At 47.1% G+C, this 72,089-nt stretch overlaps 2 protein-coding genes across 2 annotated transcripts; both read right to left on the bottom strand.

Moving 5' to 3' along the window:
* Window positions 1–21,680: 21,680 nt before the first annotated feature.
* On the bottom strand, window positions 21,681–24,996 carry LOC124696518 (putative B3 domain-containing protein Os03g0621600). The gene is made up of 8 exons (XM_047229235.1): window positions 24,846–24,996; window positions 24,462–24,589; window positions 23,726–24,042; window positions 23,530–23,650; window positions 22,760–23,122; window positions 22,582–22,708; window positions 22,237–22,490; window positions 21,681–22,018 (listed from the first exon to the last, which is right to left on the bottom strand). Exons 1-8 carry the CDS (start codon window positions 24,994–24,996, stop codon window positions 21,773–21,775), a joined length of 1,707 nt encoding a protein of 568 aa, XP_047085191.1. The 3' UTR covers window positions 21,681–21,772.
* A 6,600-nt stretch (window positions 24,997–31,596) lies between these two features.
* On the bottom strand, window positions 31,597–34,817 carry LOC124696517 (putative B3 domain-containing protein Os08g0325100). Its single transcript, XM_047229234.1, has 8 exons — window positions 34,778–34,817; window positions 34,372–34,499; window positions 33,668–33,984; window positions 33,465–33,591; window positions 32,752–33,054; window positions 32,502–32,655; window positions 32,155–32,408; window positions 31,597–31,880 (listed from the first exon to the last, which is right to left on the bottom strand). Exons 1-8 carry the CDS (start codon window positions 34,815–34,817, stop codon window positions 31,632–31,634), a joined length of 1,572 nt encoding a protein of 523 aa, XP_047085190.1. The 3' UTR covers window positions 31,597–31,631.
* Between the last annotated feature and the right edge of the window lie 37,272 nt (window positions 34,818–72,089).

The following is a 72,089-nucleotide window of genomic DNA, read 5'->3' as shown; positions in this document are numbered from 1 at the left end:
CCCTCAGCAGGACGGAGGCATATGAAGATGCGCGGAATTCCATCGACGATCTTTTCGGAGCCTGTCGTGAAATCGCCAAGTCCTTGAACCTGAAGAGAGCCGGAACCACACTCATCGATAGAATGACCAAGCTCATGCGGATGGTGCCAGAACTCATCAAGGACTGGCAAGCATCTTCCTCTCGCGGGGTCGCCTCCCTCACCTTGGCAATGTGCAAAGCGCATTTCCCTGCCATGGACTTCGCGAGCATCGCGCGCGGAGTTCCGAAGGGTACCAACATCAAGATCGCCCTCGCGGAAACCCAAGGGTATGATAGGCTGTTAGCCGAACGAGTTAATCACTCGTTCTGGTATAACAAGTATGATCTTCCCGAGGGGTTTTCTGACGCGGAGGAAGACAAAGAAGATGAGGATGTTGAGGAAGGCTCCGGATCCAGCGCCAACCACTCGAGCGAAGACTTCTGCGATGATTCTGGTGACGGCTCCGCGTACATAGCTTCGGAGGACGATGACCATGTCTCCGAGTGAAACCTGTCATCAAACAATGAAATTGCATCATTTTGACCCCGGAGTGGGTTTGTAATAAGACTTAAGTATTTTTAAGTAGCTAGGGACGAAACGACTGCATGTGGGCGGAAAACTTATCCTGCGAACCTTTATATGTTATGAATGCATGTTTCGTTCGTTGAAAAAGCAAGTGCTAGTTTCTAAGTTTTCCGGCTTGCTCACTTGACATTCCACGAGCCGGGAGACCTTTAGCCGGAGACGCTCTCCTCCGGCGACGAAGCCCAATGGCAATCCGTCAATAACCGCGGAAACAAGCCCCCAGCCAAGGTGCCGGAAGTCGCTACCAGGAATCCATGAGTTCGCAACGGAAAATTTATCCACCAGAAAACTTAAGCTTACGTCCTAAAGGACGATTTTGAAAAACCACAACTTTCATACACGCCTAGGCGAAAATATCCAGCTCTGCGGTTTTAGTCGGAAAACATACATGATCTAAAAATGAACAAGTAAAGGAGGTAAAAGACTCAAAGAGTGAACCATATGCTTTATTTCATTGATCATGTATAACGATTACACAGTATGTAATTCAGAAAAATTGCTAAGTGTGGAAAGAACGTAGTTGTGCTATATTCCAGGGACGATCTGTCTCATCATAAATGTCATCCGGATCCTCTCGTTTTCGTTTCCGGTACCAATTTGCAGGTCTATCTTTTTTCTCGCGGAAATCAACGAGGTAGTATGATCCACTGTGTAGCACTTTGCTGATGACAAAAGGTCCTTCCCATGGAGATTGCAACTTATGCTCTTTCACCTGTCGAAGGCGGAGGACCAGGTCGCCCACCCTAAACGAGTGATTCCGAACTCGACGGCTATGGTAGCGTCTGAGTTTTTGCTGGTAAATGGTGGAACGCTGATCAGCCAAATTCTGAGCTTCTTCGATCAGGTCCACAGATAGCTGTCTGGCCTCGTCAGCTGTATCTTTGCTGTAGGCGGAAACTCGCGATGAGTCATGGATGGTGTCAGAGGGAAGCACTGCTTCAGATCCGTATACTAGGAAAAAAGGGGTGAACCATGTTGATCTATTAGGGGTAGTTCGTAAAGTCCACAGAACATCATCTAGCTCTTCTGCCCAAGCTCCGGCTGCGCGACGCAGCGGTTCTTCAAGGCGAGGCTTGACTCCGGCTAGTATGAGACCATTGGCTCGCTCCTCCTGTCCATTGGACTGCGGATGCGCCATAGATACTAGATCAAGCCGGATCCCTACGTCCTGACAATAATCCTTGAGTTGTCCTTGAGAAAAGTTTGTGCCATTGTCTGTGATTATGCTGTGTGGGATGCCGTATCTCACTACGAGGCTGCAGACGAATTTTAGTGTTGTAGCGCCATCGAATTTTCTCACTGGCTTTGCCTCGATCCATTTACTGAACTTGTCAATAGCGACCAAGAGGTACTCAAAACCGCCAGGAGATGATTTTTTCAGCTTCCCCACCATATCAAGCCCCCAGACCACAAATGGCCATGTAATGGGGATGGTCTTGAGCTCCTGAGCTGGAGCACTTGGTTGAGTAGCGTAATATTGAAAACATCGGCAGGTTTTCACTAATTTCTCAGCATCTTCTTTAGCTGTGAGCCAGTAAAATTCTTGCCGTAAGGCTTTTGCAACGAGGGATCTGGGAGCGGCGTGATGCCCGCAATCGCCAGCATGTATCTCTCTGAGGATTTCGATGCCATCCTGATTTGAGACGCATTTCATAAACACCCCGTTTGCGCTTTGTTTGTAGAGCTTTCCATCAACTATTGTGTAGGATCTTGCTCGTCTGACGACCTGTCGTGCGAGGATCTCATCCTCAGGCAACTTATTGCGGTCCAAAAGGTAGTCCAGGAAAGGCTTAGTCGAAGCCGGAGTGATTACCATCACCTCCTTAGCCGGAGAAACTGCCACGTCTGGGTTTTCCGGGTTAGCGCCCTTTACCGAGGGTATCCGTAAGTGCTCAAGGAAAATTCCGGGCGGAATGGGTTTCCTGCCGGATCCGAGCTTGGATAGCATATCAGCCGCTGTGTTATCATCTCTCTGGACGTACTTGACTTCGTATCCGAGGAAGCATTTGGCGATCTCATCAACTTCGCCATAACGGAGTTTCTGGCGTTCCAGGTTCCGGCTACTTGTTGTGCCACCAGGTCGGAATCTCCGCAGCATATGATGTGCTTGATCCCAATTTCCTTAGCGATGCGCAGACCGTGTAGTAGAGCCTCGTATTCCGCCATGTTATTTGTAGCTTCGAAGTGAATCTGCAAAACGTATTGCAGTTCTTCTCCGGTAGGGGACTTCAGGGTAACTCCGGCTCCTGAGCCTTGGTGCTGCTTGGATCCGTCAAAGTGCATGACCCAAGTTTCAGGTTCCGGCTCCAGTTCGGCATCCGGAGCTTCTGTCCAATCCGCGAAAAATTCTGCCAGAATCTGGGACTTGATCGCAGTCCTGGCTTTGTAAGTGATGTCGAAGGCAGATAATTCTATGCCCCACTTTGCTGTGCGTCCTGTTGCGTCAACGTTGTTAAGAATCGTTGACAGTGGATCCTTGCTCACGACTGTCATGGGATGCTCCTGGAAGTAGTGTCTCAGCTTCCTGCTACCTAGGAATACACCATAGGCTAGCTTCTGAAAGTGAGGATATCTTTGTTTGGATTCCGTCAGTACCTCGCTAATATAATAGACTGGCCTCTGGACTCCATATTCGTGACCTTCTTTCTTTCGCTCCACCACGATGATGAGGCTTATGACTTTGTTGGAAGCTGCCATATAAAGGAGCATAGGCTCTAACTCTTTTGGGGCTGCTAGGATAGGTGTGGGGAGGCCAATATGTCTTTCAATCCCCGAAGTGTTGCATCTGCTGCGTCATCCCCGACAAATTTGTCTGTTTTCTTCAGCAGTTTGTATAGAGGTAGTGCCTTTTCACCAAGACGGCTAACAAACCTACTGATTGCTGCAACACAACCAGTTAGTCGTTGCACATCTTTGAGGCAAGTCGGCCTTTTGATGCACATGATTGCCTTGATTTTTTCCGGGTTAACTTCAATGCCTCTATGAGAGACAATGAAGCCAAGGAGTTTTCCGGCTGGCACGCCAAAGACGCACTTCAGCGGATTTAACATCATCTTGTACCGTCGGAGGGTCTCAAAGGTTTATGTGAGGTCGCTGATCAAGTCGGATCCTTTCCGGGTCATGACCGCGATGTCGTCGACGTAGGCGTGTACGTTCCGGCCAATCTGGTCCTTCAAGCACCGTTGCATCGTACGTTGGTAAGTGGCACCTGCATTTTTCAAACCAAAAGGTATGGTGACATAGCAGTAAGTGCCAAACGGAGTGATGAATGAGGTCGCCTTTTGGTCGGACTTCTTCATCCGGATCTGATGATACCTGAAATATGCGTCAAGAAAACACAGAAGTTTCGCCCCTGCCGTCGAATCAATGACTTGGTCAATGCGCGACAAAGGGAACGGATCCTACGGACAATGCTTATTCAAGACAGAGTAATCGATGGACATTCTTAGTATTTCAGAATTCTTTTTGGGTACAAGGACGGGGTTTGCGACCCAATCAGTATGGATAACTTCTACTACAAAACCTGCCTCTAGTAACTTTGCTAATTCCATCCCTATGGCGCGGCGCTTCTTATCTCCAAAGCATCGCATAGCTTGCTTCACCGGTTTAGCCCCCGGGTTTATGTTGAGGTAGTGCTCGGCGAGTTCCCTTGGTACTCCAGACATGTCAGAAGGTTGCCATGCAAAGATGTCCATGTTAGCGCGGAGGAACTCGACGAGCGCGTCTTCCTATTTGGGGTCCATGCTAGCTCCGACCGACACCTGCTTAGAGCTATCTCCTACCTTGAGGTCGATTTTCTTGGTGTCTATCGCGGCCTTGAACGAAGTTTTCTGTTTGGAGATCTGCTTCTTGGTGGTATGCATCTCTTTTGGATCCACCGCGGCTCTGTAGCCTTGCAGCTCCTCTCCAGATATCACAGACTCGGCGAAGGCGGCTTCGCCTAGCTCGCACTCGTGAGCCTTCTTGTAGTCTCCGGATATGGTAATCATGCCATTGGGACCCGGAATCTTGAGCTTGTTGTAGATGTAGCACGCTCTTGCGTGAAACTTGTGGTAGGTGGGCCTGCCGAAGATTACGTGGTAGGAGCTCTTGAAGGGCACGACCTCAAACGTGATCATCTCTTCGCGGAAATTGTTAACATCGCCGAAGGCCACGGGGAGTCTGATGTTGCCAGGGAGTTCGCCTTTTTACCCGGAACCACACCATGAAATTCAGTGGTGCTGTGCTTGAGTTGTTCCTTGGTAAAGTTCATCCTCTCCAGAGTATCCAGGTACATGATATTCAAGCTGGCTCCGCCATCCATAAGGCACTTGGAGAAATCATACCCATCGATGCGGGGACTTACAACCAAGGCATAGCACTCCTTCGGAATGATGGTAGGGTGATCCTGCCTATCAAACGTACACGGAGTTTCCGACCACCTGACATACTGCGGCACAGCTGGAACTTTGGCGTTCAGGATTCGGAGAGCTGACTTTCTAGCGCGGACTGTCGGAGTTCCGAGGAAAGTGTGGTATGCACCGGCACTCTTTTTGATGAAGGGGTTGGACTTGTTAGCTGCGGAACCTTCTTTGGGATCCGGCGAAGCGTCGTGCTCGTCCATCGCCTCAGAACTGTCTTCCTCCTTGTCCTTATTTTTGCCCTTGCCTCCTTTGCCGCGTGGTCGGTGCTTGCGGGCTCGCTTGTATCCTTCTTCCGGATCAGTTTTGAGATCATTGACCCACTTGCAGTTGCGATTGGTGTGAGAGGACTTTCCGGTAGCCGGATCTATATGGGCTAAGCAGGGCATGTATCTGTATTCTTCATAAGTTTGGGGAGCGCAGGTTCCGACAGCGGTGACCTCATCACCACGTTGCTGGCCCCTGTCGGCTCCGCCTCTCGGCCGCGGACTCTTCCGCCTTCTTGACCTCCTCGCTGGAAAGCCATGGCGATCAAGTCGGATCCACCGCTTCTTTGGTCATCAGGGGGATTTTCCGCTTGCTGTCGTTGTTGCTGCCGTTATCACGGTTCTTCTTTTGCTGATGCAGGGGTATGGCTGTGGCTGCGAGATCTCCGCATGCGTCGTCATCGGCGGCGGTGTGATCGCTGGCGATGGTGATCATGTCATCCAAAGTCAGCTTGTTCGCATTGACCAAGCAGGTGAGCTTGTGCCGCGGCAGTCCTCCCCTCTGCAATCCACCTATGAAGGCGTGCATAGCTGTGCGGTTATCGACATTCTCGCACTCGTTCCTGGTTTGCAACCATCGGGTGAGGAAGTTCCTTGATGTTTCACCCTTCTTCTGGATACATGCCTGTAGGTCGCTTGTCGTGGCAGGCCTTTTGTAGGTACCCCTGAAGTGTCGCTCAAAATCGTTCTTCAGGTCGAACCAGCAAAAGATCGAATTTTCCTCAAGGTCGTTGAGCCAGATCCGGGCTGGACCTACAAGGAACAACTGGAGCATGCGGCAGGCTATGTTAGGGGTTCCTCCGGCGAAGGTTACTGCATTGTAGTAATCCTAGATCCAGCTATCCGGCCTTTCGATGCCATCATAATGCTTCAGGTTTCCGGGTAGCTTGAGGTCATCCTTGGCTTTGGTTCCTCCCGGATCATCCTGCCAAAGCACTTTGGGCCGATGTAGTCAGATCTATATTCGTTGAGACGTTCCCGCGCGTCACGCGAGCCATTGCGGGGGGATTTTGTGCGTGAGCGAGATCTCTGACTTCCACCTCCGCCTCCACCTCCACCGCCGCCACTAGGTGTTGGGGAGGGACATCTGCGGGGGGGGGGGTCGATGCGATCTCTTGCTTCCGCCTTCGGATTCTCCTCGCTCCTCGTTGGTACGTCTCCAACGTATCTATAATTTCTTATGTTCCATGCTAGTTTTATGACAATACCTATATGTTTTGCTCATACTTTATATCATTTTTATGCATTTTCCGGGACTAACCTATTAACAAGATGCCGAAGCGCCAGTTCCTGTTTTCTGCTGTTTTTGGTTTCAGAAATTCTACACAGGAAATATTCTCGGAATTGGACCCCACGAAGATAGAAGTAAATATTTTGACGAGGCGGACCCAGATAGCCAGAGAAGGGCCAGAGGGGGGCCAAGGGGCCCCCACACCATAGGGGGGCGCGTCCCACCCCTCTACCGCGCCGACATATGGGGAGGGAGCCCCCTGGCTTCCTCGACGCCGCCCTTCCGCCTATATATTCTCCCAGAAGTAAAAACCCTAGGAGCACCGGTCTTCCTCCACAAAAAGTTACGTAGCCGCCGCCATCGCGAAGACAAGTTTCGGGGGACAGAAGTCTCTGTTCCGGCACGCCGCCGGGATGGGGAAGTGCCCGCAGAATCCATCTCCATCGACTCCATCGCCATCTTCATCGCCGTTGCTGTCTCCCATGATGAGGAGGGAGTAGTTCTCCCCCGAGGCTGAGGGCTCTACCGGTAGCTATGTGGTTCATCTCTCTCTCCCATGGTGTGATCTTTATGTGATCATGAGCTTTGTAATCTAGTTGAATATGTAGATGTTACTCTTGTCTATTATGCACTCTAGAGATTACTTTAATATGAACTCCGGAGTCACTCTCCACGGTGTGTGGTGACAGTGTGCGCATCGTGTGTGATTCCTTTATGACGTTGTGGAGCTTGTTTACTCCGGCTTGAGGTGTGCTTTTGCAGCCCTACACAATGAATGGTGTTTGTTATCCAACAAGAGAGTGTTTGAGAGTAGCATTTATTTATTCAATTATGTGATCATTGTTGAGAGTGTCCACTAGTGAAAGTATGATCCCTAGGCCTTGTTTCTAAACATTGAAACATCATTTCCAACAAGTTCTGCTACATGTTCGCTTGCTGCCATTTTTATTTCAGATTGCAATTACTACTTATAACCATCCATATTACTTGTATTTAACTATCTCTTCGCCGAACTAGTGCACCTATACATCTGACAAGTGTATTAGGTGTGTTGGGGACACAAGAGACTTCTTGTATCTTAATTGCATGGTTGCTTGAGAGGGATATCTTTGACCTCTACCTCCCTGAGTTCGATAAACCTTGGGTGATTCACTTAAGGGAAACTTGCTGCTGTTCTACAAACCTCTGCTCTTGGAGGCCCAACACTGTCTACAGGAATAGAAGCGTGCGTAGACATCACTCGTGTTGTTGACTCCGGCTTCGGTGGCTACCTTCACCATGGTGACGGTCGCCTCCGACGTTCTGGTTTCTGCGAGGCTCCGGTTCGCGCTCCACGTTCCGGCTCCGACGAGGTTCCGGCGTGCGCTCCGTATTCCTGTTCCTCTAAGGGACCACGTTGTCGCGGATGTTGATTCCACCAGGCCCATGAGGCCCAGTGTTTCCGACTGGACTACGACGGCGAGGAGGTGGAGGACGCGGGTACCGTTGGGCGGGGGTGACGGGTTCCGGTACTTGTTCTTGCCAGTGTACATCGCATCCTTTCCCTTCTTTGGGTCTGACGGAGGTGTCTTTGACGGTACATGGATTGGATTTGGGTGTTCTCTGGTTCTCCTTCTGCGCTCCGTGGATCCGGTAAGCGATTCGTCGTCGCGGTGTTTGCTTTTGGAGGCGTCCTTCTGCGTAGTGGACATGCATAACTCTAGGTCAGATTCCAACTTGCGCGAAGTGTCTGCCTTGCTCTACTGCCGCACTGCCGAAGCGACGAGTGTGCGGAGGTGGTTGATGTCGATTTCCTAATTCTTCTTGGCCAAAAGTTCCGCAGCCTTCTGCATGTTTTCCTTTGGAGTTGTGAGCGGCTGCTGATCTGAGGGAGTCGCAAAGGTGATCTTGCGGGGGCCGATGGCGTCCCGTCGGATCTTGTCTGCTTCCTTGTGAGCATCCTTCATCATGGACTCCCAATGTTCTCGGAGCTTTTTGGCCTTCAGCAAGGAGTCAACAGCTCCGCGCTCTCTTTGGAGGAAACCATCCATTACTTCTTGAGCCTCTTGCCTTTCTTCCAGCATCGCTGCTGCGGTGGTGGAAATTTTCTTGGCGGTAGCCAGCATCTCCTTTCTTGCAGCTTCTAGAGCTACTGGATCTGCGGCTTCCTCCGGAGTTATAGGCTTGTTGAGGACTTCTGTGTGAATTAAGGCTTCTATGCCTGCTTGCTCCACGAGTTCTTCCGAGGTCAGGTAATCCTTACTCCCGAAATCGGAAGGTCCTGCCTTCATGGGGTCGGAAGGAGATGCTTCTTCGTCGGCATCCTCTCCTAGCCCAGTTATGGTCACTAGGACCTGTTTGGGCGGAGCTGATTCCGCCTCAGCTTGTCCTTCGTCCTCCAACTCCTTCATGGCGCGGTTATACTCTTTCATGTCCATAGTGGAGGCGTCATCGGAGATTGGGCTCAGGTTGCCCAGGATCGACTCTTCTTTGTCTCCGGCGTCCTCTTGCTGATCCGATGAGCTGCTATCCCCGATAGCCTCCTGCTGTTCCGGGACGTCGTCGGCTCCGGCAGCCTCATCCTGCATGGGTCCGGCTTCTTCCTAAGGAAGAGCGGTTCTAGCGGTATGCGCGAGGAAGTGCACGAAGTGACACCTTTGCTTCTCTAACACCTGGGAGACCCAGGCAGATCTGCATTGGTCTTCCACCGTTGTTTCCTGATTTGGGACGGATTGGGTGGGTTTTGAACTTTCTAGATCTAAGGCGGAATCTTCCATAGGAAGCTCCAGTATCTCAGATCGGATCTTCGCGATTGCGTCCTGCTCAGCGGCGGTCGCGTTAGCGTTACATACCAGGGCGTTTCCATCGGAATCGACGGTTTCGCCGATGAAGATGTGAATGCCGCCGATTGGGACGATGGAGAGAGCTTGATGCGGTCGGTCCTAGCCGGAATCCAGCACTCGTCCCGTAGGACGATCGGAAAGTTCCCGGTGTAAAGGACACGCCCCACAGCGATGGATTCGTCGTAGCTTCCCATGGCGGAACCCTCCGGTTCCGGCCTCCTGACGCCGCTGGCCCCACGGTGGGCGCCAACTGTCGTTGCCTATTCGACGGTACCCCGGAGGAGGGATCCTCACGAGGGGGAGAAGAAGTATGGTCCATAGGGCGGAGAGTCCTCGGGACGGTGGTACGCGATTTACCCAGCTTCGGAACACCTGCTCAAAGACAGGGCTTACTGCTGCTTGTGTGGAATTATACGGGCGCTTTCGCGTTGTTACAATGAGTTGTTGTTGTGCCTCTAGGGCTCTCAGGATCCGTCTTACAAAGGCGCACGAATCTAGGGTTTACATGGAGAGTCCTAGCCGGAATACAAGTTGTCTAACTACGGTACAATGTCTTGCCGTGTACGTCAAGGATCCGCCTTCCATCTATGTTGTACCGGATCCGGATACCTTACGGGCCTCCACGGATCCGGCCTCCTTCGTAGGTCGGTGGGATCCGGCTCCCTGCTCCTGGGCTGGACTTCATCCTTCGGGATCTACAGCAACTGGGTCGCCCGATGGGCCACATGCCACATCACCATCTGTGGGCCACCTGGGCTTGCCGGATCTAGGCACTGTCGATGGTACACCCATGAAGTATACCCACAACAATATGTAGTCGCGTTGCTGCAAATCTTCAACACCTGACACATATGAGTAATTTGTAACGCAAGTCTTTTATGGTGCCAATCACACCTCTTCTCCATTGCAAATCTCTGATCACAGTCACCATCACTTTCTTCACCTCAGTCAACACCATGGAAATCCATATTTAGACATGTTAAATGGTACCGACAAGAAAGGGAAGCTTCGATCCATGCCCTCATGAAGCATCACTAGCTGAAGATAAGGGAGCGCATGACATATTGATTCCAATCTAGATATCCAATGGCGACATGCGCCAATCAGTAGAGATCTCCAAGAGAAAGACCAGAACTCGTTGGCGTTTAGATCGAGGAGGCGGGGATGAAGTAGATTGTCGTATTGGCTCTCAAAGAACTGTGGGGCCATCCACCTTTATTTAGGTCGAGCCAGTAGTCCCCCACGCAACCAGTCGGCTGCAGAGGAGAAGACGATGACCTAGATGGTACTTCCGACGCCGACCCGGGCGATCAGACTACCAGGTCATCATCAAGCTTCTCTAGACAAATGGTTGAACCACTGCCCGTTTGATCTAGATCGGCCTCAAAAGGGCTTGATTCGTCACGTCCCGAGCGTGGACACGTCGCATCCCGACGCATCGACAAAAACCCATGGCTGATTTGCATAGCGTGCGTGGCACGCACGGACAGAGATCGGTCCTAGGATGGGCCCTCTATCGCCACCTCATGCCATGCATCAAGACATCGGATGGCACCGCCGAGGGTCATCTCTCGTCCAATCTGCTACATCATCTTCGCCTCCATGAACCACCACGCACACGCGGTCGCCGCCGTGTATCTCTACATCAGCATCCGTGAGCCTCCTCCGTCTTCCGCCTTCGGTGTAACGGGCACCGCCAACACCGTTGACGATGGCAGCAGCAAGGGGCCGGGTTGAGGATGAAGTTGACTAGTGTTCGGGGGGACTGTTATATTTGAGATGCACAATAAACGAAGAATGAAAAGTAAAACACTGCAGGGGACACGAGATTTTAACGTGGAAAACCCTTGCAACACACAAGGGAAAAACCACGGGCGCCAGCCAGCAAAACTTCACTATTTCGGTGGTGTTTACAAACGCCGTGGGTGTACAATGATGCGATGATAACCCTAGCGGCGGCTTACAGGGAATATAAATAGGCGGTGGCAACGATCCCTACGCTTCGGCCCAAGCCTCCGGCGACGGGCCTCGCTCCGCTCGTCAGAAGTTAGCCTCCCTTTAGTATATGAATTTGGATCACAAAATAACAAACTCCACCTTGAGACAAATTCCTTGTAGCATGAACTTCAACAATCACCTGAATCAACAAAGAAAACACTTGCTGGCGCCAATAGCCACTTGGGCTAAACAGTTATACCAACCAAGCTTGAGCAAAGCTCAAACTTGGACACGAGGGACAAGCTTAGTCATCATATCAGCAGGATTATCATGAGTACTAATCTTGCATACCTTCACTTTACCTTTTGCAACCACATCTCCGATTGCGTGGTACTTAATATCAATGTGCTTTGTCCTATCATGGAACATCTGATCTTTAGTAAGATAAATAGCACTTTGACTCATCCTTGAACAACTTAATGCAAGAATTATCTCCACAAAGCTCAGCATATAACCCTTTCAGCCAAACAGCCTCTTTACCTGCCTCGGCAATAGCCATGTACTCAGCCTCGGTAGTAGATTGTGCAACGAGCATCCTGCAAAGTAGCCTTCCAGCTAACAGCACATCCACCAACGAGTAAACACATAACTCGTGAGGGACCTTCTCCGATCCAAATCGCCGGCATAATCTGAATCCACATATCCGGCGAGCCCCTCACCAATCCTGCCAAACCTCAAGCAAGCTTTTGATGTGCCGCGAAGGTACCGAAAATCCACCGAACGAGCTTTCCAATGTTCTTTACCGGGATTAGCCATGTATCGACTGACCAAACTCATAGCATATGATAGATCGGGACGTGAACAAACCATGGCATACATCAAGGAACCAACAGCACTAGAATAGGGAACTCGAGACATGTACTCAATATCATCTTTAGAGCTAGGACATTGCAAAGCTGACAACTTGAAATGAGAAGCAATAGGAGTAGTAACTCGACTTTGCATCATGCATATTAAAACGATGAAGAACTTTCTCAATGTACTTTTCCCGACTAAGAAACAACAAACTAGACTTTCTGTCCCTTTTGATTTCCATGCCTAGTATTTTCTTAGCGGGACCAAGATCCTTCATCTCAAACTCACTACTTAATTGATTCTTTAAAGTAGTGATCTCTTTCATGCTCTTGGCAGCAATCAACATATCATCAACATATAGCAAGCAAATAAATAGGTGATCCATTTACAAACTTGATATACACACAACTATCATACCGAGATCTCTCAAAACCATGTGTAAGCATAAATGAATCAAACCTTTTATACCACTGTCGTGGCGATCGTTTCAGACCATAAAGGGACCTCTTTAATTTGCAAACAAGATCCTCCTTACCAGGCACAACATAACCTTCAGGTTGGTCCATATATATATCCTCCTCCAACTCACCATGCAGAAAAGCAGTCTTTACATCTAGCTGCTCAACCTCAAGATCATGCATAGCAACAATACCAAAGAAAGCACGAATAGAACTATGCTTCACAACCGGGGAGAATACATCATTATAATCAACACCTGGAATTTGAGTGAAACCTTTTGCTACTAACCTTGCCTTAAACCGTGGAGGCTCATTAGGAGACAAACCTTCCTTTCTTTTGAATATCCACTTGCAGACGGACAGCCTTCTTTTGTTTAGGCAAGTGCACAACATCCCATGTGCCATTCTTCTCAAGCGATTGCATCTCTTCTTGCATCGCACCTACCCACTTCTCTTTATCAACCGAAGCAATGGCTTCGAGTATATGTAGCTGGTTCAATATCATGCTCCACCTGTTCAGCACAACTCAAAGCATAAACAACAATATCACATTCTTGAATTAATCGGGTAGGAGGTGTAATATTTCTCTTAGGGCGGTCGGCAGCAATAGACCGTCCTTGTCGCTGAACAAAAGGTGGTGAAGGTGGAACATCATTATCATCATTGTTGGTTTCAGGAAACACATTTTCATTCTCCTTTGCGTGCTCCACCCGCACGCCAATTCTGTGCTGCTCATCATCGAAACATCAGGAGAATCAATAGCATCAGAAATATCAGTAGACGGACTATCATTAAACATAACCGCCTCATTAAAAATGACATTCCTGCTCAACACAATTTTCTTAGTTTCAGGATTCCATAATCTATATGCCTTAACTCCTGAACCATAACCAAGGAAGATGCACTTAACAGCCCTTGGCTCCAACTTTCCATTATCAACATGAGCGTAAGCGATGCAACCGAAAACTCTCAAATCTGAATAATCAGCGAGCGAACCAGACCATACCTCAATTGGAGTTTTCTTATCAAGTGGAACAGAAGGTGACCTCGTTGATGAGATAACATGCGGTGGAGGCTGCTTCAGCCCAAAAACCTCTATGCATCTTTGCATTAGACAACATGCAGACGAGCCCTCGAAATAATGGTCCTGTTCATGCGTTCGACCACGCCATTCGGTTGAGGGGTGTACGGAATGGTATGATGTCTTACCATCCCATCATTGCTGCAAAACTCATCAAATTCATTTGAACAAAATTCCATACCATTGTCAGTACGGAGTATCTTAACCTTTTTTTCAGTTTGGGTTTCTACCATAACTTTCCACTTCTTAAAAGCATTAAAAACATCAGATTTATGTTTCAGGAAATATGGCCACACTTTTCTTGAGTAATCATCAATAATTGTAAGCATGTAATTAGCACCACCATTAGAAGTTCTACGGGACGGACCCCAAACATCAGCGTGTACATAATCTAAAATGCCTTTGGTGGTATGAACGGAAGCATTAAATTTTACTCTTTTATGCTTACCAAAGATGCGGTGCTCACGGAACTCAAGATTACCTAAATCGCAGCCATCAATTAGCTCTCTCTTTGCCAATTCTGCCATGCCAAGCTCACTCATATGTCCAAGACGCTTGTGCCAAAGGTTAGTCTTACTAGTTTCATCGGAACTAACAGCAGCGAGCAATACCGAGGCAAAGTGCTACCTCTAAGGACATATAATTTCGCAGAATTCATATCACCAATCATAATAATGAGAGAACCTGATGATACCTTCAAAAGTTTGTTCCCACCTTTGTACTTGTACCCGTCACAATCAAGGGTACTCAAAGAGATCAAATTCCTCGCCATGGAGGGTATGTGTTTCACTCCTCGTCAACGTGCGTGTCATCCCATCATGGGTCTTGATCCGAACGGAACCAATGCCAACAATGCTGCACTCGGTTGTCATTCCCCACACGCACAAAATCTCCACTCTGCACGGACTCATAAGAACTGAACCAATCTTTGTTACAGCAAATATGAAACGAACATGCGGTATCAAGAATCCATTCATCATCACGTGAAACACATGCAGCCAAAACAGCTAAGCAATCTCCATCGAACTATCACTACCGGCAACAACGAGCAGCCTCACCCTTACCGGTGACAACGGCAGCCTTACCATTACCATCATTATTTTTCGGTTGGTAAGTTCCGTTCCTTTTCTCCTTGTTCTGCAGCTTCCAACAATCATCAATATTGTGGCTAGATTTCTTACAATACTGCGAGAACTTGTCACGTCCTTTGGACTTTGAGCGACCTCTATCGCCCTTGCTCTTATCTCTCGTTGTTGTGGTAGTAGTTATCTCGCTGCTCGGTCCTGCCACGGACCTCTAACGCCTCCGCCTTGGAGGACGAACTTTCAGCCTGCACCATAAATTTCATTTTCTCCTTTTGTTGGAGAGCATCATAAACTTCCGCGAGAGTTAGTTTGTCGCGGCTCAATAATATGGTGTCACGAAAATTACTGAAAGAATTAGGCAGCGAGCATAAAAGAAGAAGACCTAAATCCTCATCCTCATACTTAACTTCTATAGACTGCAAATCGGAAACAATCTCTTTCCGGGAAGATAGGTGATTCATTACCGAACCTCCCTCTTGCAACTTATGCGAGAACAGCTTCATCTTCACGTGCAATCTGCCCGTGAGATCCTTGGACAAACAGATCTCCTCTAGTTTGACCCATAACTCGGCGGTGGTTTTCTCCTGCAGCACTTCCTGCAGAATATTATTGGACAGATGGAGTTGAATCAACGATAAAGCCTTACGGTCTTTCCGCTTCTCCGCATCGGTCCAGGTATCCTTCGCTTTCTCGCCGAAAGCATCGATCGCTTCATCCGGATCCGAAGATTGGGCGAGAATCGCCCTCATCTTCACTTGCCACAAAGCAAATCTCGTGGTGTAGTCCAGCTGCGGTAGATCGAACTTCAGTGACGACATCTCGTAAACCCTAGATCCAAAGAACACGGGCTCTGATACCACTTGTTATATTTGAGATGAACAATAAACGAAGAATGAAAAGTAAAACACTGCAGGGGACACGAGATTTTAACGTGGAAAACCCTTGCAACACACAAGGGAAAAACCACGGGCGCCAGCCAGCATAACTTCACTATTTCGGTGGTGTTTACAAACGCCGTGGGTGTACAATGATGCGATGATAACCCTAGCGGCGGCTTACGGGGAATATAAATAGGCGGTGGCAACGATCCGTACCGCGGGGGCTGCCGCCCCCGCACCCCCCGCAGGCGTCCCTGTAGGGCACGACATATGGGCTAACTTCTGACTACGCTACGCTTCGGCCCAAGCCTCCGGCGACGGGCCTCGCTCCGCTCGTCAGAAGTTAGCCTCCCTTTAGTATATGAATTTGGATCACAAAATAACAGGGACTCCGGAGTCGCTTGTGGCTTGTGCGGGAGCGACCCAAGAGCCAGGCTCCGCTCATTTCTATAAACTAATAATTTTCTTGATAAGCTTGATCAAATTTACTAGAGATCTAATTTCGCGGAAACCAAATTTCACTATATTACTGCAAGAAGGGTAATAAATTAGTAAAGCTTGATTAGTTTGCATGTTCAGAAGGTTTGTTTGGCACCAACTTAACGATTACAAATGACATTATTCACATATCAAATTATCCTTTTGTTTCTCTCTATATATATTTGGAATTTAGATCTGAAAACTTTAGAGGTTATAGACACATCTTGTGAAAACTTCTAGAATGTTTTTTAATTTTTTAGGCACTCATAAATTTAAATTTCAAGTAGTGGTACCATGGTAGCATTTGAAGTGTGGGATCACTAGATATTTCCCCACACTTCCCCATCATGATACCACTCTTCAAATTTGGGCTGGAAATGGGTCGGTTCACGCGCCTTAGACCGTTTGCATCAGATCGTTGGGTTAGGGTTTTCATGTGCTCCTATCCACGCGATTGAATAGACAATATTGATCCGTTTGCGTCGGTTCGTTGGATATGCCCTTACGTGGTGCCGATATGGTCATTATTGGTTGTTAGTTCCCACTGCTAAAATTTGTAGATCACCTTGACGGCCCTTTTCGGGTTTTCTTAATTCTTGTCCTTTTGGTGTATATCCATGATGTCTTGAGGAGTTGTTGCCACATTGTTGTAGATGTTTCATCGATATATTTCTTTTGTCAACTATTTTATAGGGATATCATTTGAAACAAATTTTCGTTCCTATGTTGTTAAGTACTAAAATTTCTTTTATCAAAAATCTATGTAAATTTCGGAGGATTTGAATCGTTAGAATTTTTTCACTTCGCCCACATGTGAAAAGGTGTGGCAGCATTCCTTCTCTCTCCTCTCGGCCAACTGTCTCCGGCGCCGGCCATATATTACTACTCCATCAAAATCATATACAGGCTTCAGTAGCGCAGCAAGTAGGAGTCTAGCTAGGTGTGAAACCGTGAACAGCCCAGAAGATACTTCAAATCTCCGGGCACTGACATACGCAACGCATTACTTATAGTAGTACTTCGGTGTAATAAATAAAAGACCTACAGCTACAAGGGAGCGGTGGCCTAGTTGGACTCAACCCCGCACGCTCTGAAAACCCCAGAGACTGCATCAGTCATCAGACCGCACGCTGCTGACCGGAACAGTGTTACGCCGCACCATTCGAGGCTGGGTGTAGGTCAGGCACAGCGGCGAGATCAATCCTCCTGCGGGAATATTTCTTTTACTCAGTACTGGTTTCTGTCACTGCATATATTTGAGTGGAGATTTTTGGCTCCCTGAGTTTCCATGATCTTGTTAATTTTTAAAAATACATAGTAATATTTACGAGTTTCATAAAAATGAAAAAAAAAGTAGCCAATGATTCCACAGACATGGAAAATATCAATTTCAATACTTTGTAGTTTGAGCTACATAAAAATGATAAAAAGTGTGGATTTAAGTACGCATATTTTAAATCTTTCATATTTTATTAGATTTTATTATTTTTTGTAGCCAATGGTAAAAAGATTTTTAAATTGCGGTTTTGCATGATTGTATGGTACTACATCATTAACTATGTAAAAAATATATTTTTTGAAACCTATGAATAATAATTTTTTTAAATGAAGGGATCATTGAGCTCTGGAGCTAAAACTCTTTTCGCACATATATTTGTCCAAGATGCTACAAACTTAGCGAATATTTTGCTACAAACACAACACAAGAACAATATATTGCTAGACTCTAGGTGTCTATAACTAATGTTGCCTTTGTACTGCAAGCATATTTCACAGTGTTGCCAACGTTGGCCTCCATGTTGCATCACAGTGTAGCTGATTTCCTAGCTTACTACGACTAAAAGGGCTGCTACGTGTTCTGCTTGACACATAGAGAAGAATAATGCTACAATGATATTGCATGAGTGCAAAAAAAAACATGTTTTAGGAGTATGCTGTAATAATGGTCAGACAAAACGGGGTGGTGGCCAGTCTTGATGGCGTTGCCCTTCTTTTTCTTTTGTCGTGAGCCCGTGTGTACCATTTTCACATTTTCGCAGCTCCATCCTTTTGAAGGCACTTCACCCTCATTGTTGGCTATGCAACGGCACAAGCTCTGTTTTTAGAGAGGAAAATAGAATTAACCAGTTCATGCGGAAACTAGCTAAATACATATACATCTTCAACGCATATACCAGCCAAGAGGCTGCGTACCGCACAAGCCCACCCCTCCGTCTCTCAAGCAACCAAAAACCTAACATAACACCCTAACACACCATGAAATGATTTTATTCTAGCGAGAAGTGACTCATGATGTCTGCTCCATCGAGTGGCAGGGAAAACCCTAGCTAGGTGCCACCGAGCCCTCCCACCCTCCTCCCTCTACCTCGTTGTCGTTTGCAAGCGTCGCCAGGCAGAGCCCTAGGGCGCTGGCGGCTGCGAGGCCTCTCCTTCCCCCTCGAGCGACGGTGGCAGTGCGGGCCGATGCAGTCGCTGAGGGCACCATGTGATGGCGCTCAATACAAGCAGTTGGGAAACCCCAAGAGAAAAGTATGATGAGCACAGCAACAAGTTTTCTCTCAGTAAAAAGTTAAGGTTTAATCGATCAGTAGGAGAAAGGCATGACTTCTGAAGGTGTTGCTAGCTGACTTATTGGCAGGACGCACTACCGGTGTCAGCAACAATGTGGAACATGCACACAACACAATCGCAATACTTCATCCCAACTCAGAGTGAGGTTGTCAATCTCAGTGGTTTTGCTGATAACAAAGAGTTAACCGTATGGTGTGGAAAGAGATGTTTGCAGTGGAATGAAAAGAGAACAATGCTTGCAGTAAGTAAACAAAACATGATGATTGTATCAATATAAAAGAAAGGACCGGGGTCCACAGTTTACTAGAGGTGTCTCTTCATAAAGATAAATAGCATGTTGGGTGAACAAAATATAGTTGGACAATTGACAGAATAAAGTTCATACATGACAAGATAATTACTATGATATTCGTTTGAGCATTACAACATAATACATAGATCGTAATCCAACTACGTCTATGACTAATAATCTACCTTCCGGTTAGCATCCGCACCCCTTTCAGTATTAAGTTGTAAGCAACAGATTATCGCATTAACCAATGTGTGTAAAATAAACAATAGAACTACCCTTGGATAAAACATTGTTGTTTTCTCCTAGTAGCAACAACACATCTACAATCTTAGAAGTTATTGTCACTCTTTTAGAAAACTAGAAGCATGAACCCACTATCGAGCATAAATACTCCCGCTTGGAGTCACAAGCATTTACTTGGCCAAAGCATCTACTAGCAACGAAGAGCATGCAAGATCAAAAATAACATATGGCATGAATATAATCGATCTCAGTCATAGTATTCAATATTCATCGAATCCCAGCAAACACAACATGTAGCATTACATAAGGATGTTCTTGATCATGATAGGCAGCTCATAAGATCTAAACATGAGGCACAAATTGGATAAGACAACCATCTAGCTACTGCTATGGACCCATAGTCCAGGGATGAACTACTCACGCATCATATCGAAGGCGGGCATGGCGATGTAGAGGCCCCCGGTGATGATCTCCCCCTACGGTAGGGTGCCGGGAAGAGCTTCAGAACCCTACCGAGATGAGTTCTGCAATGGCGGCCGCGACGGAACTTTTCGTGTATAGAGTCTAGGGTATTCAGGGTTTTCCCGAGATCGTGAATAAATAGGCGGAAGGGCGAGGTCGGTGGAGGCCAGGGTGGCCCACACCTGACCTAGGCGCGACCAGGGCCTGGGCCGCCTAGGGGTGGCTTGGTCGCCCTGTGGCTCCTCTTCGACTCCCCTTCGGACTTCGTCTTCGTTACGGTAAAATATTTACTTCGGCTTTTGTTTCGTCCAATTCCGAGAATATTCCATGTACAACTTTTCTGAAACCGAAAACAACAGAAAATAGGGAACTGGCACTGCGGCATCTTGTCAATAGGTTAGCTCCGGAAAACGTATAAAGTGCAACGAAGTGTAAGCAAAACGTAGTGGAATTTGTGTAAAACAAGCATGGAGCATCAAAAATTATAGATACGTTTGAAACGTATCACCATGCTGGTCCGGGGTCGCAGTGGCGCGGCTGCTCGATAGCGGTGTGGAGATTCTGTGTGGAGGGCGTGTTCACGGCGGTGGCGGCGCTTCCGCGCGGTCAGCGGCAGATGATGTGCACAGGTGCCCAAATCGAATTGATGTGGGCCGGTCCCGATCTGGAGCAGGGGCGTGCGCTACCATGAGGCGGTGCGGCACCGTCTTAGAGCTGGGATCCTGGAGGGGTCGGGTAGTGTGGTTGCCTGGCCGCCTTGGGTGTAACATCCCAGGTTTTAGGACAAACACGGGGTAGAATTAGAAAGGGTTGTGCATTTCATCGCAAAACAGGAAAAATTTCGCGCGTAAATGCATAGAACCTAGGGGGATTAATGTCTCACTCTCTCTCTTTCTCTCTCTCGCTTGGAACTAGGCTTTAGTCGTTGCGAGAGTGCGATAGATTTCAACGTGACCTCTTTGAAAATAAGGTTTGAGGAGAAGGAATTTGAATTGGAAAGTTTCAAATCTACCATTTGAATTTAAATTGGAAGTCCTTTTAGAAAAGCACTTGAATTCAAAATACCATTTTGAATTTAAGTGAAAACAAAAAATTGGAATTAAAATATTAAAGAAGAATACAAATTAAACTATTTCAAACATTCACAGGTAAGGAAAAAACTTGAGCTTTATTGATATACAACACATACATTCAAACAAAAGAATCAATAAATAAATTGAAAATTACAAGTTGACCACCGAAAGAATGTAAACCTAGTCTAAACCTAACTAAAATCTTGATCTTCCACTTCTTGATCATTTTGATCTTGAACACCTCCAAGAATCAACAAACCAGGAAAACAAGAAGCCAAATGGCATTCCAAATTAACTCACCCTAGTGATAAACATCAGTTGGTCGACCTCATCCACATGACTAAGCCCCTCAAAACCAATCAGCTCACTCACCAGATGACCAACACACACAACTTTGTCAATAGAACATGTGTCGACCAGGGCAAGGTCCCTGCCTTGCCAAATAAGCAAGACCAAAGCACACAACAGTCAATCCATCGACAACACCAGTTCACCACCACGAACAGTCAATCCATCGACAACACCAGTACTGGAGCCGGCTGATAGAGATGCTCTAATCCAACCAATTTGTTGTCTTCTCATCACGGCTACGGTCCTCTTCCTAGGCTATTTGTAGTGATATGTGAAATTTTACTGACTAGCGAGCAGCAAGAGACAATAGACAACACAAGATAATAAACAAACTAATTAAAAGCCAAAGGGAAGCAATACAAAAGTAAGCAAATGGCCTAAGAGCAAGAGGCAAGCGTGGTCGCAGCAGCACTATAAACAGACTGAAGTTAGGACCAGCTACGCCTAACTTGAAGAAATTCAGCGCAACACAACGGTACTGGTAGTTCAACCTTGCACCAAAAGTGCAATAACGGATATATTAAAAAAAAAGTGCAATAACCAGCAAGTCACAAACAAGCACCATGGTTCTCTTCAAATTCACCAGTGATTCACTACCAACAACAAAAGCACTGCCTCCAACACAAACGATTCCCAGTCTACCGCCGTCAGCAAGCTCGGCAACAACAACAGTATGACTTATCAATTGTCATCATTTAAACGGATGATATAGACCTCCATGGTTCTCTTCTGATTACTCAACAGCTCAAAGAGGCAGATATCACCCATCTTCAAATCGTTGTCTTGTGCAAACTTTTTCCATCCAATGGAGAGCTTTTTATCACCACGGGTGTCACCAAACCGGCAGTCCCATGTCACGTCGTGATACTGAAGATACACGTGAAGCCCCCCTGCAAGATATTCCTTAGCATAGTGGCTAGGGAATGTCTGTTTCCATATTTAAACAGAAGATTTAGTAGTATATAACAGAGTCAAGGAATCTACAGGCGGCTTAGATGGCATAATCTAACGGTTTACATGGCATAGTTGAATTAGAAACAATGGCCAAGATTAACATCATAACTTCCTAATAGCGTTTGCATTAATATTAGCAGTTCACACATGCGCCTACATGAAAAATAAGACATTAAGAAAATGGAACTCACCAGAAAGAAACTTGATTCAATGCTGGACTTTCTCATCACAGCAACAACGATAGGGATCTCAGAGTGTATAGATTCGACCTTCTGCTTCACCGCCTCCTTCTGAACCAAAGTAAGTTTGGTCTTATGTGTGGTAATGTAACCACCCTTTAACTGCTCCTTTTGAAAAGAAGATAGCTTGCTCTTCTTTTTGACAATGTAATTGGAACCATGCACACCATGTACTCCATATTCATCTTCAGACGAAAAAAATTCTTCTGTTCACAGAAAAGAGAACTACTAAATATAGGTACAAAAAGAAGGGAATGGTTTGCAAGTGAAGATGTATCTATTATCAAAAACTGAGACCAGATGATTCAGAGGAAATATTTATTGGGGCCATGTTGCCTTGACATGACTTGTCCATTTGGCGGGGCTGCATTATTTCCAGTTGTGGTGACTCCATTGGCAGCCCATTCACCGTGCTAGTAGATGGCTGCATTTCCATGGGCTGAAGAAGAACATGAGAAGTGTTCATGGATTCAACAGGTGATTGCATTTGGGCTGATTGGGGTTGAATATTAGAAGGGTTCAGTGTTTCAGTAGCATTTGTGTGACTTTCTTGAAGAGGAGCCAGAAAAGGATCCACAACAACTGTCAATGCATTCTCACAACCAAATTTATCAAAGATTATGACACTAAACTTGGAGTTTCCTTTGTATCTGAATACTATGGTGTCATACATCAGTAGACCAAAGGTTTGACTGAATTTGTTCCATCCAGCTGTAAGGACAAGCTTTTCTTGGTGCTTGGCAACTCCAATTATGTAACTGCAATTATTTTTTGTTTCAAGTGTGATCTCTCCTGGAATCTCGCCCTTGAAACGCTTAACAAATTCTTCTGGGATGATCTGGAGAAGCAACAAGTTCTTTGGCATGTTAGAATGGATTGTTTGTAAACAAGATTAAAAAGGTATTCACTATAATCAAAATGCATTTGCCTCTTTAATATATGACCATAACATACCAAGGAAATGCAAGAGGCATTCATAGGGAGAAGGGGAATGCCAAAAGCATGGTACCAACTTTGTGCAGACAAACGTAACTGAATATGCTACCATGCTGGACTCAATCCAAATGTCAAATTAACGGGAGAAATGACAAAAAGTTGAAAGGACTATATATACTTTCTGCTTTTCTGTAAAACATTAAACAACTACAAATATTTTAACTCGAAAGGTAGAAAATCACTGGTCTTACGGAAAACAACAAAGTGTATGACTTAAAGGAGTGATACTGTATTTGAATATAAAATTACCATCTTGTGTTGAAAATCGCCCATCATAAGCATAGACAAATATTTTTTTTCATCATCCAAGTTCATATAGTGATATTCAAGATAGCCTTTGCATCTTTCAGAAGGCACAGCCATGCAAAACCTACAGTGCAAACACCATTTGAAGTGAAATTTGGGCCTGCAAGTGAAGTCATGAATAAAAAAACTGGTATTTTACCCAATTTCATGTGCATCACTGCGCCTGTCTTGGACCTGAGTGATAAAAGGATCCAGAAGAACCGACAATGCTTTCTCTTGACCAAGCTTATCAAATATTATCACATTAAACTGAGAGTTTCCGTTGTATTTTAATATTACGGAATCACCCATTTGTAGATCATAGCTTTCAACGAATTGTCTCCAACCAACTGTAAAGACATGCTTTTGTTGGTTCCTGGCAACCACAATAGTGTGACTGTCACCCTTTCGGGTTTCTAGCTTGATCTCTGCTGGGATCTCGCCTTTGAAACGCCGCAGAAGTTCTTCTGGGATTATCTGCAGATTATAAAACAAAGTTTGAACGGATAAATTATGATCAAGATCCAAAGGACACAAGTTATAATCAAAGTGTATCTTTGTCACGCTGATACCTGACTAGTATCTTAGAAAAAACAAGGAAACGCCTTTAGATCTTCCTTTTATCTGAGGAAAGAAAACTACGTGGAAATTTCGTGTAAACTAACTAATCTGATGTGCAAATGTGGCGTCTATTTGGACACGAAATTAACAAGACAAATTACCAGAAGGTTGCAAACACTCTACATAGAAAATATATCTGCCCATCAAGTAATTGACTACTATGCAGAATTTAAAGTAGTATATAGTAGAAAAATCATTAGTCTATAAAGAAAATAGCACTCAGATAGTATAACACATGAGAGTGGAGCTGTATTTGAAATTTTGAATAGTGTTACCATCGCATCTCGGAAATCGCCCATCATAAACACCAAGAAATGCTTCTTCTTATCATCCAACTTCCTGTATGTATCCCCATCCCGCAGTTTGCAAGCTTTACAAGACGTGCGCATCCTTTTTAGCACACCTGCAATGCAAATTTTCACTTGCAGTGAACAATTGGTACGATGACAACAACAAAAGAGCTTGCTCTTGACCAGAGCTTATGTACTCAAAATCTGAGTTTCAAACTATGATTCGTGCTTACAAAATAAAATTTGATTCAGACCACCACTGCTCTATCAGAAGGGGATTCCCGATGTATAGGATAAGAAAAGAAATCTCCATGAACCTGACTCTCTCTAGCATTGTCGCGCCGACCTCAACCCACCTCTGCCGGGTACCGACCACCCCGCCGGCGGCCGATTCTCCAGCATGTCGTAGAGCTACACGTGACGCTCCATCGACCTGATCCAGAGCGCATGCGGACATGGTGTGCTGGCCGTCGCCGCCGTCAAGCGTACCCTCGACCGACCACCCCGCCGCACCGCCCATTCTCCGGCGTGTCGACCTCATCGAGAGCGCACGCCGTGCGCAGCATGCCCGTCGCCGCCTTCAAGCGCGCTCGCCACAGACCTCCCTCCTCATCGAGAACGCACGCTGTGCGCAGCATGGAAGACGCACCCTCCCCCTCACCCCCAAACAAGACGCAGGCACAACTTGTAATGAACAAGAAAACGGCGTACATGTTGCTGGATCTAAAATCAAGCCATGATAAAAGTAAAGGATGCTGAAAATCATCTGCGCTATTTAGCAGTATCTACTGTTCTGCGAAAGGAAAGCCAGTAACTAGTAGTAATAATTAGCTAGTAGTAGAAGGGAAGAAAAGTGTTTGGCAATCCGTCGCCCAAGAAATAAAATCGATCCAAGTCGTAAGGGAGAGTCCAATCTAGGTCAAGGAGCTATGATTTTATCTCGTTAATTTTTACCTTGCATACCGCGTCACCTCTGTTCTCCGGCTCCCCTACTATGTGCCCAGGCTCAACCGCTCCAATAGTCCAGATCTTGAGGATGAACATATGCTGTTCCACCACTGCCTGACCGGAGTGAGATCAGGTGACATGCGGCCTAAATCCAAATTTAAATATTGTGAAAAAATCTAAAGAAAAATCATGCATGTTCACCGTACATATTAAGACAACCCCTAAAATTTTCAGATCAAAATTCGAAACATACATCGAGAAACAAAAAAGAGAAATCTGTCATGAATAGTACCGAATTCAAATCTGAGTTTCCCTGTAGACTATTCACATCTGAGTTTCCCTTTTTTGTTTCTCGATGTATGTTTCGAATTTTGATCTGAATTTTTTAGAGATTATCTTAATATGTCCTGTGAATGTTTTTTTTAGATTTTTTCGAAATGTTTAAATTTGGCTTTAGGCCGCATGTTACACGGTGACATGCAAAAGGTGCATGTCACCTGATCTCACTCCTGCCTGACCATAGTTCCATTTTTACCTTGGGGAATTCATTTTTTACATTCAGAGTACGATCTATTTTTATCACACCAGTTACCTCGAAAATTACATTAAAGTCTGAGAAAATTACAAAAAAAACATAATTCAAGGAAAATACAAGAATGAACCTGGGTGCACGTGCACTCGTTTTCTCTAATATTGAAGAAATGCTATTTGAAAATCTTAAAATAAATTAAAATATTTTTTCATGTACACATTATGTTGATACGTATTTGTGTAAGTTTTCGCGGAAAAATACATTTGTATGTGGCCTACACGAAATGACAAAATGTTCAAATGGCACTATAATATTAGTTGTGTATTGTTTAAGGAAATAGGAAATTTCATTTTCACGTTTACGTGTAGGTCACATATGATCATTTTTTATGTCAAAATCTGCACAAATAAATATCAACATAGGATATACATGCTTGTATTTTTTCAATTTTTTCTAAAACTTTCAAGCAGCATTTTTTTGGAATTTTGCATATGAATTTCACGTGCATCCAAGTACACATCGTTAGCGTCTCATAATCCAAGCCTTTGAATATAAACACCAGCCGTTTTTTTTTAAATTAGCAATTTGGGGCGGGTACTAGTTAATAGCGTGACAAAAGACACTAATATACCATAAACTTAACATAGTTTCTGGCTGATGGAACCAGCTGAAAGGTGGATAAAGTGGCATAAAATCCTGCCATATTTATTAAAAGCATCTCCACTCGTCCCTAAAAGGGTCCTTATTGAACTTTAGAGAATGCTAGCGCTCAGCCGTGATCTCCAAAATAGTTTTTCAGCCGATGTGGCTCAACTATTCAGTGCCCCCAGGGAGACTAGTAGGGGCGCTAACGCGTCGGGTGTTGGCGGGAACGGCGCGTGAAGGAGGTGTGGGCAACGCTTCCTAACTGTGGAACCGTCCCGTTAGTGTCGGTGGAGTCCTCTTCCTCCTCACCTTCCGCGCCCGTCATAGGCTTCTCGCCTTCAACGCCTGCTCACCTTCCGTATCGGCGCTAACGTTAATGCTCGCCAACGCGCCATCGGCGCCATATAAACCACCGTGTGCGCTCCCTCGCAGCACATTCCAGCCATCACCCTCGCTATTTCCTCCAAACTTTCTCCAACGCCCTCGCCATGGACCGCCGAAAGCAAGAAGGCACGCCACCAACGGCTTGGTCCATCGGTCGCTTCGAGCTAGTCACCAAGGCACGCACCCTCTGGAATGCGTGTTACCTCGTCCCGGGGGCTGAGCACTCAGCCGCAACGACCAACCGGTCCCGCCAGTGCCGATGGGGTCAGACGCGCTTTGGTGATCTACGACCACTTCTGGGGCCAGCTCATGCCGGAGGAGCGCAACGACCCGCGATGGTCGTCGAGCAACGACCACGCCTGGACACCCTTCTTCGAGTGCGAGGACCGCCTCTGCCTATAACGGCAGCGGCGATTTACCGGCGAACTACAATGCCAGTGGACGACGGAGGTGGTGGAGCGCGCCCAGGAGGACCCTCGCGTGGGTCCTCAACTACATCGCTGAGGGGAACGACCCCCCGGTGCAAATGCCGCCACGGTAGTTGCAGCTGGCGCCCCCGCACAGCAGCGACCAGTGGGCGGCACGATGCCAGGCCTCGTCTACATCGCGCTCCTCCTCCTCCTCGCGTGGGTCCTGAGAGAGGTACTCGCCCTACAACACGTTGTCACCTGATACGTCTCAAACGTATCTACAAATTTTTATGCTCCATGCTTGTTTTACACTAATTTCTATATGTTTTTTCTTACACTTCGTTGCACTTTTATACATTTTCCAGAACTAACATATTGACCAAGATGCCACAGTGCTAATTCCATGTTTTCTGTTGTTTTGTATTTCAGAAAAGTTGTACAGGAAATATTCTTGGAATTGAATGAAACAAAAGTCGATGTTCATATTTTACTGTAACAAAGCTCCGCCGCGCCAGCGGGAGTGGACGGCACTGCCGGAGTACAAGGCGGCGGCGTCCATCGTCAAGGTGGACAACGACCCCGAGGAGTTCCCTAGACTGCGCCAGGCCCAACTCGAGTCCTTTGCCGCGACGGATGAGTTCGCCGAGGCGTGGAGCATGACGGAAACGCCACCGTCGCCTCGGCCTCGTCATCAACCTAGACGACGGTGACGCTAGCCCGTCCAGTAGGACGCATAAAAGGAGCGGGGATGCTAGCCAGGGCTGCAGCTACCTCCCGTAGCCAAAGGAGAAGCCCAGCAACGAGGAGGAGGACTACGTGGCGGCGATGTACCGCCGCATAGGGCTAGGGCGTGGCGGCAACGACGACGGTTACTAGTTCTTTTTAGGGTTTTTTATGTTTATGTTTTGAAATTTGTACAAATATTGGCTATCTTCGAATCTATTATTTCTATAAATTGTGTCATATATGGACAAGGATTTTGTGCACATGGGAGCTCAGTGCTCCCTTCACTTTTGGATTTTTGAAAATTTCAGATTCTCATATTTCTCTCCTTTCAAGAATTATGATATTAAATATGTAGATAGATGTGTATACGAGGATTGGAATCAAAAAAATCTCGTCAAAAAATACGTTATATTTTTGGAGATGCAAAAAAGACAAATTTCTGACAGTACACTGACAAAATATACGTACTATTGTACTACTATTTATAGTCAGAAATTTATTTTTTTGTATTTTCCAAAATATAAAGTATTTTTTAATGGGACTTTTTTACTCCACTCCTTGCCTAAATCTATCTACATATTTAATGCCATAATTTTTGAAAACATAAAAGAGCGGGGTTTTGAAAATTTTCAAAAATCCAAAAGTCCAAGGAGCACTTGTGCTCGTGTGCACATGGTACTTTCCGGTCATATATACTCTGATCATTCGTTAAAATATTTCAAGTCAATCTGAATCGAGGCGTGGCTGCTTGCTGCTACAACTACAAGGGTTAGAGCACGCGCGTATCTGCTTACTTGTACCACTAGGCGCGTATAGAGTAGGTCATTCTTACACTGCAGTGTCCAGTGGGTATCGTCCTGTCAAATCCCGGCAACAGCTGCGTGAAATGGGCACTGGCACACGCAAAGCAGCAGTGCTACTCTGAACAGCCCGGGTACACGTCAAATCTGCACCAAAATGCATTATTTTACTCTGGTGTACCGTCGTCGCCTCGTTGTCGTTCGACTCTAGCTGTTGAAAAGCCAGGGCATACATCAGTCATCATCAGACCGCACGTTGCTGGCAGGAACAGTGTTACGCCGCACCGTTCGGAAACACTGGAAATTTTGTGATCAGATTTGCATCAGATTTTATCTCCAGCAATGATGCTCAGTTGTAGAGTTTCTTTGGTTCAAAAGATTTTGGCGTCAACTTTGGAGATTTTGTGGCCGCACGAGTGCCCATTTCACGCGATTCTTCAGGGATTTTGTCGGTCTGGAAGATGGCAAGAGTGGGCAGAAGCCGAGAAGGGCATGTCATCGCTCGCAGGCTCTCGACGTGCGGCCACAAAACCTCGGAAGTTGACGCGAAAGTCTTTTGATGCGGGACTTCAAATCTCCAGCAAAAGGTTCTTGGCATACCCGATGCAGTACTTACTCCGGTGACTGGCGTAATAAATGAAAGACCTACTCTGCTACTCTACAAGGTTACTGTAGCTCACCGTCCTTGCCTCATTGGATTCTACTCCAGCTGTGAACGTCTGAACGACCTTTGGATATATATTTGTTAAAAAATGAATGTATATAGTAGATATGATTTAAAAAAGGATGTTGGAAAACTAAAACTGATCCCGGGTGTATATGCACCCGGTATGTACAAACCATATTTCGAAAACGTAAAATTTTTAGGAAAAAATAGCATATAGACACGTAAAGTTTCACATAAAACCGACAATTTTTTTACCCTGTGTAAAAAAAGACAAATAGTGCCTGGCCAAATAGATTATTTTAGCACAAAAAACTTGTCTTTTCTGTGCAGGACACAAAACATATCGATTTTTGCTGAAACAACTTTGTGAGCATGTAACATGTCAAGGTATACACGAGGCATTTTTATTTGTATTTATTGACATTTGTAAATTTGTTTAATATGAATTTTAAATAAAAGGTCCATATGCACCCGGGTGTAGAAACACCATGTCCGTATATACATACGATCTAGGAAAAATAAAGAAATGAATGTTTGTCAAAAAATGACCTCAAAAAAATACTCACTTCGTACAAATATATTTGGTAAAATTTAAATGTACATAGATACGATCTCAAAAAAGAATGTTTGTCAAAAAAAGAGAGTATACATAATTGTCAAAAAATTGTTAAAATTTAGATGTATGTAGATACTAAATAGCATCTAGATACATCCAAAATTTGACAAATATTCGTGGGACAGAGGGAGTATAATTTAGTGCATAGATACATTTGGTTTTTAAAAAATAAGACATTACTTATATGGTATGAAGGGAGTAGTAGGCCGCACCATTCAAGGGAGTGTGCGTGGTATATTGAGAGGCACCAAGACAAGATCCATCATTAAACTTGAATACTAGTACTTCCTCCCATACATAATAAGTGCTAAATTTTAATTAAATTTAGTCTAAATTTAAACTAAACCTCCGATAGTTATTATGGTTTGGAGGAAGTAGTATATTTGTTTTGCGAGGTATGCTCCGGTGTCCCCTCCCCTCCCACCATCACTAGAGTGGGAAGGGTAAGTTAGACCACGAAGATGTATCGGGAGATCCTGACTATCCACAAGGTGCCCAAAGTTTGCAAAGGATAGGACACTGAAACAAACCCCTGTTTTTTTTCCCGCGTAATCCTGCTGTTTGGGATGTTGTGATACTATGAATCTCGGAGGGTGTAGTATACTTGTTTTGCATAATGTTGCATATGTGGGATGTTGCAATACATGAACGATATGAGGGCCAAAGTTTGAAGAGAACGAACACTGAAGAAAAAGTTCATTTTGTGAGATGAGGGTGTCGGATCCACACTGCATACGTTCAGTGATCATTCCCAGTGATTTACCGCGACCAAAATGCTGCTAGGTGTTTTTGACGCATGGCAAAGAACAACGGTAGAGCGATGTTGCTTAAGCGTAAAAGTGGTGCTTTTGAAATAAATGTATGCTGCAGTGGTCAGGCAAGCCTGGTGGCCACTTCCTCTTGCGGCGAGACGATCAGAGCTCCCATTACTGATAGAGTTTCAGTCTGGTGCCCTTTTCAGTATCTGTAGGTCCTTCGTTGTGAAGGCACTTCACTCGCTTGTCACAACCAACGTCCAATGTAATCCAGTAATTTCCTTCATCTTTTCATCAACAAACAATAAACAGCAATCATACGTGAAAGTTCAGTGACTAGCCCGAGATAATAAAGAGCAAGAGGAAATATCCAAACCAACAAACAAGCCGAAGGGGAGCAGATGAAAAGTAAAGAAACGGGCATAACAGCAAGAGGCCTGCAAGTGCATCAGCACCGCCACCAATAAACGAACTGAAGTTAGGACCTGCAACGCCTAATTTAAAAAGAAATTTCACGCGGCAAAAACTGCGTCATTAACTGGCAGGTTACAAACAAACCCAAAAGCCTATCAGGCTAACACCATCAGCAGCGCGGCAGTGATTAACTGAACAGCAACGCACACCATCACTAGTCAGTCTAAATGCAGCAACGGCAGCAGTATGGGATGTCGATCAATTGCCTTCATTTACAGGGATGATATAGACCTCCATGGTTCTTATCCCCTGGTTGCTCAGCAGCTCAAAGAGGCAGATATCACCCATCCTCAGATTGTTGTCTTCTACAAACTTTTTCCATCCACTTCTCAGCCTATTATCTTGGGAGGTCTCACCAAACCGCACTGCATATTTCTGATCAAGCACCTTAAGATACATGTTTGGATCCCCGCCAAGATATTTCTTAACATAGTGGCTGGGGAAAGTCTGTTTACAGATTTGAACAAAAGAGTTAGTAGATAATGTTGTGAAGACAAATTCTAAGTAAAATAACAGGTCAACCGCTTTCTGAATTTGTAAAGTATTTCGAAGCAAACTCCATTTCGTAAAAAAGAAATAAGGAAGCAAACTGGATGTCAATTCAGAGATGGCAGATTATGAATTTAGCTTTTATATTAGTATTAATAATATTCATATACAGAACTTTAGATGTGTGCTTTTATGATCGAAGTAGAACACACATTAGAAAGATGGAACTCACCACAGAGCATCCTGAATCAACGTTGGACTTGCTCATCACAGTAACAACGATAGGGATTTCTGAGTCTATGGATTGGACCTTCTGCTTCACCACCTCCTTCTGAACCCAAGTTAGTTTGGTCTTACGTGTGGTAACGTAACCATCCTTCAACTGCTCCTTTTGAAAAGAAGATAGCCAGCTCTTCTTTCCGACAGTCCAATTGGAATCAGACACATCCGGTGCTCCATGGCCATCTTCAGAGGAGAAACATTCTTCTGTGCACAGAAAAGGGAACTAGTAAATATAAGCACACATAGATTAAAATGATTTACAAGGGAAGATGTATTCTATATTAAAATTACTGAGACCAGATGATTCAGAGGAGAAATTATTTATTGCAGCCATGTTTCCTTGACATGACTTGTCCGATTGCAGGCGCCTCTGTCTTTTCGTTGGTGGTGACTCCATCAACTCCATCGGCGGCCCGTTCACTCTGCTAGTAGGTGTCTGTCTTTCCATGGGCTGAGGAGGGACATAAGAAGTGTTCATGGATTCAACAGGTGATTGCATTTGGGCTGACTGCGGATGAATATTAGAACAGTTCACTGTTTTAATTACCTTTGTGTACCTTTCTTGCGCAGGAGCCACAAAAGGATCCACAACAACTGATAATGCATTCTCACAACCAAGATTATCAAAGATTATGACACTAAACTTGGAGTTTCCATTGTATCTGAATACTATTGTGTCACCCATCTGCAGAGCAAAGGTTTCAACGAAATTCCCCCATCCCGCTGTAAGGACAAGCTTTTCTTGTTGCTTGGTTACTCCAATTATGTAACTACAGTGATTTTTTGTTTCAAGTGTGATCTTTCCTGGGATCTCGCCCTTGAAACGCTTAACAAATTCTTCTGGGATGATCTGGAGAAGCAACATGATTTTTTTGTATGTCAGAATGGACTGTTTGTAAACAAGATTATAAAGATATTTGCTATAATCAAAGTGCTCTTCAATATGTGACTCTATAACATAACAAGGAAATGCAAGATGCATATATCATAGGGAAAAGGAGAATGCCAAAAGCATGTTATCAACTTTGTGCGGACAAACATACCTGAATATGCTACTACCATGCTGGATTCAATCCAAATGTCAAATTAATAGGAGAAATTACAAAAGGTTGCAAGAACTACATATAATTTCAGCTTTTACCTAAACCATTATACAGCTACACATAATTTGAACTAGAAGGGTAGAAAATAATTGGTCTTCAGATAAACTGCAAAATTAATGACATAAGGGAGTGCTACTGTATTTGAATATAAAATTACCATCTCATTTTGAAAATCACCCATCATAAGCATTGACAAATTTTTTTTTTCATCATCCAAGTTCATGTAGTAAAATTCGAGATAGCTTTTGCATCTTCCACAAGGTGCATCCAGGTTTCTAGCAGACCTGCAGTGCAAACGCCATTTAGTTTGAAATTTGATCTTGCAAATGAAGCCGTGAATTAAGAAAACTGATATTTTACCCAATTTCATGTGTGCCGCTGCGCCTGTCTTGAACCTGATTCATAAAAGGATCCAGAACAACCGACAATGCTTTCTCTCGACCAAGGTTATCAAATATTATGACATCAAACTGAGAGTTTCCATTGTATTTTAATATTAAGGAATCACCCATGTGTAGATCATAGATTTCAACGAACCGACTCCAACCCAGTGTAAGGACATGCTTTTCTTGGTTCTTGGCAACCGCAATAGTGTGAATGTCACCCTTTTGGGTTTCTAGCTTGATCTCTCCTGGGAACTCGCCTTTGAAACGCCGGAGAAGTTCTTCTGGGATTATCTGCAGAAGTAAAACAAAGCTTGAATGGATAATTTATGATCAAGATCAAAGTGTATCTTTGTCACGCTGATACCTGACTGGTATCTTAGGGAAAACAAGGAAATAAAACTACATGGAAATTTCGTGTAAACTGACTTACCTGACTGTGCAATCATGGTTATGCTACTGGTGTCTATTCGGGCACCAAATTAACAAGACAAAAAACCAGAAGGTTGCAAACACCCTATATAGAAAATACATCTGCCCACGAAGCAATTGACTACTAGGAAGAATTTCTAGTAGATAGTGGAAACATCAGCAGTCTTTAAAAAAATAGTCACCACGGATAAAATAACACATGATTATTATTCCAAAAATATAGGTGGAGCTGTATTTGAATAGGGTTACCATCGCATCTCGGAAATCACCCATCATAAGCACCAAGTAGTGCTTCTTTTCATCATCAAAATTCCTGTACATATTCTCATCCCGCAGTTTGCAAGTTTTACAAGACGTGCACATCCTTTTTAGCACACCTGCAGCGCGAAATTTACTTGCAGTGAAAAAATTGTTAACGAGGACATGAACGGCAAAATGACTTGTAGTTGACCAGCATCTAGTGTACTCCTCAATCTGAGTTTGAGAACTATGATTCGTGCTTAAAAAACAAACTTTGATTCAAACCATCGCTGCTCGATCAGAAGGGGAATCACGATGAATAGGATAACAAAAAAAATCTCCCATGAAGCTAACTTTCTCTAGTACGGCCGGGCGGTCCGCGCCAACCTCACACCAGCTCGTTACGCGCCGGTACCGGCCATCCCGCCGGACGCCGGTGGCCGATTCTCAGGCATGTCGACCTCATCGAGCGCGCACGGCGTGCCCAGCGCCCCAGCATGGCTGTCGCCCCCGTCAAGCGCACCCTCTACCAACCAACCCACCGGCGGGCGATTCTCCGGCACGGCATGTCTACCTCATCGAGAGCCCACACCGTGAGCAGCATGGCCGTCGGCGCCGTCAAGCGCGCCCTTCCACCGGCCACCCCCCTCAGCGGCCGACTCTCCGGCGTTTCGAAGTCATCGAGAGCAAACGGCGTGCCCGGCATAGCCGTCGCCGCCGTCAAGCGAACCCTCCACTGACCACCACGCCAGTGGTCGATTCTCCGGCGTGCCGACCTCATCGAGAGCAAGTAATGACCAAGAAAACGAGTACGTGATGATGGATCTAAAATCCTGTCAAGAATCAAGATAAACGGAAAGGATGGTGGAAACCATCTGGGCTATTTAGCAGTATCTACTGTGCTAAAAGCCACTAACTAGTAATATTAGCTAGTAGAAGAAGGGAAGAAAAGTGTTTGACAATCCGTCGCCCAAGAAATAAAATCGATCGAAGTCGTTAGGGAGAGTCCAATCTAGGTCAATGAGCTATGATTTTATCGCGTGATTTCTTACCTTGCATATCGCGTCACCTTTGTTCTCCGCAACTGGCTCCCCGTATGTGCCCAGGCTTCACCGCTCCAGTAGTCCAGTTCTTGAGGATGAACATAAGCTGTTCCTCGTTCCTCCACTGCCTTGCTCGATAACCGACAGGTGAATTCATTTTTTTTTTATTCAGAGGACGTTCCACTTTTTACCACACCAATTACCTTGAAAATTACTCTAGAGTCTAGTAAAGGGGAAATCCTCTTTGGCTCATTGATGTACATACATCCCGTTGTCTAAATAATATATGTTAATCTTCATATTTCCATAGTCAAAAACGGTGTGGTAATTCCAAATTCAACGCTCCCAATCTCCCAACCAGGACGCTCCTCTAGCTCCTCGCGTCGCCTCCTCCGGGCGACCGGGGAGCCCAAACCCAAATCCCCGCCGCCACCCCGCTCCCTCCCTGGCTCCCTCCCCTCGTCGCTCCCCGAGGTGCCCCTCGACAAAGCCGGGCGGCGCCTGTGAAGGGGGCGGCGGGGTTTTATGCCTCTCGGCTCTCGCGCTGTGGCTAGGGAGGAGGGCCGCCGCGTTGGGGGCCGGAGGCCGGCGAGATGGCGCAGCAGCGGGGGAGGCTTGGCCGGGTGTGCGGCGTGCGGCGACGGAGGAGCCTTCGACGCGGCGACGACTGGACCTGTGGCGGCGGCGCGGGCGTCAGGGCCTGCCCCGGGCCCGATCTGGGCCCATGGGCCGCTGCGCGGGCTGCTCGCGGTGGCTCCAGGCCGCTCGGAAGGCGCAAGGTGGGTGATCTGCTGCTGCCTGAGCTGTGCGGGGTGAGGCGGGTCAGCGTCGTGCAGCTCCGCGCGGATTTGGCCGTCTACGTGCGGAGGAAGGAGGTCGCCCGGTGGGGCTGCAGCTGGCTGTGCCGGATGGTGGAAGCTGGGCTGACGTGAGAAGTGCTGGCCGTGTTGCATCCTCCAGTGTGTGCTGGAGATGAATGGCACCGTCGGCCCGAAAGTGGTGGTCGGAGGCGGGTCCGGCCGGATTGCTGCAGCTTCGGGCTAGGTTGAGGTGGTGGCGGTTGACGGGAGATGAATGGCGCCGCTGATGGGCGTTGCATCCTTCCGCCAACACGGGGACGGGATGACGGAGCTGCAGCGTGGTTGGGCTGGCATGGATGAGGCCTGAGGTGGTGATCGCCCCCCTCACCGACGATTTTTGCTGGCCTCTCATCGGTGGTGTGTCCAGCCTTTGGTCCAGGATGGCCTGCTCTTTGTGGACAGCGGGGCTGTTGTGTGGGCTGGGAGAAATCCCTATGCGGTTGCGGACGACGGCGACGCCTGTGGGCGCCATCACCTTCTTGAAGGCGTTGTCTATGCCTCTTTCTCCATGCCTCCTCCTGTGCGACGGGGAAACCCCGGACCCAGCTCGCTGGTTCAGGCATTGGCGGCGCTTTTGTGTCGTTCCCTCCTTGGAGGCATTGTCCGGGTTGCACGAGGAGTCCCAAGACAGTCACTGGAGTAGCCAAGGTTGGCAACTACTGGAGCGTGGGTGTTGTGGGTATACTTCATGGGTGTACCATCGACAGTGCCTAGATCCGGCAAGCCCGGGTGGCCCACAGATGGTGATGAGGCATGTGGCCCATCGGGCGGCCCGATTGCTCGTTGATCATGAAGGAAGAAATCCAGCCCAGGATCGGTAAGCCGGATCCGTACCGATATTAGGAGTAACCCGGATCCATGGAGGCCCGGGAGGAACCCGGATCCAGGTACGACGTATATGGAAGGCGGATCCGTGACGTGCACGGCAAGATATTGTACCGTAGTTAGGCTATCCGTAATCCGGCTAGGACTCTCCATGTAAACCCTAGATCCGTGCGCCTTTATAAGCCGGATCCCGGGAGCCCTAGAGGCACAACCACAACTCATTGTAACAACGCGAAAGCGCCCGGATAATTCCGGACAAGCAGCAGTAGGCCCTGTCATCGTGCGGGTGTTCCGAAGCTGGGTAACTCGCGTACCACCGTCCCGTGTGCACTCCGCCCTATGGCCCCTACTTCTTCTCCCCCTCGTGAGGATCCCTCCTCCGAGGTACCGTCGATTAGGCAACGACAGTTGGCGCCCACCGTGGGTATCCGGAGATGCTCCAGGAAGATTCCAGGCGGAATTGGCTTTCTGCCGGATCCGAGCTTGGATCGTGTATGTTTTCCGACTAAAACCGCAGAGCTGGATTTTTCCGCCTAGGCGTGTATAAAAGTTGTGATTTTCAAAAATCGTCCTTTAGGACGTAAGCTTAAGTTTTCTGATTAAGTTGTTGTCTGTTGCGAACTCGTGGATTCCTAGTAGCGATTTCCGGCACCTATGCTTGGGGGCTTGTTTCCGCGGTTATTGACGGATTGCCATTGGGCTTCGTCGCCGCTGGCGAGCGTTTCCGGCTAAGGTCTTCCGGCTCGCGGAAGGTCAAGCGGGCAAGCCGGAAAACAACGAAGTCAGCACTTGCTTTCCGACGTAAAACGAAACTTGCACATAACATTAACGGATAGCAGGATAAGTGTTTCCGCCCCATGCATAATCGTTTTGTTCCTAGCTACTTAAGAATTTAAGTCTTATTACAAACCCACTCTGGGGCCAAAATGATGCAACTTGTTTCATTGTTTAAAACAGGAACTCTATTCGGAGTCCTCCTCTTCAGATTGCTGGTAGGTGGAGCCGTCGTCGCTGTCATCAGATCCGGCTTCGGAGTCATCACCAGAGTTTCCTCCGGAATGCTCGCCGCTTGACCCGGATCCTTCCCCGTAATACTCCGGCTCACCTGCTTCTTCCTCTGCATCGGAAAAACCTTCGGGCAGATCATGCTTGTTATACCAGAACGAGTGATCCACTCGCCTGACAAACAGCTGCTCGTAGCCTTCGGTTTCCGCGAGGAGGGCGCCCATGTCGGAATCCCTGGGGGCTCCGCGTGCAATATCCGCCAGGTTGAGCGAGGGGAAGTGAGCCTTGCAGGTGGCCAAGACTAGGGAGGCGGCTCCGCGTGCTGAAGACTTTTGCCAGTCCTTGATGAAGTCCGGCACCTGCCGCATAAGTTTGGTCATCGTATCGATGACTGTGGTTTTGGCCTTCTTCAGAGACAAAGCAGTGGCGATTCCGCGACAAGCTTCAAATAGCGCGTCGATGGAACTCCGCGCTTCATCGTATGCCTCCGTCCTCTTAAGGTTTGACTCTTTTGACCATTCAAAGCCAAGGCTTGCTGTGGAGAGGTTCAGTTCCGTTAGAGAGGAAAACATACAAGATGGACGGCGCAACGACACGGAAAAATGCTTACGGAAGATAAGTTTGTCAATGGCCTCCGCCTCCTCCTCCAGAACTCTGTTCTTGGATATCACGGAGAGCACGCGGCCCTGGCTTTTCTCCAGTTTGTCAATCAGCTCCGCCTTGTCGCGGGCATGCTTCTCGGAGAGCTCTTTCCTCGCTTCAGTCTCCTTACTAGAGGATTCTTTAATGAAGGTTTTGAGGGACTCGTTCTCCGCCTCAAGCACCTTGACTTTGGCGGAAAGCTCATCGAACGAGGAGTGCTTGGCAGTTTCTTCTGAAGGCAGAAAGTTGCACATATTATGCATCCTGAACAAATATGACAGCACAAAAAGTGAAGACCCGGATCTCGTACCTTTAAGGCGGGTCTCAAGCAGCTGGATAGCCTTTTGGCTGTTTTCCGCGTTCTGGCGCAGCCCCTCGATCTCCGTGATCTGCTCTAGCACGTGAATGCGCAGATCTTCGTGCAATTTCCGCGTGGTCTGCGAAGCAGCAGGGAGTTAGCCGGATATTTAAAATCTTGGGGGCTAGCGAGGAATTCAGTCTTTGAGGTATAAAAATTTTAAATTTCCGTCTAAAGTACATTCTGGGAAAGCATCGGATAATACACGTTACACGGAACTATATCACCCAATGCTTGGGGGCTAGTATTACCTGCCGCACTTCCTTGTGCTTGGCGAAAAATTCCTTCAGGCTGTCCTCCAGCTCGGCGAGATAACCCACCTCCTCCTCCGGTTTTCCCCATACCTTGTTCAGCATGGCGGAAACTTCCGCGTGACGTTGTGCAAGCGTAAGCTTTTGGAGGGACGGAGTTGGTTGGAGGTTGACTCGGGTCGCGTTGGTAACTTGGAGGAGCTTAGCCTTTTGCTCCTGTTCTTCTCTAGTGGGCCCCGCGAAAGCGGAGCTTGGCTGATCTGGTGGAGGAATTGGTGAGGAGGTCCCCTTGGCGGAGTCGCCATGATGAGCGGGATCTTCAGGAAGGTCATCAATGTCAATGATATCCTTTGGATCCGGCTTGGTGGCGGAGGAAGCCTTGGGCGGAACTTCAACCTCAGGAGTAATGGGAAAAGAAGCCGGAGACGGCCTGGCTCTCTTCTTGAGGACCCTTGGGGCCTTGGGGGGCTGGCTTCCGGAGCTTCAGGAAAAACATAAAAGTATAAGAGCGAGCGTTAAATCAGAACTTGGGTCTCGGAAGTAGACGTTTACCCGGAAGGTTTGAAGAAATGCTGGATGGCAGGCTGCCCCTTGTTGCTGGTATTAATCAGCGAGAGGCGCTTCTTTTCCGCCTCCAATTTCCGGGTAGCCGCAATGCTGAGCACTTCGCGGGCGCGTTTTGCATGGGGGCTGGAAGGAGCCGGCTTTTTCCTCTTAGCGGGGCGGGAAGCCTCGGGAGCTTCCGCCTCCGATGCGGCTTCCGGATCCGCGTTACCGGTGGATGGGACTCGGAGGAGAGTTCCGAGTTCATTCTCCTCAAGCGCCTCGAGCTAATGCAAAGTTAAACACAGACAAAAAAGTTTGAAGAAACAACAATAGACCAAAGTCAAGACGACGTACCGCGGTTCCGGATCCATTCGTGTGGATGTCTTTGTTGCATACGTGAACATGGAGATCACGTGAGATCTTGATGAGGACCCGGATCCTCTTGTCGATGGCGTCGGCGGAGAGATTGTCTTTGGTGGCGCGCATTGGATCGTCGCGCCCTGTGTATTCAAACATCAGGCGGTCCCTGTGTTGCAGCGGCTGGATCCGCTTGGTGAACCAGGAAAGGGTTAAATCCTTCCCCGTCAGCCCCTCCTCCGTGAGCTTGCAGATCCGCCTAACAGCGCGGGTCAGTTGAGGCGAGTCGGAGAAGTGGGGGCAGTGCGTCCATGACGGAAGCTCGGTGGCGGGGCAGTTCTTAAAAGGCGGAAGTTTCTTTTCACTCGCGGGGTCGGAGACGTCCTTCAGATAGAAGAAACCCCCGGACCAGTACCTCGCGGATTCGTGGCGGTCGGTGGGGGGTAGACGCGGCCCGGGCGGATCATAAAGGTGATGGATCCGCATGTAGCGAGTTCGGCGGATTGCCGGATCCTCTCCTTCTTGACAGAGAAAAAGTATTGGAACAGAGAGATCTCGGGGGTTACCCGGAGATGGCCTTCGCAGAGGGTGACGTGGTTGCTGATGGCAAGCACGCTGTTTGGAGATATGTTGTGGGGTTGGAGTCCATACGTCTTCAGAATCTCCAGGAAGAAGTCCGAAGGCGGAAATGAAAATCCGCGCTCCACCAGCGCCTTCGTCAGCACCATCTCGTCGTCCCTCGGAACCGGAGCTAGTTCATTTGGAACTGACCTCCAGCTTCCGGGTTGCAGAAAGCCCTCCGACTCGAGGTTCTTCAGCTCCATCTCGGTGGTGGTACAGGGCCACCATTTTCCTTTAGCTTCAGAATCTCGCTTCCGAGCTTTCGACTTCTTTGTGACCTCTTCCGCCTGGTGCTCCGTTTGACCCGCCCCGGAGGCTTTTTCCGGGTGAGCAGAGGTCCCCTCAGCCTCCTTGCCGGAATCCTTTGAAGGATCCAGCCTGACTGGAACGAAGGGAGGAGGGGCGGAGGAGATTGGGGTCGCCATGATTGGTTCCGAGGTCGGAGGCGGAGTCGTTGAAGACATCTGAAGAAAAAGGGTTTGGCGGAAACTTACTTTAGTCGGATCCCACATTGTCTTCCCCAAGTTCACCCCTACCGACTACGGCGCGAAAGTGAAGCTCAGAGACTTACTGTAATGGTGTATGCGGTGGTCGGAGTCGCCGGCGACGAGTTTTCCGCGCGGTGGCTCGCCGGAGTTAAGAACACGAAGAACACTGCGGTGGTGGATTCGCTCCGGTGATGCTCCGGCGACTATTCCGGCAGGTTCCGGCACGGCGGAGGAAGAGCTCACGGGCGGCGCTCGGCAGAGAGGTGAGAAGGGGGGTGAATGATGGTAAGGGCCTCGACGGCGGATATTTATAGGCTGAGGGGATAAGATTCGTGCTCTGCATCCTGTGGTCGGAATGCAAGCGTCGCACCGTGGATGCGCGACACGTGTCCCAAACCCTAACAGTAAAAATGGCTAGAGATAAGTTACCGCAGAGATCGCGCGAAAATGGCGCCAGAATTGGCGGAACCGTTTGAGTCTTTTAAGATTCCGGGTAATTGCGTGAGGATAAGTTAGTTCTCATTCGCGAGCAGGGAGTAACCCGGAAATATTCTTTGGAATGTCGATGGATGAAGTCCCGCAGGGTGAGAGCATTTTCCGACTAATAGTTGGGGAAAGAAGAAAATGTGAAGTTGGAGCTCTTCAAGTTTCTCCGCGTTACCAACGTTTGCCGGAGATCGTGATGAACCAGCAAGGCGGAAACTGCAGGTGAAACTCGGAGAACTCTGGGGGCTTCTGTTGTGGGTATACTTCATGGGTGTACCATCGACAGTGCCTAGATCCGGCAAGCCCGGGTGGCCCACAGATGGTGATGAGGCATGTGGCCCATCGGGCAGCCCAGTTGCTGTTGATCATGAAGGAAGAAGTCCAGCCCAGGATCAGTAAGCCGGATCCGTACCGATATTAGGAGTAACCCGGATCCATGGAGGCTCGGGAGGAACCCGGATCCGGTACGACGTATATGGAAGGCGGATCCGTGACGTGCACGGCAAGATATTGTACCGTAGTTAGGCTATCCGTAATCCGGCTAGGACTCTCCATGTAAACCCTAGATCCGTGCGCCTTTATAAGCCGGATCCCGGGAGCCCTAGAGGCACAACCACAACTCATTGTAACAACGCGAAAGCGCCCGGATAATTCCGGACAAGCAGCGAGTAGGCCCTGTCATCGTGCAGGTGTTCCGAAGCTGGGTAACTCGCGTACCACCGTCCCGTGTGCACTCCGCCCTATGGCCCCTACTTCTTCTCCCCCTCGTGAGGATCCCTCCTCCGAGGTACCGTCGATTAGGCAACGACAGTGGGCCTCTAGGGCGCGATGTACACTGAAGCGGCATCTTTTCAACAGCGCTCTCCTCCTGCTAACATTCAAAAAAAAAATATGTTTTAAAATGTCTAAATATTAAAAAAAATCTTTTTTAACAAGGGAAAGGGTCTAGAAGAACCCAGATCATCTATTGATAAGCATGCGCGTACATTTTGCATCAAGATCCCTTAGAAAAGAGAAAGTACAAGCAGGGCCTTGCGTAAAGCACATAGGACTCTGGACAACTACTCCTCGGCGAATCCAATCTTACCAACGCCGGGGACGACACCACTTGGGCCAGCAAGATCGCCATGGAACCTCACCATCACCTTCACCGTGAAGCAGGACTGCCTCCCTTTTGGCTTCAGTGCCGGGAGGAATGATAAAGGTGGCCCTTCCACCAGAAGATACGGTGCCTCGTTGGCGACCGCACAGCATCCATGAAGAGCGCCATCGCATCTCTAGATCCACCGCCGTGTAAGCTCACGAACCCATCTGCCTCATCAAGCTCCCCTTGTGGCTGCCTCCACACCTCCCTCACCACAATGGAAACAACAGAGACATGAGTGTTGGAGGTCCTTTTGCATAACAGGGCAAGGCCACCACGCTGGAAGAAGGAATTACCACGAATCGAGCAACGTCGACAACCTCTCCAAATCCCCCTGCTATCACCGTGCGCAGATGGATAGTGTTGCCTGCCACAACCCACCGGCGAGCAGCGACGGGCAACACGGAGAGCCGGGAGGCTCCCGGGACTGCTGGTGGGCCCTGGTCCCTCAGGCGACGGCCCGCAATGCTCCGGCACGCACGTCCAAGCTGGTGCGAGGGCGTGCCACCTGACCTATACCTGGTCAGGAAGGTGATGGATTGCTTCGATTAGTTTCCTGCATGGCAAACACGTAAACATTAAATACGAGCCCCGATCGGCTCTTAGGTTGCCCTGTGGATCGGCTCAAAGAGCTGATTGCCCCATGGTTCACGTTGGATTTACGATGACATGGGGATCCTGCTTTATCAATATAAGTTAAACCAATCTACGACAATCTAGGGTTTTCACCGCATAACCGGAACATCCTACGCGTAGTTGAGCCTAGCAGATACGTAAGATGATGGAAAACCAGTCCTAAAGAGGCCTAAAAACCAACATGAAGTTGATCCCCAGAACAATCCCTCTAGGGTTTAGTAAACCATATCTTACGCGCTACCGGATCGTTCAACCCGTTTGTAAGGCCTAACCATACGGATATCAAACCAATCCTTGAAGTACAAGGAACAACTATAACGGATCGGATCTACTAAACAAAGAACAAGCAAGATGCTGCCCTTACACCTAAGATAGGTGTAAGGGCAGCCAGATATTGAGGGGTAGCATAGCTAAGCAAGCATATCATGAAAGTATCGACGTCAACCCCAAAACATCCACGATAAGGGTATTGCTCGCCATCAAAAAGGCTTCAACACGAGCAACACCAACAGCGAATAATCTAATACTGCCTAGATCGCAAGATGCGATCTAGGCAGCATGTTGCTTACCCGGGAGAAACCCTCGAAACAAGGGGTGGCGATGCGCCTAGATTGGTTTGTCGTGAACGTGATCGTCCTCCTTTCTCAATAACCCTAGGTACATATTTATAGTCCGTGGACTTTCTATCTTAGTAATAAACCTAGATGTGTACGACTAAACTTTATCTCTTAATTCTAAATCTACCATAATATACAAATACACGGGCAATCTAGCCCAAACTTTCACATAAGGCCGATTCAGAGACACTTTATACGCATGTCCTCTAAGCCCATCTTCGATCACGGCCCGTCTCCTGCTCTGGCTAAATTCCGGTGATAACACATGCCCCCCTGGTTTTGGCAATGATAATTTCAAAACCACTCTGTTTTTTCTTCTTCGTAGGGTCATGTCGTGGCAGAGCAGAACGTCGCAGTATCCTTTCATCATGATGCCTTGCCTTCTCAGCTTCTCTGCACGATTTGACAGTTTTGGCACCATGTCCTCGGAAATCGCCGCAGCATTAAATCTCCACTATATCCCCTTTATTTAACCGCGTCGATCAGTTCACTCCTTCATCCCCCTGCTCCGTACTAGCCATCGAAAAGCCCTCCTCTGCACCATGGACTCTTCCTCCTCCTCTGCTTCATCGGCTCTCTCCTTCCAGTCCTCTTCCTCGAGCGAGCCGATGCTAGAGTACAATCAGATGGAGGCGTACAATAGGCACGCTCCCGAGCATTGGGATGAAAGGGACTGGGACTTCGACTTCGTGCCAGATGGCCCACCCCTGGCCGTCGTCGGGTCAGATGATGATTTGCCCCTGACCGACGGGGAGGACGACCTCCGGTTCCTCGTCGACGGGGAACTGGAGGCGGAGAGTGAGGACGACCTCTCCTCCTGGGGTGACTTCACCTCCTACGACGAAGAGGAGGAAGAGGAGGACGACACCTCCTCCGACGAGTACCCGCCGACAAAGCGCTTCCGCGCCGGGTCGGATGACGACGACGACGACGATGAGGAGGACGAAGCCCCTGCCGAGGGCTACGGCAGCAGCGACGAGGAGCTCGCCAGCAGCAACGCCGACGGCGGCTACGACGGCGACGACGAGGGCAGCGACGGCCCTTAGATTAGGGACTACTAGCATAGGACTAGTAGTAGCAATCTGCTTTTCTTTTGTTCTTCCTTTCCTGAGCAATCGGCTCTTCTCTGTAAAAAATCCCCTTTTAATCAATGAAGAAGGATTCCATGCTTGATTATTCCGATTATCCAAATAAATCAATGCTCAAAGAGCCGATGGCAACGCATCGGTCTGTACCAAAAACGCCAGCAAGGCCAGCCCCAAAATTCAAATGGTGACCTGATCCTTGCTTGTGACAGTTGTTCCTCTATAGTCGATGGCTACGCATCGGCTTTTTAGTTCTAAAGTCGATGTCAGTGCATCGGCTGTGCTTTGCATAAAAAATTTTTACTGGCCGATTTCATGTATCGGCCCCCATATTTTACTGTCCATCATCCCACATACTCGGGAAATATTTCTTGAGATGCTGACCATTGACAGCCACTGGGAACTTCACACCTCTCAGCTCCTCGAGCATGTATGCATTACCCTTTAAAACCTGGTCGACCCTGTACGGCCCGTGCCAATTTGGAGACCATTTACCATACACTTTGTCCTTAGTCCCCAATGGCAATACAACTTCCCATACCAGATCACCAACGTGGAACTCCTTTGGCTTTACCTTCTTATTATACGCACGAGCTACCTTGGCCTTATTCTCCTTAATTTTCTCAAGCGACCAAAGTCTAAGTTCCGTCAGATCCTCGATGCTATCACTCATCAGGGCTGCATATTCTTCAGTTGTTAAGTCATTCTGAAACGTAACACGTCTCGACCCAGCCGTGATCTCCCAGGGCAACACGGCTTCTTGTCCATAGACCAGATGGTATGGCGAGGTTTTTATCGCTCCATGACATGACATGCGATAAGCCCACAAATCCTCTGACAAAACCTCGTGCCAACGTCTAGGGTGCTCGTCGACTTTCCTCTTAATCAGCTTGATAAGGCTCTGGTTGGACGCTTCAGCTTGCCCATTTGCTTGAGCATAGTATGGGGACGATCGGATCAACTTAATTCCCATGTCCTCGCAGAACTCTCTAAACTCGCGAGAAACGAAAACCGAACCTCCATCGGTCGTGATAGTCGGGGAATCCCAAACCTGTGAATGACATGCTCCTTCACAAAATTGATAACATCGGCCGATGCTACTGACTTCATAGGAACGGCCTCCACCCATTTAGTAAAATAATCTGTGATGGCCAAAATCCACACATGGCCTTTGCTCGATGGAGGATTGATTTTTCCGATCATATCCATACCCCAGCCTCGAAACGGCCAAGGCTTGATGATGGGGTTCATTGCTGATGCAGGTGCCATCTGAATTTTCCCAAACTTCTGACATGCTTGACACCCTTTATAGTAATTAAAACAGTCCTCAAGCATGGTAGGCCAATAAAACCCCGATCGCCTGATCAACCATTTCATCTTATGAGCCGATTGATGAGTTCCACAGGCACCCTCGTGTACCTCGTGTAAGAGCCGATTTGACTCGGCTGGCCCCAAACATCTGAGAAGTAATCCTTCCAAAGCCCTGTAGAACATGTCATCTCCAATAAGGACATACTTCATGGCCTTGTACCTTATCCGTTTAGGTGCCCCCCGAGCCGAATCTTTCAAGTAATTGAAGATATCGGCTCTCCAATCATCCGGTTCCATGAACTGCACCTGGACATCGGCTCCATCTACTATGTCCTTGTAGCCTGACGCCATCTGTGAGAGATCGTTCGCCTCGATATTCTGTGACCTTGGGATCCAATTAAAGTTTATGTACCTAAATTGTGCCATCAGCTCACGGCATTGCATCCATAATGGGAAGAGTGACTCACTCTCGCACTTGTATTCCTCCGTGAGCTGGGAAATCACCAATTTTGAATCTCCAAAAAGTTCCATAGCTTCTGCCCCGGCTTCCAAAAGCAACTCCATTCCCTTGCGTATTGCTTCATACTCAGTGACATTATTGGTGCAAGGGGTAGATAACCTGATGGAGAAGGAATATGTTGCCCCCCGAGGCGACACGAGTAGAATGCCGATGCCACAACCATCATCACAAGCCGATCCATCGAAGAACATGGCCCATGCACGTACAGATAGTACTGCTATGTCAGTGTTGATTCGTTCAGCAATAAGATCGGCCAACGCCTGTCCTTTGACTGCTTTCGCAGGTTGATACCGGAGATCAAATTCCGATAGTGCAAACATCCACTTACCGAGTCGGCCTTTCAACACAGGAGCCGACAACATGTGTTTGATGACGTCTGATTTGCATATGATGACGATTTCTGCCGTCAGAAAGACGTGGCGGAGCTTGGTGCAGGTAAAAAATAGGCAGAGGCACAACTTCTCGATCTCAGGGTACCTAGTTTCTGCATCCAACATCCTTCTGCTGAGGTAGAAAGCGACTCTCTCCAGACCATCATAGACTTGCACCACCACTGAGGCGATGGAAGTGTCAGCCACTGATAAGTAAATATAGAATGGTCTGTCTTGCTGAGGTGGAACTAACACAGGCGGCGTCGTTAGATACTGTTTAATCTCGTCAAACGCTCGCTGCTGCTCTGCCCCCAGTGAAACTCGTCATCAGATTTGATTTTCACCAATGCCATGAACGGCTCGATTCGTCTTGACAGATTGGAGATGAACCGTCGGACGAAGTTGACTTTGCCGATGAGACATTGGAGTTCTTTCTGTAGGGATTCGTTGCATAGAAAACAAAAAATTTCCTAGCGCGAGAACGCAATCCAAGCCAAGATGCAATCTAGAAGATGGGAGCAACGAGGGGATGAACGAGACTAACCCTTGAAGATTTCCAAAGCCTATAAGAGTAGGCTCTTATTGCTGCGGTAGACGATCACTTGCCGCTTGCAAAAGCGCGTAGAAGATCTTGATCACGGTGCCACGATCGGGCAGCACCTCCGTACTCGGTCACACGTACAACTTGATGAAGACACCTCCTCCTTGTTCCAGCAAGCGGGGGGATGTGGTAGATAGGATCTAGTCCAGCAGCACGACGGCGTGGTGGTGGTGGAGAGTTTGCGCGGATAGAGCTTCGCCTATTCGCGTGGGTGGAAAAAACTAGGCAAAAGGTGAAGCAAACGGAGCAAACGACCGCGAAACAAAAATCTAATATTTTGCGCCGGGCGTGTGCTTCTTTTATAGCTGGCCAGGACAGCCAAACGTGCAAACCAAGCAAAACAATTACTTGCCCAATCAGCCAACTTGGCTACCGATCGCATCGGCCAAATATTGGCTTTCCTTCTTGGTTGTATTTGGCCGTACGGCCCAGGGACTTGTTCCCTGGCCGGCCACCCGATTCCCTTTCCCTTTTTTTTTCTTTCCTTTTGCCTTTACATAATAGTTTGTTTATACGTGTTACTTAATTAACACATAGCAAAATATTTTGTAGACTACTTTTAGTCCCACATTTATTTCTATTAAATAAATTAATATTAATATTTACTAATTCAATTAATTAATAAATCATTAATAATCTTCCCGGAACAATTCCGTAACTCTCCAAAACTATTTATTTAATCCCGAAACTACCCCTAGCAACATCGCAACCTTAAGTGTGTCACCCTACGGTTCGAGAATGTGCAGACATGATTGAGACTTCTCTCCGACCAATAACCAATAGCGGGATCTGGAGATCCATAATGGCTCCCACATATTCAACGATGACTTAGTGATCTATTAAACCATTTACATACGATACCGATTCCCTTTGTCTCGCGATATATTACTTGTCCGAGGTTTGATCATCGGTATCTCGATACCTTGTTCTACCTCGTCTCCTGACAAGTACTCTTTACTCGTACCGTGGTATGTGGTCTCTTATGAACTATTCATATGCTTGGAAGCCATTTAGACGACATTCCACCGAGAGGGCCCAGAGTATATCTATCCGTCATCGGGATGGACAAATCCCTCTGTTGATCCATATGCCTCAAGCTCATACTTTCCGGATACCTAATCCCACCTTTATAACCACCCATTTACGCAGTGGCGTTTGATGTAATCAAAGTACCCTTCCGGCATAAGTGATTTACATGATCTCATGGTCGAAAGGACTAGGTAACTATGTATCGAAAACTTATAGCAAATGAACTTAATGACATGATGTGACGCCCCGGAACCGGTACCATGAGGATTCCAGCGATCCCGCCGAAATCCGCACGATATCGATTCAGAGACGCCCTCCGACACGACGTGCGCGACGAGTCACTCACGTGATGCCAGAGGAATTAACACGAGCGGTAATATTACAACAGGATTACAATAGAGCCCACAAGATACAGATATATTACAACAACAACTCCAACGAGTCAAGATACTAATATACAATACAAAGATCCAAGTCATACAGAAGAGCGAATACATCCGAGTACGGACAAGATACAAATTGGACTAAGAGTCCTGAAGATAACCAATGGCGTCCATAACCCTGCCCAGGCCAATCCGGAAGGGTAACCTTGCTAACGTCGTCATCTCGTACCTGTCAAAATCGGGCCATCGGTTGCCGACAAGAGGGAGGAAGCAAAAGAGAAAGGGAAAAGGCGAGAGTAAGTACCAAGGAACGAACTCCGGCACGTACTTAGCGAGACTAGAAATGGCTATGCTCGCCGAGCGAGTATAAATATATATCGCCTGGGGCTATATGGTAGGTTTAGCGGCAGCAAAACTATAACCAATAGAGACACACTACAACATCCGTCTACTCAGAGAAGATAAGAGAGCGCATAAGGTAACAGATAAATACTACACAAACATAACCCAGCCAAATACACATATCCCCTTCAACAATTGCGAAGAGGCAATGTAAAAGGCACTCAACGGTGGACAAGTTTTATTAGGTAGCCGTTATAGTAATGCTATATTACTACGCAAGTTATTAGCAGATTATTAACAACAAGTATACAGTGTAAGTTGTTCTATGATCAAGCTATACAATTCCAAGTCGTCCATAACCGCGGACACGGCTTATCGATAAGATGTACACCCTGCAGGGGTTGCCCAAATGTAACCATACGCATGCTCGACCCACTTACGACAGGTGGATGTCTCACAACAAGACCGTTCCCAGTTCAACAAGAAAGTCTAGGGGGCCACCCAACTAAGCTACCCGTGACGAAGTCCGGCCGTACTCCGAAGCGGACTCAGAGGTTTGCGCCGGCGGCTAGGCGTGCAAACCACACGCTTCGCTAAACGTCCCGCAAGGTACAGTACAGAATATAAACAACCGAAGGCAACAGGAAGTAAACAGCCGAAGGCAACAGTAAGTAAAGCATGACATACATGGCATAGGCAAATAAAACCAAGGTTGTGGCCCCCTTTTCAACTGACTTGAGAAAAGGTAATGGGTGAGGGGGTCCCAATAATCGTCCCCACGCATGGGTAGAGCGCTCAATCTCGGAACGGATAACAAGAACTCGGGTCCTAGGGGACATTAGCGAGTCAAAGTTCCGATGCTTTCGCAAAGGGGCTCACAGATGCCTCTGCTTACAATTTTAGTTGTTAACAATTAAATAGAGCATGTGTATCTCCAACAACTGATATAGCATGTGATAACCTCCCAACAACCCAACATATCCCGATATCAGATCGAGATAACAACAAAGCCTAAACACGCCTACGACTCGCAAGGCTCAAACATCAAGCAACGGCTATGGGTGAGGAATGATACATATAGGATTATTATGGTAAACAAGTGGAATAGGACACGTGACTCGATAAAGAATCGCAACATAAGGATAGCAGTGCGAGGGAGAGAGTAAAATAGGTGAAGAGAGAGGGCTCGCCTGTGAAAAGCTGCAGAAGAACTTGTCGAAGAACTCGTCGTATCTCACATCAACACTTCGTGATCCTATCCGGGAAGAAGCAAATGCTGGAACACACAACGGGTGCAAGTCTTACTACTACGGCAGAAGAATCGGCATGCTCATGATATGGTATGCATGCATGACATGGCAAATATGATGCGGCGATGCAACTTATATCCAATTTAATCGGAGTCGGAACCCCGGACAAACAATTAAGGTTGGAGTTGCATTTTCTACCGGCAAATTTAAGTGTTGATTAGCATGGAATAGCCTGGCAGGGGTGCGCTACATCAAAATTAAACGGAGCGGGGAAAACCTAGGTGGTGTTCCGAAATACTCCGCATATATGTTAGGTGAATATGCACGACTATCAATGAGCGACATGATGCGAGATGCAAACAGATGAATGGATGGCATAATCATGTTCCTCTCATTTTTCTGATCAATTTTCATGTAGAAAACATTTTCATATGAATTACCATTTAAAAGTTATTAGCAGACTGGTATTTGTTATTTAAAAAGTAATTAAACAGATTTATTTTAAATGGGAAGGACCCCGAAACAATTTTCGAAAAAGGGGGAAGGACCCCGGCTTTATTACTGAAAGTTACAGGGGGTTATGGTGTAAAGAGCAGGCGCTAGGGACGGCGGGTTGAGCATGGAAAACTTGCAGGGGCATAGATGCAAGATTTGCAGATCTGGATCTGAGGGTGGGGCTTCTCACCGGGTATGGTTTGACCCGCGGCCGCTGACAGGTGGGACCCGGCGGGCGACGTGGCGGAGCTGACGTGGAGAAGCTTGGCTGCAAAGGAATGCCGCTCGCGTTCCCAGGGAGGCGTTCACCGCGGGCGGGGCGTCGCGCGCGCCGGCGTTGCAGAGGTTCCCAGGGAGCGCGGGTGCAGGCGTTCGGCGCCCCTCGTCTACGTGGACCTGGGGAGGGCGGCGCCGCCAGGGGATGGTCGTCGGAAGGCCGCCGGCATCGAGGATCTGCGGAGGAGCGGCCGGCATCAAGGACGATAGGGGAAACGGGGAAGCAACGGGGCAGGGGAGGATGTCCAGGAGGAAGGCGAGCTCACCAGGAGCCCGGTGGTGCGCTCAGAAGGGACGGAGGAGGTCCAACGCGGCCGGAATCATCGCCGGAGTGCGGCGGCCGTGGCGCAGAAACGGCGAAACTAGCGTCGATTGAGGGGGTCCTGCGGCGATTCCTTGCACGAGGAGAACGAGGAGAGGGAGGCGGAGCTCTGGGTGCCCTCGGCTTGGAGAGGGGAGGCCGGAATCGGCGGGGCGCCGGCGAACTGCTCACGGGGAGGAAACCCTCTGTTTCTTTTGCTTGCAAGAGAAGAAAGAAGGGGGCGAGAGAGGCGAGGATTGCGTGGAGGAGGGAGCGTCCAGGAGATAAGGACTGAGGAGGGGAGGACCACGAGCGTGGGGAGCAGGTGAGGTGTGGTGGTGACGTCGACAACGGGGGGGAGCTCACGCTCCTCTCGTGCCTGCAGACGACGAAGGGAAAAAGGAGAACTGGTCTCCGTTTGCTGAAGGGGTACGCGGGCCAGGGAAAAGGGCTGGTGGAGTTGGGCCGCGGGGGGGGGGGGAAAGTGGGCTGCACCAGGAAAAAAAAGGGAGTGGAAGAGAGGGAAGAGAGAAAGAGGGGAGGTGGGCCGCCGGGTTGGGCCAGGGGGAGAGGGGAGCTGGGCCGACGGGGTGGATAGGGTCCAGGGAGGGAGAGGGGTTAGATAGAGGGTTAGAGTTTTTGTTTCTAAAATCTTTCTTTTTCTTTATTTATTTGAAAACTGGTTTGAAGCAAGATTTAAATTTGCAAAACAACTTGAATTCCAACAGAGATGAGAGGAAGAGAAAAACAAAATAGTTTACATAGTAAATTCATTTGTTTGATAGAGTTGGTTTTTAGGTTTTGTAAAAAAAAAAATTTATTTTGTTAAAACATGGATGAGATGCATGCATGATGCCATGATGATGCACAAAAGAAAAGAACAGAAAAAATCTAATAGGGGTGCTACCCGGGGCCGTTACACATGATCTTATGCTACGCTTAATTGGGTGTGTCCATTACATCATTCATATAATGACATAACCTTGTTATTAATAACATCCAATGTTCATGATCACGAAACCATGATCATCTTATTAATCAACAAGCTAGTTATACAAGAGGCTTACTAGGGACTCCTTTGTTGTTCACATAACACACATGTATCAATGTTTCGGTTAATACAATTATAGCATGGTATGTAAACATTATCATAAACACAAAGATATATAATAACCATTTATTATTGCCTCTTGGGCATATCTCCAACAGTCTCCCACTTGCACTAGAGTCAATAATCTAGTTTACATTTGTAAAGATATAACACCTTGGCCTTTTGGTGCTTTATCATGTTTTACTCACGGGAGAGGTTTTAGTCAACGGATCTGACACGCTCAGAAATGTATGTATTTTGTAATTCATTTGCGTCTCAATGCATCACTCATTTCCAAATGAGTCGGCATTAAATATGTTTGGTCTTCTGGTAGAACCTTAATTCCGTGGTCTGAAATATGTCACTAATATTGTCACACACAATATAGCTTCAAAGTTCGGACACTATCGGAACTACACCAAGTTCTCAAAGAACTTCTTGACTTAACATCCTCGAGTCATTGTCAAAACAATGACATACTCTGCCTTCGTTTGTAGAATCCGTCACAATATTTAGAACTCTTCTAAATCTAGCATAGACAACTTCTAGCTCATTGTGCTACCTTTTAAACAACACTTAGTCTAATTTGAGATTGAAATTTTATTTTTATATGTGACAAAACAAATATCGGTGCAACACTTTACAGTGATTTCTTTGCCATTTCTTCATATAAAACTATATATATATTCTTGGTTCTTCTTAAGTACTTCAAGAATATTCTTACTGTTTTTCAATGATCATCACATGAATCATTCTGGTACATGATCATAACACTTTTAGAGCATAGGACATCTGATTGTGTACATATTATTCGTGATCTATAATCACTCATGTGTTTTTACTCATCGAGTGTCAAATACACTCAAGTCTTGTTAAACCTTCACATGAAAATAATATTTTCTTAATATTTCTATATTGAACTACTTCAATATCCATTCTATGTACTTTGACTTAAACTTATTATGTGTTTCAATCTATCTTCATAGATCTTGACACTAATTTGTTTCAGTCCATATCCTTTTATTGAAATTAATTTCTCAATGAAACCTTTTACTCAAGTATATAATTACATCATTTATAACCCACTATATGTCATCTACATAAAGTATTATAAATATGTCTCTGCGCTCCCACTTAATTTCTTGCAAATGCAAGTCTCTTCATCGTCTCTGATGAAATCAAAAATTCTTTGATTATTTCATCTGGTGAAGATTCCAACTCCGCGATACTCACTTCATCCAAATGAAGTTTGTATACCTATCTAGTATTCTACGGACCAGCAAAACTCTTGGTTGTATCTTGTATACACCTTTAATACATACTTCTGTTAAGTAATGTATTTTGCCATCCTACTAGCATATCTCATAAAATAAATATGTAGTGATTACTAGAATAATCCACATAGATTATAAGCATTGCTACGGAAGATCTAATCTTATCGTATTCAACTCTTTGAACTTTGTCGTAAACAATTTTTCGACAAGTCGAGCTTATTCAAGGATATTCCATCCAAGTCCATCAATTTTATAGATCCATTTACTTTCAAAAAGTATTCATCTATCTTGGATTTCATGGCGTATAGCCATTTTAACGGATTCAGGGCCCATCATAACTTCTTTGTTCGTAGTTGGTTTATCATTGTTCAAAATCAATCCTTTGTACACAAATCATTTATTTGATCACAAAGTAAACCGCACCTACAAGGTTCAATAAGTACTTTTATCTCCATGGCTAAAACACTTTGTAGTCATGGAAGCCATGATCGTTGTGGCCGCTTCCGGAACCATTTCCGATGCTGCGCTACTCTGATCATTATGCTCAGGTTCATAAACCATATCAAGTTCTATTGTCCTCCCACTCAAATACTTCGCTAGAAAACAATTTCTTGGAAATAAGAAACATTGACAAACACTTTTGTCTTTTATTTCATAGTGGAAAGAATTCCCAATCAATTCTTTGGGATAACCAACAAAGACATTTATCCGTTTTTGGTTGTAAACTCTTAGACCAAAATTTTAAAGAAAGGACTATTAGGGTTTATACCCATGCCATAACTTGTATGGTGTCATTTCAACGGATCATGATGATGCTCTATTTAGTGTAAAAGCGGTAGTCTCTAAAGCATAATCCACAAAAATTATAATGGCATTAATATTTTATCTCATCATTGACCCAACAAGGTTTGGATACATCTCTTGGATACTTCATCAGCACTATGATACTTCAAGAAATGTGAGTTGTAGAACAATTTCATAACTCTCTTAGATGTTCGCTAAAACTCGTAATTCAAATATTTCCACTATGATCCAATCATAGATATTTGACTTCTCTATTATGATGATTTCCACTTCATGCTGAAATTTATTTGAATCCATTCAAATGTTTCAAACTTCTTCCTTATCGAATATATCCACATATATATACTCAATTCATTGTTTGAAGTTTTCGTGAAGTAGAAGAATCTCCCGCACACAACTATGCCTAGTGAACCATATACATCATCATGTATGTTTCCACTAAATTAGTTGCCCGTTCAAATCTTGGCCTATGAACGGTATTTTAGTCATTCCTTTTAGAAGAGATGTGCAAGCGCTAAATGATTCATAAATCAAATGACTCCAATAATCCATTTGCATGGAGTTTCTTCATGCGTTCCTTTCCAACATGACCTAAATGGCGGTTCCACAAATAAGTGGAATTCAAAAACATTTGCCTTACGGCATTTTAGCGTCAGTGTTATGTATGTGTGTTTTACCATTAAAATTTATAATAACTTATCCATCGTACATGGAGTAATGTCATAATTTGAACAACTCATTGTTTTTATTTGACAAGAGCAAAATAACAATTATTAAGTTCTTTATTATAAATTCTAAGGGCTAGATAGAATGCCAACGATGAACATAATAACACTTAATTTTTGTTCCAGACGTGCATTCCTGTCATATTCCTTGTCAGTCACTTAGGCCATTGTATTCTTGTATTGCGTTGTTTTGTATGACACTTCATACCAACCAATATGGTACTAATACCCAAGAATTTCATTGTGTGACCAAACGAGGAATATATCCATAACATGTATATCATTTATATACACCTGAGCTAGACTTTCTAGTCTTTTCTTTCTTTCTGTCAATAATCTTTTGTAGTTTCTCCTCCTCATTATTCAGAAAGACACTTCAACATCAATAACTTCTAGGTTTGTTGGTCAAATACCAATAACTTTGAGGTTCTTACTTTGAAGTTGATCATCATATGACAAGTGTTCCGGATTTCACTATTAGTAACCTTGTAATATGATGAACAATTTCACTCATAATTTTATCCATTGTATCATGATGACTTTCCGAGACCATGTCTGTACATGCTAGACTCGTAAAGTTTTAACCTCGGTATTCGCATGTGCAAATCTGGCTTGCACCCGTTGTATGCACACGTAGAATCTATAACACCCGATCATCACGTGATGCTTCGATACGACGAGTCTTAGCAACGGTGCATACTAAGGACGATTACTTCATGGATATGCGAATATTGTTAGTGCCCCAATAGTTGGAGGATTGGGACTCCTTGCGTCTTCAACCTTCGTACATTCCCATAAAACTTATGAGTTTATGTAGTCTCACCAAATTATATTCTATCATCTTGCAATAAGGTCTTAGATATCACATATATCTCATGCCTTGATTATTTCTGAAAACTAAATTTTCAGCTCCTTACTTTTCAAACAAATTTGAACTTCAAGTTTCACGGAGACAAGATAACTTTAGGTACTAATTGAAACCATAGTTCTATGAATAAACAATGTGAGGTTTACTAAAAGTTTGCAATAGGACTTAATCATTTCTTGATTCTTTAACAATACGGTACCAGTCCGTAAAGTTTCTTGTCAAACTTAATAGTATTTCTATCTCAATTACAAGACTAGCGCATGGTAGAAAACGGATGCCAATACTACAAAATTAATTCAAAATACTACTCAGACTATGTTTATGATAATTAGTTCATGTTTTAATCTAATTACTAATGAACTCCCACTTAATACAACATCCCTCATAGTTGTTAAGTGGTACACGATCCAAATCCACTACACCAAAACCGATCATCACGTGAGATGATGTAGCTTCAATGGTGAACATCAACATGTTGATCATATCATCCATATGACTCGTGTTCACCCTTTCGGTTTCCGTTGTCCCGAGGCCATGTCTGTACATGCTAGGCTCGTCAAGCAAACCCAAGTATTCCGCGTGTGCAACATGGCTTACACCCGTTGTATGTGAACGTTGAGTCTATCACATCCGATCATCACGAGATGTTTCAAAATGACGAACTGTACAACGGTGCATACGAGGGGAGAACACTTTATTATCTTGATATTAATGTGAGGGATCATCTTATAATGCTACCGTCGCGATCTAAGCAAAATAAGATGCATAAAGGATTAACATCACATGCAATTCATATGTGATATGATATGGCCCTTTAGTCTTTGCGCCTTCGATCTTTATCTCCAAAGCACGGACATGATCTCCATCATCAACGGGCATGATCTCCATCATCGTCGGTGTAGCGTCAAGGTCCATGGCGCCGTCTTCATGGTTGTTCACCTCATGTAGCAACTATTACAACTACTTTGAAATACTACTCAACATGAAATTTAAAGACAACCATAAGGCTCCTGCCGGTTGCCACAATACAATAATGATCATCTCATACTTATTCATCATCACATTATGGCCATATCACATCACCAAACCCTGCAAAAACAAGTTAGACGTCTCTAATTTGGTTTGCATATTTTACGTGGTTTAGGGTTTTCGAGTAAGATCTAATCTACCTACGAACATGAACCACAACGGTGATACTAGTGTTGTCAATAGAAGAGTAAATTGAATCTTCACTATAGTAGGAGAGACAGACACCCGCAAAGCCTCTTATGCAATACAAGTTGCATGTCGAACGAGGAGCAAGTCTCATGAACGCGGTCATGTAAAGTTAGCCCGAGCCGCTTCATCCCACTATGCCACAAAGATGCAAAGTACTCAAACTAAAGACAACAAGAGCATCAACGTCCACAAACCATTGTGTTCTACTCGTGCAACCATCTATGCATAGACACGGCTCTGATACCACTGTAGGGATTCGTTGCATAGAAAACAAAAAATTTCCTACCGCGAGAACGCAATCCAAGCCAAGATGCAATCTAGAAGATGGGAGCAACGAGGGGATGGACGAGACTAACCCTTGAAGATTTTCAAAGCCTATAAGAGTAGGCTCTTATTGCTGCGGTAGACGATCACTTGCCGCTTGCAAAAGCGCGTAGAAGATCTTGATCACGGTGCCACGATCGGGCAGCACCTCCGTACTCGGTCACACGTACAGCTCGATGAAGACACCTCCTCCTTGTTCCAGCAAGCGGGGAGATGTGGTAGATGGGATCTAGTCCAGCAGCACGACGGCGTGGTGGTGGTGGAGAGTTTGCGCGGACAGGGCTTCGCCTATTCGCGTTGGGTGGAAGAAACTAGGCAAAAGGTGGAGCAAACGGAGCAAACGACCGCGGAACAAAAATCTAATATTTTGCGCCGGGCGTGTGCTTCTTTTATAGCTGGCCAGGACAGCCAAACGTGCAAACCAAGCAAAACAATTACTTGCCCAATCAGCCAACTTGGCTACCGATCGCATCGGCCAAATATTGGCTTTCCTACTTGGTTGTATTTGGCCGTACGGCCCAGGGACTTGTTCCCTGGCCGGCCACCCGATTCCCTTTCCCTTTTTTTTCTTCTTTCCTTTTGCCTTTACATAATAGTTTGTTTATACGTGTTACTTAATTAACACATAGCAAAATATCTTGTAGACTACTTTTAGCCCCACATTTATTTCTATTAAATAAATTAATATTAATATTTACTAATTCAATTAATTAATAAATCATTAATAATCTTCCCGGAAGAATTCCGTAACTCTCCAAAACTATTTATTTAGTCCCGAAACTACCCCTAGCAACATCGCAACCTTAAGTGTGCCACCCTACGGTTCGAGAATGTGCAGACATGATCGAGACTTCTCTCCGACCAATAACCAATAGCGGGATCTGGAGATCCATAATGGCTCCCACATATTCAACGATGACTTAGTGATCTATTGAACCATTTACATACGATACCGATTCCCTTTGTCTCGCGATATATTACTTGTCCGAGGTTTGATCATCGGTATCTCGATACCTTATTCTACCTCGTCTCCTGACAAGTACTCTTTACTCGTACCGTGGTATGTGGTCTCTTATGAACTATTCATATGCTTGCAAGCCATTTAGACGACATTCCACCGAGAGGGCCCAGAGTATATCTATCCGTCATCGGGATGGACAAATCCCACTGTTGATCCATATGCCTCAAGCTCATACTTTCCGGATACCTAATCCCACATTTATAACCACCCATTTACGCAGTGGCGTTTGATGTAATCAAAGTACCCTTCCGGCATAAGTGATTTACATGATCTCATAGTCGAAAGGACTTGGTAACTATGTATCGAAAACTTATAGCAAATGAACTTAATGACGTGATCTTATGCTACGCGTAATTGGGTGTGTCCATTACATCATTCATATAATGACATAACCTTGTTATTAATAACATCCAATGTTCATGATCACGAAACCATGATCATCTTATTAATCAACAAGCTAGTTATACAAGAGGCTTACTAGGGACTCCTTTGTTGTTCACATAACACACATGTATCAATGTTTCGGTTAATACAATTATAGCATGGTATGTAAACATTATCATAAACACAAAGATATATAATAACCATTTATTATTGCCTCTTGGGCATATCTCCAACACTTTCTTCGTGGTAGGTGGCTGCATGGTTCGTACTGCCTTCTGACTTTTCAGGCTGATCTCAATTCCACGTTCATGAACCAAAAAACCCAAGAACTGACCGGCCGTTACACCAAAAGCACACTTCTTTGGATTCATTCTTAGCCCGAATTTTCTAGTTTGGTCCAGGATGCGTCGCAAATCATCCAAGTGTCCTTCTATGGAGATAGACTTGACCACCACGTCATCGATGTAAATTTCCACCAATTTGCCGATCAGATCATGGAAGATGTAATTCATGGCTTGTTGGTACGTTGCACCGGCATTTTTCAGTCCAAATGTCATGACTACATACTCAAACAAACCCACCGAACCTGGTACTCTGAATGCAGTCTTGTGTATATCTTCTGGAGCCATGAAAATTTGGTTGTAACCGGCATTGCCATCCATGAAGCTTAAAACCTTATGACCAGCAGCTGCATTGATCAACGTCTCGGCTACCGGCATAGGGTACTCATCCTTTGGAGTGGCTCTGTTGAGATCCCGAAAATCTATGGCGACTCGCCATCGGCCGTCCTTTTTCTCTATAGGTACGATGCTAGATATCCACTCAGCATACCTGCATGGCCTGATGAACCCGGCGCTCAACATCTTCTCGATCTCTTTCTTGACTTCTTCTAGAATTTCGGCCTTCATCTGTCGTGCTCGCTGCTGGAACGGCCGAAATCCTTTCTTAAGAGGGAGCCGATGCTCAATGATGCTCCTGTCTAACTCGGGCATCTCTGTATAATCCCAGGCAAAACAATCTGGGTATTCTTTCAACAAAGCTATCATCAGGCCCCTCAGATGCGGATCTAACTTTTTGCTGATAAATGTTGGTCGTGGCTTATCCCCAGGACCAATGTCAATCTCTTCTAGCTCATCAGCCGACGTAAACCCATACCCTAGCTTCCCGTCGCCTGTTAGATCGATGCTGAACACAGGCATAACGTATGGCGAGGATAATTTTGGCCGATTGTTGGAATCGGCCTCCTTGTTGATTATATTGCTCAATGAAGGCTTACAACTTATTTGTGCTCCCCTACAGGAGGGAGTCTCCCTACTACGACTACGTGACATGCTTGAGGTGAGATCCTTGCTTTTTATTTTTTGGGGCCGATCGCAGGGATCGGCCTTGCCACGTACGTCGATGGATGTTGCTCTTGTCACTCTGTCAGGCCGGTGGATAAGACCAGCCTCACCCCGTTTTTTGTAACTTCGATGCGATCACAGCCGTCCAAATTGACTCCAGAGAGCGGCTCTTGGCCTTCCGAGTCCCAAATATTCATGCCGGCTATTGAGACCTCGATCGAGTCATCTGCATGCACGACTTCCACTTCATCTCCGTCCCATTGTATCAGGCACTGGTGCATTGTAGGTGGAATGCAGCAGTTGGCGTGAATCCAATCCCTCCCTAGCAGGACAGCGTAGGTGCTTTTGCTGTCAACGATGAAGAATGATGTAGGGATGGTTTTTCGGCCTACGGTTAGCTCCACGTTCAGAACGCCTTGCGTCTCCGATGCTTGGCCGTTGAAGTCGTTTAGTGTGACGTTGGTTTTGATCGGATCTGCGCTAGAGCGTCCCAAACGCCGTAGCATGGAATATGGCATTATATTGACTGCCGCTCCCGTGTCAACCAACATCTTGCCGACAGGCTGCCCATTGATATAACCTTTTAGGTACAGGGCCTTCATATGTTTGTAGCCCTTCTCTCGTGGCTTTCCAAAGATAACCGGCCGTGGACCGCAGTCAAACTGTGCTATCGGCATTTCTTCAGTTCCTGGAGCACGAAACTCTGATGGAAGTATGAACACCATGTTTGTGCCAGCCGATGTACTCGCATCGGCTTTCACTTGCTTGGGGCGCCATTCTTTCTTCGGTGGACGACTCTCCTCGTCCAAAGTTTGCTGAATTTTCACGGCCAGATCGGGCCGCGCTTTCCTCAACGTGTGCAGGTATTGCGCCTCGGCTTGCTCCAAGCTGCGTAGCCGCTGAACCCTACGCTTTTGGGAGTGGCTGAGTCCATCAGGACACCACCTTGGCCGGTGGTACTTATCCTCTTCTTCATCTTCTGACTCCTCAAAGTCTTCTTCTTGAGATGACTCAGCTCGTATATTCTGAGGTGGGAGAGGCCCTAGATGCTTAAAAACTGAAATTTCTCCTGCGTCCCTCTTCCGCTGTCTACACTCCGGGCAGTTGTCGATTGTAGGCAATCGGCTCATTCCTGAATCCCAGCAGTGCTTGAAGAAAGGGCAGTCCCAGTGTCTATCCATGTCCCCCTGCTCTCTTGATCTCCCCTTAGCGCGGTGCTCATATCCTTCGTCGTCTCTATCATACCGACGATACCTTCCATTGTCTACGTCAGACCGACGATATCTTTCTTCTTCTCCGTCGTACCGCCGACGTCGGTCATACTGACGCTCATACTTGTTAAGGAGATGCGCGGAGAGTGGTCGTTGATATCGCACGCTTCTCACTTGTTCTTCGGTGAGGTACCGTTTGTTGTCATATCGGGGCCGGTCGCGTGGGTCGGCCTCCTCCTTTTCCTTACCACGGGAGTGACTGCTTTCTTCTTTATCCTCGCCATGGTGGTATACAGGCCCTACCATGTTAACATCGAACGAGAAATCTAGCCGACGCCTCGCGGTATGATTGAGTTCCACCATGTTGACGTCAGGAAACGGATGTGTGTCCACTTTCATGGCAAACTGGCCAAAGATCAATCGGCCTTGTTCTATCGCCGTTTGGATCTGCCGACGAAACTCTTTGCAGTCATTGGTGGTATGGGTGAACGAGTGATGCCACTTGCAGTATGGTCTCCCATTCATTTCTTGCGCCGTAGGGGTTTTAAGGCCTTCGGGTAACTTCAGCTGTTTTTCCTTAAGCAATAAATCAAATATCTGCTCAGCTTTGCTCACATCGAAGTGGAACCCTTTTGCGAGGCCCTTGTGGTTTCACCCATTTGCGGGACACGGGAGCTGCCCCCGAGCCCATTCAGCCACGGCTACTTCCAGGTCTTCTGCAGAATCGTCAGCTTCTTCTGTCTCGACCAGGCCTACCGGACGCTTAAACTTGTCCTGGTACAGTTCAGGGTGGCGCTGCTCATACGATGTTAATTTCTGGACCATGTGCGACAGTGAACTGTACTCTACTTGGAAAGCCAGATCCTTGATCGGCGTTGCGAGGCCAATGCTGCCAGCTCGACTGCTTCTTTCTCAGTTAAACGAACCGGATAACATCGGTTCCTGACAGTCCTGAAACGATGAATGTATCCCGACACCGTTTCTCCCCGCTTCTGCCGCACCTGCGTTAGATCGGCAATGCCAGCCTCGGTAGCTTCTGAGTGATATTGAACATGAAACTGTTCTTCCAGTTGCTTCCACGTCCGGACTGAGTTTGGTGGCAATGAGGTGTACCACCCAAAGGCTGATCCCGTGAGAGATTGTGCAAAAAACCTTACACGTAACGGGTCTGATGCTGAAATCATGCCCAACTGTGCCAAATATCGGCTCACATGCTCAATTGAGCTAGACCCTTCTGCTCCATTGAATTTTGAGAATTCAGGGAGCCGATACTTGGGTGGCAGCGGGATCAAATCATACTCGTCGGGGTACAGCTTGGAATAGCCGATTGTTTTCCTCTTCGGCAGGATGCCGAACTGGTCTCTCAAGATGGTACTGATTTGTTCCATGGTATGAGCTGCAGGGACCGAGCTCTCATGACTCGTTCCGGTGGCATATTTCGCTAGCCATGCCTGTTTATCGGCGTCTGCTCCAGAAATCCCTGCTGGTGCAATCTGGTTCGTGCGCGCCAAGGTATTGCTGTCCGGCACGTATGTGCACACGTATCCATGTGGGACCTCTTTAGGCGGCTCATACAGGAATTGGCAATCGCCAGGATCGCCTCCAACCTTGTAGACGACGAACACCGGTGAACCCTGTGGCTCTGGCGCTGTAAGCGCGAATGGCAGCGGCGGTCTGGTCTGGAACGGTATTTCTCCTTGGTGAGTCCCTAGGGCAGGCCCTGACGGAGAGTACTGATGCTTCATGATTTCCTGAACCACGCGAACCGCAACGCGCTCAAAAGCGTTCACCAGACTCTCAGAATGACGGTGTAGGGAATGAGCCACCATGTAATTAATCTCCTGGCGTAGAGCTCTGGTGCGTTCCTCTGAAGAGGTAGACATGTCTACTTCATCAAGGGCGCCTTCGGGTGAGAACCCTTTCCACCTAATGCCATGTGAACGGGTCTTCGCGAAGGAGCCGATGAGATCGGCTTCTAAGAGGGATTTGATCTCATCATATTTCTTCTTGTGATCCTCAGACAGATCTGCGTACGTGACTGGTTCGTCCACCACCTCATCGGCGGCTTTTGACATGGTTGCTGCAGATGTCGACGTAGTTTTTGTTGTAGAGTGTCCCACCGGGCGTGCCAGAATGTGTTTCCTGCCAAAACCCACCGGCGAGCAGCGACGGGCAACACGGAGAGCCGGGAGGCTCCCAGGACTGCTGGTGGGCCCTGGTCCCTCGGGCGACGGCCCGCAATGCTCCGGCACGCACGTCCAAGCTGGTGCGAGGGCGTGCCACCTGACCTATACCTTGTCAGGAAGGTGATGGATTGCTTCGATTAGTTTCCTGCATGGCAAACACGTAAACATTAAATACGAGCCCCGATCGGCTCTTAGGTTGCCCTGTGGATCGGCTCAAAGAGCCGATTGCCCCATGGTTCACGTTGGATTTACGATGACATGGGGATCCTGCTTTATCAATATAAGTTAAACCAATCTACGACAGTCTAGGGTTTTCACCGCATAACTGGAACATCCTACGCGTAGTTGAGCCTAGCAGATACGTAAGATGATGGAAAACCAGTCCTAAAGAGGCCTAAAAACCAACATGAAGTTGATCCCCGGAACAATCCCTCTAGGGTTTAGTAAACCATATCTTACGCGCTAACGGATCGTTCAACCCGTTTGTAAGGCCTAACCATACGGATATCAAACCAATCCTTGAAGTACAAGGAACAACTATAACGGATCGGATCTACTAAACAAAGAACAAGAAAGATACTGCCCTTACACCTAAGATAGGTGTAAGGGCAGCCAGATATTGAGGGGTAGCATAGCTAAGCAAGCATATCATGAAAGTATCGACGTCAACCCCAAAACATCCACGATAAGGTTGTTGCTCGCCATCAAAAAGGCTTCAGCACGAGCAACACCAACAACGAATAAACTAATACTGCCTAGATCGCAAGATGCGATCTAGGCAGCATGTTGCTTACCCGGGAGAAACCCTCGAAACAAGGGGTGGCGATGCGCCTAGATTGGTTTGTCGTGAACGTGATCGTCCTCCTTTCTCAATAACCCTAGGTACATATTTATAGTCCGTGGACTTTCTATCTTAGGAATTAACCTAGATGTGTACGACTAAACTTTATCTCTTAATTCTAAATCTACCATAATATACAGATACACGGGCAATCTAGCCCAAACTTTCGCATAAGGCCGATTCAGAGACACTTTATACGCATGTCCTCTAAGCCCATCTTCGATCACGGCCCGTCTCCTGCTCTGGCTAAATTCCGGTGATAACAGATAGTAGAAGAACACTAGAGCAGCATGAACAGGGGACACCATGCGCTTATTGGGAGTGTTGACGCCAGATCCATCGCATCTCGCCCACCTCCTCCATGGAGCCAAACTGAAGGACGACACTGACAAGCACGGGACGTTGCGCACGAGCTCCGGTGAGTAGCATAACGGCATAACGCCAAACAACACAAAGGCAACAAAACTCAACCTAAAACTACCTTGTACAACGCTACGCATCCACCTCCACGCCTGTCGGCAACACCGCTAGAGAGGAAGGAGGAGCGAGCCGGGGCATTAGGCTCGACTCTCAACGGGGGTGCTCAGGGGAGAGGAGAACAAACGGAAGAATAAGACTCATTTCTAAAAAAATCTGGGTGTACATCATGACTTTATGTTCATACTAAGTTTCGCAAAGAAATAACATTTTTTAAGGGTTGGGTAAAAAAGATAATTTTCGGTGATTCAAGATAGATAATAGAAATTCATCAATGAGATAATAAGAATAGAACTTCAAAATGTGTAAGATACTCATACATATGAGCGTCACGTCCTAACATATAGATGATGCAACACGTCAATATTATACTCCACAAGAAAAGAAAAACTCCATGCAATCTTATACTAAAAATTAACAGAGCATAGCCATACGTATTTTGACATGCAACATAAAGTCTAAAAGAACCCTCCTGGAAGCGATGACTGAGGCGACGGGGGCGACGGGGGCGACGGAACCCTGGCTCGCGCCGGGGCGGACGTCTCGCCGACGGATCCTCCTGCAGCCGATCCGGCCAATTCTTTCTCCGGCCGGGTTGTCTCCACGCTCGGGTAGTCGTTTTGATCCCCTTGAGGACTCGGAGGTGGACGAAGAGTTTACGGTGGCGGAGGAAGTGGCGTGGGATGATCTGGAGGACGAGCCAAAGGTGCTGCCGATCGCCAATGATGGTGAACTAGATCGTGCGGCGCTCTTGGAGGACTTCTGGGGCAAGATCGGGTTCACAGGGGCTGCGGCCAGACCTTGGGAGCGGCGGGCTTCGTCGCCGGCTTTGGCTGAACCGAGGGCTCGTTCGGAATCGCATCCGCGCGTGGAGCCTGCGAGCCTTAATCGGGCGATCGCCAGCTCGCCGCCGGGGTTGAGGCTCCCTAGGCAGCCGGTGCGGATCAAGGGGTGGAAGGGACCACTTCCCTCCAATAGGATCATGCCGCCGGCAGTTTTCGGTGACTTCCTTGACATCGCCAAGAAGGGAGAGGATCGGGTGGCCGGCGGCTCCTGCTCGCCGGCGCACGAGGCGGTGATCTCCATTCGACCTCGGTTCGAACCGGAGGAGGCAGGATCGTCGCTTGCTGGGCCGCAGTCGTGTTGGGCCGGCCTTTGTCGGGCGTTGATGGGCCTGCAGCGGGAGGACAGACGGAGGGCTCATCATGCAGCGATCGCGAGACATGCGATCGTAAGGTCGTTTTCCTCGCAAGGTCACGACGTCGCCGCCTCGCACCCGTCTGCACCGCCGCACGTGCCGCCGGATCCTCGCCCGTGCCTCTCGCCGTCGTCATCACCTCCCTTTGGCGCTCCTTTTGGCCGGTCCTTCGTGGACATGGTTGCCAGGGGCGTCGCCGTCGGAGCCATGGCCGGGCCGTCCCGCCCTGTGCCGCCAGGGACATCGCAAGCACCTTCGGCGCCCACTCCTGCGCAGGCGGTCGCTGCGCCGGGAAACGGGGGGTACCAAGGACCTCCGGGGTTTCAAGGTTGGCCGGCAGGTGCCCTTATGCCGCCAGCACCTGCTGCGCAGCCTCGGGCCCAAGTGGGGTATCGTCCGCCGCCTCCGCGTATGCCGACTACGCAGTTTATGCCCCAACAACAACCACAGTATCTGCCGACACAACAATACCCACAGTATCAAGGGCAGTTTTTCCAGTATCCTATCCCTATGCAGCAGCCGGTGATGCCTCAGTCGATGCAGCATCCTGTAGCTAAGAATCCGCCGGCGCAGCAGGGACAGCTGAAGTAGAGGAGAAAGAAGCAGACGGCCGCTGCGGGGGGCTGCTGTACCGCCACCCACAGTGCAGGGGATTATGCAGGACACATCGGTACCGGTGGGTATGTCGGCCTCTATGCCCGCGGTGGAGGTTGTTTCTGCACCACAGCAGTTGCCTGCGGTTACACCAGCCGTTGCTGCACCTGTTGTGAAGCCTAAGAAGGTTAGTCGGTGCTGGAAGTGTGCGGTCAATACACATGCCACAAAGGACTGCAAGGTTTTACACTACTGTTTAGTTTGCGACTCTGGGGCGCACCCGACCATCCGGTGCCCTGTTCTGAAGACCCCGAAGCCCAAGAGTTTTTTTGTTGGTTGTGATAATGATGCTACGCTTGACCTTCAGATTCCAGACTCAGTATATAAGCCACAGTTGTTATCCTCGGGTGCACCTACAGCCTTGGTACAGGTGTCAGGGGAGGAGACTGTCACAGCGGCAGATATCCAGAGTCTCATGGCTCGCATGTGCCGGGGAACCCTACATGGAAGTGGGAGGCGGTGCCTCATGGTTCTAATGCTTTTCTGATTGGGATACCTACAGCTGAGGAGTTGTTGAGGATTGATGGTATGTAGATGAGTGTGCCTAAGATAAATGCACAGGCCATAGTTTCTTCTTGGACTCAACAGGATGTTATTCCTGAGTTTGTGATGGAGCATGTTTGGGTGCATGTCGAAGGTGTTCCTAATTCTCTACGTCACTTCCTAGGCCTATGGGTTGTAGGTACTTTGATTGGATCTACTCTTGATGTGGACTTGTATACCTTGCGGAGTCAAGGGATTGCTCGTATTCAGGTGGCCATGAGAAATATATCTGTACTGCAGACAGATAAATGTTTAGAGGTGCTGGCTCGCCTACAGCTTAATGGTTACAGATTTCGGTTTCGTCGTGAGGCTCCTGGGTATAAGCCAGATCCTAGGTTTCGCCCTTTTTTCTGGAAGGGCGACGATGATGATGATGATGCGTCTCATGGCTTTGAGGATGAGGGACAGGATGATCCTACGGCGGATGGTGCACCAGGGTCCGCACATATGGAGGTCGATGGCCAGGCATCTATGTTCCCTTCGGACACAGCTTCAGTACCGGTTACTCAGGTGGCTGTGACCCCTTTTAACCACTCGCCGAGGACAGACAGGGGCCGGGAGATTGTGGCTCGAGCTATGGCGGTGTCGCCGCATTTGGTGGCAACCCCGCTGCCTGCGACTAGGGCGTCTTCTCCGTCTCGTGTTCGGACTTTTATGCAGGGGAGGACTCGTCCGGGTTCGTCATCGTATACTTCTCTAGGTAGTCCTTTTGTTGCTCCCACTCCGTCTTCTACCACACCTCAGACGGAGAGGGGGCAGCCGAGGACTCCTCCTTCATCGACGCTCTACACGACAGCCTCGGGTCTGCAGCAGACCGAGGCTCTTTCGGTGGGAGGGATGCAGCATGCCGCGGGCGTGGTGGGGCAGCTGCAGCCGGCCTTGGGCTCGGCGGTGCCGCAGCACCCCCCTGGTCCGGTGGAGTTACAGCAGGAGGCCCCCGGCCCGGCGGAGCCGTAGCTGCCGGCCCCCGAACCGGCGGTGCAACAACTGGCCCCTGTTCTGGCCGTGCAGCAGCCGGCCCCCGGCCCGGATGTGCAGCAGCCGGCCACGGTCCTGGCGGTTCAGCTGCCTCGCGGGGAGACTAGGGTGGTGCAGCCCCCTCTGGCGGCTTCGCTCCCTCTTGCTCGTCCTGGATGTAGAGAGGAGCGGAGGGAGGTGTGGCCGGCCTCGCTTCAGGCGCCTCAGACGGAGGTGCAGGGCAGGTTGGGGAGGAGCCCCAGCCGGTCTTCCTTGGCCCCTTCGCCTAGGGGGGCAGCAACGTCGCGGGCGGGTTCGGTGCAGGGGGCTTCTACGCCATCTACCCCTGCATCGACTTCACCTTCTTCAACTTCGGGGTAGCCGTCTTCACCTACCTCGGTGCCGGGCTCGGTACCATCTTCACCACGTTTGAGTCCTTCTCTGCCGGCTGCCGCCGTTCAGCAGCCTCGTCCCACTTGTCCTCCACTGGTTTCTCAGCCGACGGTGAGGAGGAGTGGGAGGTACGCTCTGACGGAGGATGGTGCGGGGGTTACGGATGAAGACGTGATGCAGAGGGCCATGCGGCGCAAGGCGGAGAATAACCTCGACACGGCAGGTACTAAAAATTCAGCCAAGTCATTTACATCTTTTTCGGATACTAGGATTTCTTCGAATTTGAGTAGTGTAGGGGTCTCGTTGGGTAGTCGGTCAGATGAGATTTCAGCTTCAGCTCATGTGTTGAGACAGACGGAGCTTGACCGTTTAATGGTTACTTCAAATGGATCCACTGAGCCGACTACTTCCTCTGTAGACGATGATGAAGATGATGACATCCTACATGGTCATCTTCTCTCGGCTATAATTGGGAGTGTTACAGAAGTCGATTTAGAACACTCAGAGCTTAGTTCAGTTTATGATCTAAATGCCTCTGCACGTGGTTCTCGATCGTCGGCTGGTAAGAAATCTCGTAGATATGGCAAAAATTCTAGAGCTAAAAAAGTTTCTCGATGAACGGCATGTTTCGGAATAGCAGAGGTCTTGGTGACTTGGCTAAGCATTCTCACATTGCTGATGGTTGTAGAGATTATGATTTAGATTTTATTGCTATATCTGAGATGGGTAGGCGAAAATTCTCACAGAGTTTCCTCGACCGTTTGTCAGGCGGGATTAACTTTCAGTGGTTTTCTCGCCCGCCTCGTGGTAGATCTGGGGGCATTTTACTTGGCGTCCGTATAGACACCATGACTGTTTTAGCTAGTACTGATGGAGAGTATCATATTAGACTCGATATTCAGAACAAAGCGGACGGTTTCATTTGGAGTCTGGTTGCTGTGTATGGTGCTGCCCAGGACGGCTTTAAGGCTGACTTTTTACGTGAGTTGGTAAATCTTGCAAAAGATAACCCGCATCCAATTCTAATCGGAGGGGACTTCAATTTGCTGAGATTTCCTCACGAGAAAAGCAAAGGCCTTTTCGATGGACATTGGCATTTCTTGTTTAATGCTGTCATTGATAGCTTGGACTTAGGAGAGGTGTTCATGTCAGGTCGACAGTTTACTTGGGCCAACAGCTTGCCTGAACCCACATACGAGAAACTAGATCGCGTGTTGATGGATACGAATGGGAACATAAATACCCTATGGTGTCCATCCGTGCACTAGAACGTATTGAAATATTGTCTGACCATGCTCCTATCCTCCTAACCATTGTGAATCCCCGACCTGTTTGTAAGAGGCCGTTCAAATTTGAACTTGGTTGGTTACATCGGGATGGATTTCATTAGATGGTTAAGAATGTTTGGGAAAGACCAGTCGGGGGTAGCACTCCAATATTGAGATGGAATAATAAGATGCGGGCAATGCGCAAACATCTCTCTGGTTGGGCTGCCCATATGGTTGGTATTCTTAAAAAAGAGAAGGCTCGCTTATCAAAAGTGATCGATGAACTAGAGGCAGTAGCGGAAGTGAGACCGTTGTCCACGCCAGAGATTGAACTTAAGAATCAATCCAATGCGCAGATGGCGAGTCTTCTCCGCGAAGAGGAACTCAAATGGCATCAAGGATCCAAAGCCCAATTCATTTTAGAGGGTGATTCCAATACGCGATATTTTCATGGCCTGGCCAATGGAAGACATCGGAAAAAACGTATTCACTCTCTTATCCAAGATGAAGGGGTGATTGAAGGTCACGAGCAACTTAAATCATACATTACTAATTATTATAAAGACCTGTTTGGTCCTCCGGAGGAAAGCTCATTTTCTCTTAACGGGGACTTAACGGATGATATACCCCAAGTTTCTATTGAAGAGAATGGCCTACTAACCGCATCTTATTCTGAGGATGAGGTTCAGAAGGCAATTTTCCAAATGGAATGCAACAAAGCACCGGGTCCAGATGGTTTTCCAGCGGAGTTTTATCAAACTTTCTGGGATACCATTAAATCAAATCTTCTAGTTTAGTTTAGTGACCTTCACACAGGACAACTAGAATTATTTCGTCTAAATTTTGGTGAAGTAATTTTGTTACCGAAGGTTAATGAGGCAGAAAGGATTCAAAAATATAGACCTATTTGCCTTTTAACGTCAGTTTCAAAATTTTCATGAAAGTGGCCACCATTAGACTTAATACGGTTGCGGATCATGTCGTTCAGCCATCACAGACTGCTTTCATGCAAGGAAGTAACATCCTTGATGGAGTGGCATTTTTGCATGAGACAGTACATGAGATGCATACTAAGAAATTAAATGGGGTCATTTTAAAATTAGAT

This window comes from Lolium rigidum, chromosome 3 (assembly GCF_022539505.1).
Source record: "Lolium rigidum isolate FL_2022 chromosome 3, APGP_CSIRO_Lrig_0.1, whole genome shotgun sequence".
Lineage (NCBI taxonomy): Eukaryota > Viridiplantae > Streptophyta > Magnoliopsida > Poales > Poaceae > Lolium > Lolium rigidum.
The sequence above is the reverse complement of the archived record's forward strand: the minus strand, read 5'-3'. Positions and strand labels throughout refer to the sequence as shown.

What these genes read in the sequence shown, in the direction of transcription:
- LOC124696518 (XM_047229235.1), bottom strand. Translation starts at nt 24,996, where the DNA reads ATGGGCGGTGCGGCGGGGTGGTCGGTCGAGGGTACGCTTGACGGCGGC. An exon ending in AGTGATGCACATGAAATTGG is followed by an intron (nt 23,651 to 23,725) that starts GTAAAATACCAG and finishes TTTGCACTGTAG; the next exon opens with GTTTTGCATGGCTGTGCCTT. An exon ending in GCGATTTTCAACACAAGATG is followed by an intron (nt 23,123 to 23,529) that starts GTAATTTTATAT and finishes TTGCTTCTCCAG; the next exon opens with ATCATCCCAGAAGAATTTGT.
- LOC124696517 (XM_047229234.1), bottom strand. Translation starts at nt 34,817, where the DNA reads ATGCCTGAGAATCGGCCACCGGCGTCCGGCGGGATGGCCG. An exon ending in GTGATTTCCGAGATGCGATG is followed by an intron (nt 33,985 to 34,371) that starts GTAACCCTATTC and finishes TTACTTCTGCAG; the next exon opens with ATAATCCCAGAAGAACTTCT. An exon ending in TTGATTCAGGATGCTCTGTG is followed by an intron (nt 31,881 to 32,154) that starts GTGAGTTCCATC and finishes ATCTGTAAACAG; the next exon opens with ACTTTCCCCAGCCACTATGT.